This window comes from Populus nigra, chromosome 6 (genome assembly GCF_951802175.1).
Source record: "Populus nigra chromosome 6, ddPopNigr1.1, whole genome shotgun sequence".
Lineage (NCBI taxonomy): Eukaryota > Viridiplantae > Streptophyta > Magnoliopsida > Malpighiales > Salicaceae > Populus > Populus nigra.
The window spans coordinates 9,805,408-9,856,634 of NC_084857.1; the positions used below are offsets into that span (position 1 = coordinate 9,805,408).

The 51,227-nt window shown below is 32.8% G+C and overlaps 6 protein-coding genes across 7 annotated transcripts; 3 read left to right on the forward strand and 3 right to left on the reverse strand.

Annotated features, from left to right (window-relative positions):
- The first annotated feature begins 10,166 nt into the window (after positions 1-10,166).
- On the forward strand, positions 10,167-12,985 carry LOC133695794 (plasmodesmata-located protein 6-like). Its single transcript, XM_062117737.1, has 3 exons — positions 10,167-11,096; positions 12,233-12,352; positions 12,500-12,985. The coding sequence occupies exons 1-3, from the start codon at positions 10,364-10,366 to the stop codon at positions 12,508-12,510; spliced, it is 864 nt and encodes a 287-aa protein (XP_061973721.1). The 5' UTR covers positions 10,167-10,363; the 3' UTR covers positions 12,511-12,985.
- A 2,822-nt stretch (positions 12,986-15,807) lies between these two features.
- LOC133696134 (uncharacterized) lies at positions 15,808-16,493 on the forward strand. The gene has a single exon (XM_062118194.1). The coding sequence runs from the start codon at positions 15,918-15,920 to the stop codon at positions 16,308-16,310; it is 393 nt and encodes a 130-aa protein (XP_061974178.1). The 5' UTR covers positions 15,808-15,917; the 3' UTR covers positions 16,311-16,493.
- Positions 16,494-19,902: 3,409 nt separating this feature from the next.
- LOC133696627 (probable peroxygenase 4) lies at positions 19,903-23,420 on the reverse strand. The gene is made up of 7 exons (XM_062118864.1): positions 23,224-23,420; positions 23,001-23,099; positions 22,794-22,879; positions 21,041-21,135; positions 20,651-20,776; positions 20,394-20,540; positions 19,903-20,220 (listed from the first exon to the last, which is right to left on the reverse strand). Exons 1-7 carry the CDS (start codon positions 23,264-23,266, stop codon positions 20,211-20,213), a joined length of 606 nt encoding a protein of 201 aa, XP_061974848.1. The 5' UTR covers positions 23,267-23,420; the 3' UTR covers positions 19,903-20,210.
- Positions 23,421-27,990: 4,570 nt separating this feature from the next.
- Positions 27,991-32,536, reverse strand: LOC133695916 (ubiquitin-conjugating enzyme E2 variant 1A-like). The gene is made up of 5 exons (XM_062117893.1): positions 32,327-32,536; positions 31,164-31,303; positions 28,868-28,993; positions 28,669-28,795; positions 27,991-28,206 (listed from the first exon to the last, which is right to left on the reverse strand). Exons 1-5 carry the CDS (start codon positions 32,352-32,354, stop codon positions 28,148-28,150), a joined length of 480 nt encoding a protein of 159 aa, XP_061973877.1. The 5' UTR covers positions 32,355-32,536; the 3' UTR covers positions 27,991-28,147.
- A 13,056-nt stretch (positions 32,537-45,592) lies between these two features.
- LOC133695915 (1-aminocyclopropane-1-carboxylate oxidase homolog 4-like) lies at positions 45,593-47,885 on the forward strand. Its single transcript, XM_062117892.1, has 3 exons — positions 45,593-46,225; positions 46,978-47,365; positions 47,497-47,885. The coding sequence occupies exons 1-3, from the start codon at positions 45,636-45,638 to the stop codon at positions 47,743-47,745; spliced, it is 1,227 nt and encodes a 408-aa protein (XP_061973876.1). The 5' UTR covers positions 45,593-45,635; the 3' UTR covers positions 47,746-47,885.
- Positions 47,886-47,980: 95 nt separating this feature from the next.
- Positions 47,981-50,952, reverse strand: LOC133695914 (uncharacterized). Of its 2 annotated transcripts, XM_062117891.1 has the most exons (7): positions 50,200-50,952; positions 49,862-49,979; positions 49,379-49,725; positions 49,149-49,280; positions 48,977-49,075; positions 48,705-48,817; positions 47,981-48,635 (listed from the first exon to the last, which is right to left on the reverse strand). In XM_062117891.1, exons 1-7 carry the CDS (start codon positions 50,622-50,624, stop codon positions 48,304-48,306), a joined length of 1,566 nt encoding a protein of 521 aa, XP_061973875.1. In that variant the 5' UTR covers positions 50,625-50,952; the 3' UTR covers positions 47,981-48,303. The 2 variants fall into 2 exon arrangements, with proteins under 2 accessions (XP_061973875.1, XP_061973874.1); XM_062117890.1 differs by having other exon boundaries at positions 47,981-48,817; positions 50,200-50,948.
- Between the last annotated feature and the right edge of the window lie 275 nt (positions 50,953-51,227).

Consider the following 51,227-nt stretch of genomic DNA (forward strand, 5'->3'; position numbering starts at 1 on the left):
CTAATCTCAATTAAAATTATTTTTTATAAAATTATTTTTTTAATTCCCACTGCAGTACTGTAAGCCCATTGTTTTTTTTCCCTCCACGGCATCATATTCATTGCAGCTGAGAAGTTCGTCGAAGCACTTCCCATCAGGAAAGTGTTTTACACTAATAACACATGATAATTAATTATACTATATATCCATTATCCAGCAAATTGCATGTTGCACGCGCCCCTCTTTTTCTGATCCAGTGTACGGGAATTAAGCGCTGGACACTGTTGATGTTAATATCAACAAAACTTAAAGGGGGTTTTGATACGTATGGTATTTGTACTTGATTGAAAATAAAATTTTTAAATAATGTGTTTTTAACATGTAATTTACTAGCCATTTGACTTGGTTTCATTATAGATTAAGCTGGCTTTTCAACTCGCCTTTTGACAAATCCATCATAATAAAAAATTAAAAATCTTACACACATAAATTTAGAACCATATATGCCACTAAATATTTTAAAAAATATTAACGTGTTTATTCATCTTATATCACTGTAATATTAAATAAAATTAATATATTCATGAATGGAAAAGCTAACATTTACATATAATAAAATAAAACAAGGTTGGCGTATGTAAATAAATTCAAAACGAGTTGTTAATGCAACCTCGCTTATACTCAAACTAATTTTTTAAAGTGATAAAAAAATAAAATAATGTTGAATAATATGATGATGAAAAAAAAACAACAACAAAGAATTCATAACTGAAGTTGAATAATTTTTACACTAAAACTAAATATATAATCTGCAAGCTAGCTATTTGTTGTAATTAGGTTGGTCCTGTTGTTGATTTCTTTTATTCGTGTATTCTTAAGCTTTGCTCCTACTCCTTGAGAGTTTAGTAAGCTTTGCAACTGGACAGGCTTCTGCATTTTAAGTCTTGGTCTTGATATAAGTACGGTGGGAATCCCTCCAAATTTGTATGGATATAAAAAACACAATATTTTTTTATTTTAAAAATTATTTTTAACATTAGGGTATTAAAATAATCTGAGAATATTAAAAAAATATTAATTTTAAAAAAAATTCAATTTTTTTTTTTAAATATTTTTTATACACGAAAACAAACCGAATCTAAATTTTAACAAGCATCTCTTTTACTGCCCTGCTCTGATCTATTGTTACTTTGTTTGCTCAAGCCCAATAAAAATATATAAAGTTGCCATATCTTTCATCTGGGATTCGAGTCCTCTGGGCTATTTTAAAAAAATTCCTTTCCGAAGTAGAAAATGACGTTGGGCCCATCACAGGCGTCATGTCGGATTATTCCTGTGACGCCTGGGGTGCTAGCCCATAGTTTCATTTTAGGACAGCTATAGCCCATTGCTAGACGTGCTTCAAGATCCTAAGAATCAAGAGAGGTTTTCCATGCGATCCGCTCCTGTTTGAGCCGAGGCATGGCAAATTCACAACGATAGGTACTAGTATTGTAACTTATAAGCTCTGAAATAAAAAAAAGAAAAGAAAAATAAATAGTCTAATTTATGAATTTGGGTTATGAGTTTTTTTTTAAGTGTTTTTGTGAGATACTAAAACATGTATGGGGATTTGAGAGAAAAATGAGGGAGGAAAAAACAAAACAAAAATATGAAAAAAACAAGGTTTTTATTAGTTATTTAATAGTAGAGGTAGAAGTGAAACTTTTAGACTAGTGATGTAGAAGAGACGCCAAATTGATATATGGGATGGGTAGTATATCAAATTAAGGCATAAAGAATTGGATTTCCTACAGAAAAGAGAAAATTAGAGAAAGAAGAAAGAAATTCTATAGAGGAGGGTGAATCCGGGTTGAAGAATTGAAAGAAAACCCTACGGGATATGTACGAAGGTTTTCAGAATCAACGTTCTCTCCATTCTACTACGAAGGATATGTTGTTTATATAAATACCAACAATCACTAGAGTCCTAGACTAAATAGGAAATAATAATAATAATAATAATAATAAAATAAAATCCTAAACGTATAAAATGTTTTACAAGCATGTCATTTGTTTTGGCCCTATACTGCGGTCTGCATTAACTAGAGGAATAGCATTAGGAAATTATAAACTATGGGATAAAAGTAAAATATTAACGAGTTTATAAAAGAAAAATTATATATAGTTTATAAAAAAAAGTGGTCAAGTTGTTGTTATTTTAAAAATATATATTAAAATCATATCTCTTTAATTGTTTTGAATTTAATGGTTTTGATCTAACGAACCACGTGCGAGAGTAGAATAAAGACTGCTCTCGCAACATTTGCACTGTCAGCTCGATGTTTAGTTCTAGCTAGTGGTAAGCTAATTGCTATTCGATCGTATTATAATTGCAAGGCAAAAGAAATTGAGGAGTGACTCCAAATAATAAATCAAGATCGAGGATACTGTAAATTAAGCAAACAAAGATCTTTCAGCGAGTTAAACCTAATTCATTAAAAAAAGGAAAGCCACGACAAGATATGTTTACTGATGCCAGGCTACGTACGTACGTGTACATCCTGTAATTAAACATGATTCGTCGACAGTTAACTAGTCAAATCATAAATTAAAACATCGCTGATAAATAAGCATTCGATCGGTTCCCTCGGTGATTGATGATCATGACTGTGAATTATTCATCTCGCTTGAAATTTGAGCAAGCTTTAGTTGGTTGGTTCACGAACCTATCAAAAGAATACTGTCACCTTCCGAACATGCTGTTTCGAACTGATGGAGGTTGTAACGTAAAGTTGGATAGCATGGCAAAATCAGTTTCCCATGTCACTTCAAACGATGCTTAGCTGTCAAGTACTCTTCCTCGCTGGAGGCCCAGCTCCCGCCGTCTGTCTCTTCCGCCCTCCCTCCCCTTTCCCATCATGTGTGCTTTTTTTTTTTTTCATGTTTGGGACTTGGGCGAAATTTAATCAAGCTGGAAATGGATATGAAGTGATTTTCCCATCCCAACAATTTCATGTTAAGGCTTATACTTACATGTTCTCTTGCCGGCATAACCACTTTGCATTGTTTTGAATAACTAGCTTAATCAGAAACTTAAATCAAACAAATACCACATTTTTATTGGATAGAGATCCTCTCATATTCTTTTGAACATGATATATAATTTTTTTTTTTAATAAGCTAAGCTTTCTAAAATAAATGAATGGTTAAGGTTTTAGTAACCAATATCTCTTAACTAAACATCAAAATCAAGATATTTAATTAACACTTGCATTTTATATACTTTTTTAATTTTTTTTGATAGAAAATATATAAAATAAAAAAAAACTTTAAACAAAACGTTAATAAAAAATGCTTAATCCCATTGAGTGTGCTTAAGATTCTCCAAAAAAATATATGAATAATATTTATCACTGCATAGAAAATGTCCATAAATTTAATATTTAGAGTCCTCAATTCAAGTTTTTTCGTTGGTTAGAAAAAAGAATCATAACATTCTTTTTTAAAAGATGAAAATTTCGTTAGCATGGCAAAAAAGTCTACACAATCGTATTTGTCGGGCAAATTATGTCAAGAGAACAATGCAGTGGAAAATTCTCAAACGAGCTCTTAATAATAGAGATATCGCTAACACTTTTTTCCCTGTTTTTTTCCTAGCCTCGTAAACTTGACTATTCCGACCATCATTTGAAGGGAAGTTTCTCATGCACGGCAGTCACCAATTTGTTTTTTAATCTATCTTACTCTTATGAATAAACAAAAATTATCTAGATAAATGGAAAACTTCTTAAAGAAACTCAACAAACACTGCTCATATTGATAGAATGCTCTAGGAAATTGTCTAAAAAACTTACAGTACTATATAGTAGTAACATGGCTATAATTATTATGTTGAGAATTAGAATCTTAGAATTTTTTAATTAATATGTTTTAGTTTCTGTTTCCTTTTTTAGATTTGGCATGGTAAAGTTAAAAGTAGATACGAAAAGTAAGTATTGACCCAAATCTTGATTTTAATGTTTAATTGGAGACTTAACTCAACTAAATCTCATCTTCAATTTAATTAATAGGAGTCAGCCATTTGAATCCATTATCCGCCCTTGCTGCATGCCATCTTAGCTTATAGAATGCAAGAGTACATGCGGATCTCTTCTTCCAGACCAGTTGTGTAGAGAGCTAGTCATAATTGGCAGTATAAAATTTGATGTGGTCGGCAAAAGTAACAAAAGAAGAGCGAGTTTGGCCAACTATACATGGACCAGACATTACATGATCGATGCAACACAAAAACAAGCTAGCTATAGGCTAGTTCGAGAAGCATGGAGCTATGAGGTGCTCATGGGAGGCCTTATCCGAAGAGAAAAATGACAACGATTGGTCGGGAGGTTAAGCCAAGAACCTAAAGTGACCTTCCTTTACGAAGCTGGAAAAAACAAATGTTCTTGACGTAGCTAGAAATATAAAAAATAAAAATCCATAAAGGTTCATTAATTATTGAAAATGACCTTCTTTCTCTCTTCCCTTCCCTTCCCTTCCCTTTCCTTTTCGCTTCCTCCACAACCTAGCTAAATTTCCAAGGCGCCACTCACAATTCAGAAATAGATACTTCATGTTTACTAAACGTTTAGAATATAATTAATTACGAGTTGTATTTAGTTTCAAAGTCTTCAGTCAATTTTGTGCGAATTGGACTCCCTGTATATAAATTATAAAGATTTGAAACTTTGTAGTAAAATCACGCAGGTCTTGGTCAATCGTAACAAGAGAAGTCTACTACTCGAAACTTTATATATATATATATATATATATATATATATATATATATATATAAGTGAGAATTAAGCTATGCATTGAAAGTGTGTGAGTGTGTGAAATGTGGACGGTATTAAAACGAGTCACTGATGGAAATAGTTAAATAAAACTGATTAATGTTCATTGGTTGCCTATATGATTAATTTTAAAGTATCTTTTCCTATTAAATGTTTCATTAATGAAAAAACATATGCTCGTGTGCTAACTAGCTCTACAATAATTCGCAACGATACACACACACACTACTGTATAGGGATGAGTATTTATAGGAAAATATGTTCAAGAGCTCCACTACCACAGAATCCTCTGTGCCTGTTGCCTAGCATAATGATTCCTGTCGAATTCCAGGGAAAGATTTTCTCCGAGATTCTGAGTGGCCCTTCTGTTTTTACGAGTTAAAAAAAATAAACAAATAGGATTATAAAGCATTTTCCTATTTTATATAAAAAATTAAGTAAAAGACCAGTACTGTATGTGAGTGTACATAAAATTAGATTAGTACTGGCGAATATATGAATATATTTATCTTTCTAAGGTCCATGAAATAGCAACATGTTGCTTTCTTTATGGTCGTCTGTGATTTTTTTATTTTTATTTCTATCCTTCACCTATGTGCCCAGTGGCCAAATGAACGGGACTTCTTTGTGACAGCAGCTAATGTAATTTTGCGTGTCTGTCTGCGTGTTTAATCAATCCGCCCGTACTATAAATGATCACATTATGATTAAGTAAAACGTCCACACAATCTTAAATAATGAAATTGAACCTGCACTTTTGGGGTTAATTATCCCCGATCGATGTACTTTTACAATTGAGTTTTTGATTAGCTGGGTTCTTCGTTATTAATATGATTAATGAGGTTCATCCACTACATATTATTTTAGTTTTGGAGTCTTGATTGAGAGCACGGTAAATGTCCAAAAAAAATTAGAAAACTTGAATTTTTTTTATTGCTTGAAATTAATTTTTGAGTTAATTTTAAAAAGACAAAAAAGAAGAAAATATTTAAAAAATTTTCAGTTTTTATTAAATCATGCCTGATTTTTTTAGTATTTTTTATTTACCAACATGAGTTTTTATTTTATTTTCAAAAGCCAAAGAAAAACATTAGGAAAAATATCATAAAACCTCAAACACAAAATCGAGAATATTTTCATGAATAAATAAATAAATAAATTCCTAAATTGAATCAAGTATGTTTATAAATAAATCAATAATTTTATATTTCATTTATGGAGTAAAACAAAATAGACACTTTTTTTAAAATAAATTAATAAGAAATATAAAATGAAAGAGAGCTTTTGCTGTGGTAAATAAATAAACAAATACCTAACAGATTACAGATTATAAAAAAAATCAAGAATAAATTGAGAAAAAAGTATTTTAATATTTTTTCCTTCTATTGGAAATTTAAGAAGTGAATTTTAGTACATCAAATTGTTGTTTTCAGTCATTTAGACACGTATTATACTTCTGATATATCATTAGTTTAAACTGTCTTTGGAGTCAATTGACTTGAATATAAAAGAAACATATAATAAAGAGACCTCCTTAAACATACCACTAATAAAGTAATCCGACCAATCAAAACTCGTCGAATATAATTAACCATGCACCACTCTAATAATCCCCAATTATTGTTGTTCGATATTGTTGACCCGTGATCTATAGGGTACTGGACTTGAATGGAGCCAGCGTGCACGCCTTGGCACCCTTTTCAACGAAAGGGGAGGGCGATTCTTCCCTGAACTTTCATATGTCGTATCCAAGCTTCTTCTTTTTTCTTTTTTTTTTAAATTATTGTTAATGTGGGTATTTAAATTAACTTGTAAATATCTTGATTAATGGTCATAAAATTAACGATTATGTAAGTTTTTATTGATTCTAAAATTTATGAAACTCAAACTGATAATTTTTAAAAAACAAATATAAAACCTGATCAATTAAAATACAACCCTCTGAATTATAAACGCATTTACAAGTATACCTAGGTGCTAATATTCCAGACCAAACGAAAATTGAAATAGAATCTTAGCTTTCCCTACACGCCCATTGAAGCTGAAAGCAGCTTATGAGTACTTGTCTGAATTTTACACAGACTTTATATATATATATATTGAAATCATTTTCTAATTAAAACCCTGCTCAGAATGCAAATACACGAAGACAATACAAAATGTACAAGAAAGTGGTCAGAGGTATTTTAATTTTCATTATAGCACAGATGATATATAAAAACCTCTGACCACCCAGCTGAGAAGCAAAATACACTCGCATCACAACTAAAATTGGAGGGGCGTTTAAAATAAGAAGAATGAAGTTGAACTAGCCAATCCATTGAAATCGCCTCCCTTTGAAGTTCAAAATTCGAAGTCCATTTCTTAAGGGAGCCCTTTCTTTCAGACCCCTATTATAGCTTGCAGGCTCAACTAACGCCCTTCAGTTCGAGGGTCAGCAGAATTAGGTGAACAAAACATTAGAAAAAGCTTAGACTGATAAGATCTTCTTTCACATCATGGTTTCATACGTACTTTACATAGATTGAATGTCAAATACCAAAAAAAAAAAAGAAAAAAGAAGAAAAAAGAAGCTCAACCTCTTGCCCGCCATGCAAGGAATTAAAAAGCTCTGATTTTACAGCTGTAAGCAATAAAAGAAGGTCTACCTTGTGACTTGTACTGTGTACATGATTAACAGAAGGGCTGCCTGATTGGCAGAGGAAGGGATCTCTTTTCCAAGTAATTGTTGACCGCAAACTATATTTACTATTTAGTCGCTTTTTTTAAAAAAATTTATTTTAAACAATATTTCACTCAACAACTGCTTCGTTTACTTAACAGCTGCTTCATTTAATTATGAAACTAAGAAATGAACCAAGTGGTACAGTAAGTCCACGTTTCTTATTTCGTTTCAAATGAAGTTAGATAAAAAAATTTTAAGATTAATTAATTTTTATATTATTTTGATGTGTTAATATTAAAAATAATTTTTTAAAAACAAAAATTTATATTATTTTAATATATTTATAAAATAAATATTTTAAAAAATAACTAAAATCATCTCCTAGCAATCTCTAACTAAAAAGCTACTGTCGTTTTCTCTAGGCAAGTCCCATGACATGGTTGTTGTCAACGGTGAGGTGTTCCCTTTCCTAGTCTACCAGTGAATAGTTTTTAGTCATTGATATTAATTATCATTACAGTGAATAGAAGCTTCCACTACTCTGCTATTATCCCTTCAATTACTAGGGAGAAACTTCCTACTTTAAAGCTTGGCTGAAGTTTATTTGATATATTCTTCAGGCAATAACTAAATTGGATTTTACTTCGATGATAGTTGTATATTTTGAACCGTTCAATTATTCCCACACGCGTTCCTCCGTGTTAGTTAAGGCTCTTAATTGGGTTTAATTATTTTGAACCGTTCATTTTAATTGGGTTTAATCCGTGTTCTAGATGCCCATATGTTAAATAAGTTTATTTTTTAAATTGACTTATTAATTTATTCTTGCATTTTTAATTAGACCAATTTTATCTATATAGAATGGTGAAGTTTTTAATATATTTTTTTATTAACTTTTTTTCATCAGAATTAACTAAATAAATCATGCAAACAACTTGAGATTATATTAAATATGACCCTGGATTCTATGAACATGTCAACGTAATACAAAGCAAGTAGCAAAGTAGCACATGGAAGAAAAGTTTTTTAAAAAAACTCACCACACCTCTCCCACTTCTCTTCCTTTTCCATGCTATTTCTCTTGGATTGACCCTGCATCTTTCTACATAAGAATTTGAGGAAATTTTTTACCAATAATTCATGTGAATTATTATTGAAAACTGAATAATTAAATGACATATTATTTATGACAATCTAGTATTTAAATAATTATTTAAAGCCCGAGAAAATCAAATCTTCAGGTAATAAGTTTCTGAACAACTTTAAATCTGTTTAACATGATTATAAAAACTCTTGAATAATTTTGTTTTATTATTTTCACTGTGTATATATAATATTCAAAAACTCAACAAAAATTTTATTCAATTGATTATTTTTTATAATTGATATGTTTATCAAGCACCTCATTATAAGAAGACAAAGGAAAAACTTAGGTTAACTGAAATTGTTAATTTTGAGTCATTTCTCAAAGAGTTAACAACATTTTCATGAACTTTTTAATTTCTCTATTTGAGTGTCCCTGCTTATAAAAAAATAGTATCAATCAAATTATCTTTTTTTGTAAAAAAAAAAGACTTTTAATAAAAATATAAACACTCAAATAAAAAACATAAAAATATAGACACTTAGATGTAAAAACATCTAGTTAGAAATAAACTAAAAGCTTATACATACATAGCATAAAATGCATCAATCTAACAAATTAAAGTAAAAATAAAATTGAATTTAATGAAAATATTAAATTAGAAAAAATTGAAAATTCATACCCTTTTACCCGGAGTCATGCATATTGTAAGGAGCGAAGATAAGAAATCAAGCTATTAATTCCCATAAAAAATAAAAAATAAAAAGTGATATTTATATACATTTTTTTCCATACAAATTATTCACAATCGTAGCTGTAGCCTTTTCGGAAATCAAGGTCTGCCCCCCTTTTGATGCCTGCTGCAGTCAACCATCACCGGCCCACTAGTTATAACCACAACACCCGTCAATACAAGTTTTTACATGGTGAGATAATTTTTATTAAAAGTCATTGTTTTTTAGAAAGAACAAAAAAAAAAAAAAATTGGTATTAAAAAAAAGAAAGTTCTTACACAGTGAGATTGACTCTCCTTAGATTATCGAGAACATTATCTACCATATTAAGATAAATTTAGACTATTGATTTCATTTACCAAATTAACTAGTGTTTTAATTTTTTTTAAATTGGTAATTAGTTTTTTCTATGATGAAATTCTAACCATTAATTTCAAATTTACATGATATGATAAATTACGTTGTTCCTGACTCGAGAGTAATCCGATCCTAAATACTCATAGAGCACGTAATTAAAGGCCTGGACTGAATAGATGTTTAATATCACAGTCCAAATGTTTTTATATGAAAGTGTTATTTTTTTAATTAAAAATATATTAAATTATCTTTTTAAATACTTTTAATTTATATCAAAATAAACTAAAAACTATTTTACAAGACATTTTCAGACACACTCAGACCGCATTATCGAACTGGTCATAAAGCTCCTCGAAATCTCAAATCAAAAGATGCAGCTTGTATATATATTAGCAAAATAAGCAGCCATTTTCTTCTCTACCAACCCAGTACTGTATATCAACGAGTACGGTATATTTTTGGCAAAATTGGAAAAAAAATCTAATAAAATGCAGATAATAATAAAGCTACAATCATATATACCGGTATGCTGCATATGCGAAGGAAGAAAGAAAGTCCTTCTCTTACGCAAATTCTCCTCCAAGCAACAAACCCCCCACCCCCTCTCTTTCTGTCAGAAACATTACCATAGTTGCCAACAATCAGTTTTGCATATATTCACAGCCCTCAAAGATCACTACTGCCTCCTCTTTCCTTCTCTCTTCTTTCAAGTAACAAAGAGCTGATCAAAAACATGTCTAGAATATTAACGATCACAAATCTTATTTCCCTTCTCACAATCACAGTCCTTACAACCCCAGCTACTTCCTCTTCAGATTCTTTTGTCTTTGGTGGTTGTTCACAGCTAAAATACACACCAGGTTCTCCTTACGAGTCCAACGTTAACTTGCTACTCACATCCCTTGTCAGCTCAGCCGCGTTCACCACCTACAACAACTTCACCATCAAGTCCCCCACGCCACAGGACACTCTTTACGGTCTCTTTCAATGCCGAGGAGACCTCTCCAATGGTGACTGTGCTAGCTGTGTAGCTCGTGCAGTGAGTCAGCTCGGCACTCTTTGCCCTGACTCGAGTGGTAGCGCCTTGCAGCTTGAAGGGTGTTTTGTAAAATATGATAACACGACGTTTCTTGGAGTGGAAGACAAGACGGAGGTGTTGCATAAATGTGGGCCGTTGATCGGGTATGATTCTGATGAATTGAACAGGCGTGATGTGGTGTTGGGTTACTTGGGGACTAGTGATGGGTCCTACAGGCCTTTCAGAGTTGGTGGGTCCGAGGATGTTTCTTCTGTGGCGCAGTGTGTCCAAGATTTGAGTGCGAGCGAGTGTCAGGATTGTTTGTCTGAGGCGATCGGACGGCTGAAAACAGTCTGCGGGCCCGCTGTTTGGGGGGACTTGTACTTGGCCAAGTGTTATGTGCGGTTTTCCAAAGCTGGGGCCTCCTCCAACGGCGAAAATGGACATGGTAAGCTGTTGCGCCACCCGGCAGGGTGGTGGTTTAAAGTTTCTTGTTTCTGGTTGAATAATTTTTGGTTTAAATTAATGAGTAATTAGTGAAAATCCCTATCTTGAATAATCTTGAAATTTACCTAATGGCAAATCTAGCCTGTGACAATTGATGCTGTAGTTTTACATGGTTATTTGGGTAAACTTCAAATTGTTCAAGATGGGTTTTTTTTAAAGTAATTTTCTACATTTCCTTTCTTTCTTGTATTTATTTTGTTTTGCTTGTTACCCTTGTGCGTGTGTGTTAGAGAGCGGGAAGTTGGAAATGCTTCTCTCTTTTATCTGGTTAATGAGTGTTTGATGTGCTAATTTATTTTGATGAAACTGCCCCGCTGGTGTGATCCGATTTCTTGACGCATATTCAAGGTGAATGTGGCAGTGTTTAAGGAGATTCTGGAGCAAAGTTTATTGAATTTTGATTCAATACTCTTTTCTTGCAGAGTGATATATACAGTACTACCTGTTTCGATCATGGTTCTGACATCAATTCCATAATTATATATCAAAATTACTGTTCTAGATTTGATGAATTTGGAGAACAAAACCCAAAAGGGAAGTATCTCATAATCCTGCTGTATATTTCCATTGTCAAAGTAGATGCACACATGCGCATAAGGAAAAGCCCTCTAAAGTTCTTAACCACCACGCCATGATAAAATTAAAGCCCCACTTATGAATTAATGCCTCACTAGGAACCAACAAAGGATCCAACGCAAATGAAATTATTATGGTCTTAGTTCACAGTCTTTGGTCCCAAGTGTCTGAGTTTCTACAAAGGTAGAACAGAGCATATGGAGGAGTTCTAATCAAATAATGTAGAAACTATTACCTCTAAAATTTCCAAAATGAACTGGGCATGTTCTTTACAGTAGCATAATCAATCTTTGTTGATAAATAAGTTGAAGCAATCAGTAAATTCTCTCTTCTCATGCAGAATGTTGGCCAGAAATTATTCACATGTAATTGGGTTCTCTTTACTGAGATGATTATTGGCAGCTTAAATTTGTCATTGGCAGTAAGATATAGCAATTAACATAGGATTGCTAAGATAAGATGATATCTAATTGCTTGGTTTGTGTTTTCTTTCTGCTGTAGATAACAACGGAAATGATGAAGTTGAGAAGACACTTGCAATTCTGATAGGACTTATTGCTGCGGTTGCATTACTCATCGTATTCCTTTCTTTCTTAAGGAAAGTTTGTGAAAGAGAAAGAGGTAAGCTACTTGGTCATCTTTCTTTGCATCTTTACAGTTCTCTTTATTTTATTCTCCAAACATTGTCAAATCTTTTCAGTTTTTTTTTTTAAGGTTTAGTAGTTGTCAATACCCTTACTTATATACGTGTCATCTTTCCATACGCAGGTTGTAAATAATAGAATTTAAGCAGGAAAAGATATTCAGGAAATGGGTTCCCTCTGGTCATTTCCTTTGCATTATGTGGCCCGATTGCTTCCCTTTGTTGTTGTGGTCTCGACTTCCCCCCCCCCCCTCTCTCTCTCCCCCTCCCTCCAAATTTCTCCTAAAGAAGCCTGGAAGGGTAAATAGAAAGATGTTCATGGAAACAGGTACCCTTGAAACAAGTGAAAAAAAAGAAGAAAAAAAAAAGGTTTGCAATAAGGTGAAAAGGCCTAAAGATTCCGCACTCTCCTCTCTAGTCTTATAACATCTATGGTGGTAGTTCTCTCTCTCATTGTTTTGTATAAATAGTGATTGTGAAAGTGCTCTTTGCAACGCTGTAGTTAGTGCCTGAGATATTAGAGCTTTATACTTTGTTTTAATTGCAAGTGTTGTATTCACAAAACTTGTTAAATTTTATTTCAAGTCAATGTTTACTTTCCTTTCCTCGTATCTCCAACAAATTCTATATTTAGAAAACCTAAATCAAAGTCTGGTTAGAGTAAAGTTTTAATTTAAACTATTTTTTAAACTAAATTGACAATTTTTTTTAACCATAGCTTTAATAGACCAACTGATATACTAATGACTTGAGTTTTGGATTAGGTCAACTCTTATAACCATGATAAATCATGCTTGTTTGCTAAAATTCTCTTTATTTCTTATCATGTTTACAAAGCAAACAGTTCCCTTTCCTTATATATATATATATATATATATATATATATATATATATATATTATACACTTGTGTTTTTATCTGCTAGTTGAAAACTTTGCAGTTGCCGTCAAGTTGAGAGATGAGGCAACTGAAGCTTGTCTAGAGCCCAATAATACTATCTTGAACATTTAGAATATCGTGATGATTATCATCATAATGATTAGGACAGTAATCTTAGCATTTTCTTATAAAACCATGCTTATCAAAGTACTAACGGAGGTCTAATCAGTAAATTAAAAGGAACAATTCAAATGAATTAAACGATCAATAACAGGGCTAGTGGGTGATATTCATGAATAGTTTAGAGTCCTTGTCTCCCTCTCTCTCCTCCATTATCCATAGCTTTAAATTTGGAGTTTTTGTAAGGTGGGGCTGTCCCCAATCTAGTCCTTGGCACCATACTTTAATCCTCTTTAGCAAGCATGGATGCAAATACAAATTAAGATTCTTTCTCTCACCCTCCAATTACAATCCATGCATCTTTTTTTTTTTTTGAAAGCCATGGTGATCTTGATGACCTTTAAATAAGGGAAACATGAACCAGGCAACTAAAGTGACGAGAGGGATGACAATATTGGGTGTCAGATCAGGAAACTGCGTATCATAAAGCTCAAATAATAAGACCACTCTGTGAAGGTCCCAGCAATTGGTCCCCAAAAACTTTATTTATCAAACAATCATGTGAATCTGTTCTCTTAGAAGACACTTGTTCCGTTTTGGAAATGGTGCTGCTGCTAATACATCTTTTGTGATTGCTCCAATTAGAAGTAGGCTTTTGGTTTTTTGGATTATGTATACCAAAGAAGCTTGCTGTTCATCAAATTCAAAGTGCTATGCTCCATGTTACCAAAAAAGGTGTTGTTTTAAACTAGGATAATTAGCCAAATGTTCCACACCTAACTCCGCCACTTGCAAGCCATCCACGGCTTAATTACTCTAGCCCCATTTTCGACTTTTGCGGTCAACATGCGGAGCCTCTAATATAATTGGGTTTATGCAGTGATGCACTAATAATTGCTTACAATCCGGAAACCCTATTAATTGTTGGCCTTTGACGAAGCTTTTTTTTAATGAGGTTTAATCAAGTAATAAACAAAGCTGTAGGTGGATAACAATGACCCTTGTATGTCAAAACAGTAACAAGAACCTTGCATTTCTATCCTAGAGTGGAAGAGATTAGAAAGAGGAAAGATGGGAACGAAGCTTCCGTTGATTGATTTGAAAAGCATGGCACGCCAATAGTTATTTAAATATCTTTTTCTATCATATTTCTATTTTTTATTTTAAATATACTTATTTAAAAATTAAAGATTCACCAACTCCATGTAAAAATATTTTCTGCCAATACTAGTTACACTTTGGTATATCAAACACTAAATATATATTAAAAACTACATTGACTAAAAAAAAAAAAAAATTATTAGAATCAATTAATTAATTGATTATTCAATTTAAAAATTCTATTCCTATATTTCTTGAAGGATATCATCAGCAACAAAGCTTCGATTTATCAGTTTGAAAATCAGCAATGGCACACAAATAGTTACAATCAAGATCATGAAAAAGATGGGAGGGAAGGGTAATTGAGTATTAGAACCTGTTTGGGAGAAAACATGGTTTAAATTATGTTCTTTTAAAATTTAATTTTTTTAATTTAAAATTAATATTTTATGTTTTTAAATTATTTTGATATGTTAATGTTAAAAATAAATTTTAAAAAATAAATATAATATATTTTAAAGTAAAATATACTTTAAACCATAATCACTATTAAATTCTTAAATACACTTCCAAGGAAAGTGCGGTAACAACGTGGTTGAGGAGCAAAAAACAATTAGTTGATATAGATCGGGCGTTTGCAAGGCTGATAGTGATTTTATTTTGTATTATTCCATGATGAACGATACAGCTCAACTAATTGCATAGAGAGAGGGTGGTTTCTGAAAACAAATGGCTGTTGAATAGGCGCGTAGAAAGGTAATTTAACATCCTTTCTTCGCACAGTTCAGTTTTCAAACAAGAGTGTTTATGGTTCATTCCAAGCCCACTGGGCCATGAACTTCTGATTCAAAGTTCAAAAGTATTTAAGGCCACTTGAGTTGTCTTGTTACATTCCCAGCCCATTTTTATTAGGAAGGGGCTCGTTCATCAGCAGATGGCCTTATCCGAGTCCCCAACCAATAACCAAAAACAGAAAAGAAAAGGTAGCCTCGTATTAGTCCCCACTCAATAAACATTTTCTCAATCGGATCCTTATACTGAACAAATACTACCAATATCCTCTCCTTATCGTCCCTATTCGGAAATATATACACAAATTTAGGGAACATGTTTGTTTATTTAAGGATGAAACTAGGTGTTAATAGATTTATCAGGGCCCTTATTGGTGCAAGAGTATTTTTTAAACTTAACTGACATATTACTTTTTCTTTGGGGACTAACTTGAGTTTACCTAAGAAATCGGTGAAGCAAATGCCAGATGTCCGAAATAAGCACACGTGTCACTTATACCCCCTCCCATCATATCACAACCGTCACCTCCCCTCTATTTAAGAAAAACCAGCCCTTTTTGTCTGACCACGTTCGATTTCTCCTTAATCCCGAAGAAAAGCACAAACCCAAAATCCCCAATCAGATTTAGATCTATTAGGATCTCGGAGCAGCAATGGCACTTGAATGGGTGGTGCTAGGCTACGCCGCAGGAGCAGAGGCAATCATGGTCCTTCTCTTGACAATCCCTGGTCTTGACGGGCTGCGCAAGGGACTGAGCGCGGTGACACGTAATCTGCTGAAGCCGTTTATGTCGGTGGTGCCGTTTTGCCTGTTTCTGCTGATGGACATATACTGGAAGTACGAGACGAGGCCGAGCTGCGAGGGCGAGTCCTGTACTCCAACCGAGCACCTCCGACACCAGAAATCAATCATGAAGAGCCAGAGGAATGCCTTGTTGATAGGTGTTGCACTCGTTTTCTACTGGCTGCTTTACTCGGTTACTCATCTTGTTGTGAAGATCGAGCAGTTGAATCAGCGCGTCGAGAGGCTGAAGAACAAGGAGTAATTGATGATGATGGATTGATGAATGAGATAAGTGGGTTTTGTGTTCTGTTCTCATGAATTACTACGGTTAAATGAGACTTTAATTTCGTTTGCGGATTCAGTTTTTTACTTGTTCAGGTAGTAACTCTGTTTGATTTTGGATGTGAAGATCTGATCAATATGCAGCTTTTCTTTAATCATTTTAGGATACTGTGTTTTTTTCCCCTGCATGTCGAATTCATTTCCAATTTTGATTAGAATGTGGATTGCGAGTCGTGCAAGTGTAAATTGATGAATATGTGGATCTTTATTAAGCAGTTTGTGCTGATCAATGCGGATGGATGAATCTGTAGTATATTAGGGTAGGAGAAGAGAGTAGGGACGAATTTCCAAATTTAGTTATGCAATTGCCATGTCAACACTCTGATTGATTGTGAACTGTTATGACCAGTAACTATATTAGTCTCTTTTAATCCTGTCCTGGACAACCACCACAATATACAAATAATGGTCAGCTAGGAAAATGATGATAAGATCCAAGGCCTTTTATTTGGTCTCCGCTGAAGTCTCAACTTTTCAAATTACACTCGCATAAACCCCTTTCCTTCTCAACGTTGATGGAGAGAGTTGTCACTGGCGCTGAGGCAACTCTTACTTCATCATGTACACTCCATGGGATTCTTATTAGCTTTGTCATCATTGCAACTCGTATTGGTTTGATGTTTCATCAGTTGCATTGGTGACAAGCAATGAGAATTCTTGGTTTCAACGTGGATGAGCTGCATGTAAGTCAATAGTGGCTGTGGGTTGGAGGAGTGAATTGGTACCAGGTTGTAAAGAGGTGGTGGTGGCTTGCTTTGCGTCGGAAATCTGTACCAGGTTATAAAGAGGTGGTGGTGGTTTGCTTTGCATAGAGGAGTAGATTTTTAGTTAGTTTCGTCTATGATCCGTGGGTGTTGGAGTTGTTTGGCAATGAGGTAATTTATTGTTAGCATACTTTTGAGTGATGGGTTTGTTGATGTTGATCTTCTTAATATGGTGTTCGCATTCTCTATCGTATGTTGAAATTCACCTATTCAAGGCCAAAACAGCCCCCCACTTGCAGCACAATCATCTCATACCGAGTCTAATGTTCAAGCATCACCAGGTGAACTTGCATTACCCACCACACCACCTCTTTTCCCATTTAGTCAATTTGGTATCCTGTCTGCCCAGATCTCACGTCGTTGAGTGTTTAATTTCGATTCGACTCTTGAGTGTAGAGCCTCAGGTGAAGGGTATAGTGTGGTGAAAACGAAGCTGCTCTGAAACTATGCATTTAGGAATACGAGGAGGTGCCAGCCATTGCTTTAGTAGAACTGGCCGGGAACTAGGATTTCTCGAACTTATCTACAATTCCTCATTTCCCCTTTTTTGGGCTGCAGAAAAACATCTTGTTTTCCTCTCTCGCCCTCTAGCAAGGGAAGGGAGGCCTGGTTTGGGGGAGGGAGGCGTTCAGTCATGACTTGCACTCTCTCTTTTTGTGTGTGAGGTTAGGGCGATGATCCACACTTTTATTTCTGCCACTCCTTGCGGATCTTGCCCTCATTTTCACATTTACTGTTGAGTAGTGAAACACCTTTCTATCCTTTGTGTGTGAATCTTGTTCAAGAAAGGCAGTCATATGGCACCCAAAAATATAGTCATAGATGTATAGCAAATGTTAGTTGCCTCCGCGCGTATTTGATTCTTTACTTTTAGAAATCAAATGCAGACAGATTTACCACCATTCTTGTGAAGTGGGTAATTTCTTTGTCGCTGTTCTCTGCTGTAAAATGTTTCTCTCACTCGCTCACGCACGCATGAAAGCTATATTATTTGAAGGTTTGCTTGGGTGTATTTGTTCTAGATGATATATATATATATATATATATATATATAGTTCCTTTCTACACCAAGCTCGGTTAATGCTCGTTGATCCATGGATCATGGCTACGATGCTTTATCATATTTCCTAAATCCAATTTAAGCACGGTCGGTGATGGGCTTGATTAATGGAATTCCTGACCATAACCTGCAACTCCATGGTTGAATTATCACTAGGATGGGCTATAGCCCGTATCAAAAAAAATTTAAATTGTATATTGTCCTTAAAAACTTTAACTAATTTGCCATATAAAACAAATTTAACCAAAATAAACCACCATAAAAAAACTTTAACTAATTTACTATTATGTCACTTGTCTTTTATCATAATAATAATAGAAAAAAACACTTTCTCCACAAAATCAACCTCTTTTTTATCCTTTAAAATCTCTATGTTCCAGGGCTAAGAAAATCAGAATAAAAAATTGTATATACAAATTCAACCCAATCAAGAAATTATAGTACCGGTAAAGAGATTTTCTCGAGTTTGAGGAGCATTATAAGTTGAATATTCTCTTCTTGATTTTCTCGTTATCATTGCCTTTGTAGAAGAAAATACTTGTAGGAAAATTTCAAGAAAACAAATATAGCTTTTTTCTTGGTTAATTGGATTCAAACTAAAAAAAAAAAAATCTAGTTTTAGTTTAACTATAAAACTCTCTCCTTAATTCTTTATTTTGAATTTATATACTACATATTGTTTTTATCTTTGAAATGAAAATCTTGACATCTTAAATGCAATGTATTTTATGTCAACTATTAAAATATTACTTTAAACTATGAAAGTTATCTGATTTGATCTTTTCCTTGCACATGTGCAATCTGTTTACATACAATATAAAATTGACATACCATGTATGAATGCTTCATCTAAAAGGCCACAAATTATTTATGTCAGCAATAAGGATCGATGATAGTTTATCAAAACTATCATTGTGCTATATTTAACTTAGTAATAAATTTTCAGTTGAAAAAGTTAAATTTTAAATTCAATGACTTAACTCTGTTTTAGAACCTATGAGAACTTGAAATCATTTAAAGTAAAGTTGATGCTATTTGCAAGCTTGATAAGAAATTTTATCTTGAAAATTTCAATGAACAATAGATGTATTATTTGAGATCTCAGCTAGAACATTATTAAATTGATGTGATTCAACATGAGAGTTTTCAGAATATCTTTATCATTTTCGAATTATATGGAAGATTAGTTGAAACAAATAAGTCGTGGTACTATCACTTGATTAATAAGTTGATTCATTTTTATTTTGACTTTATTTGTTTCCAAGATCATTTTCAATTATGAAACATGTTAAAATTGTGCTTCATGATAAAATAGATAAGGTGTTCTTTATAGATTCTATGATAATTTACATTTGAAAGTTTGCTAAAAATATCGATTCAGATTTGATTATAGATAAATTATATTTAACAAAATATTGAAGGGTATAATTTTAATAGTGTATTTTATTTTTACTTTATCTTCGGTATACACTTTATTTTTACATATTTTATGTTTTTTATTTGGATTGAAACTTTATTATTAACTTGAAAAATTTATGTTATAATGATTGTCCGATTTATTTAATACCCCGGGCAGAAAAATTTCCTAGCTCCACCCTTTCCCTGTTTTTTTTTTTTTTTTGGATATATAGAAATTATCTAGCATCTTCAACAGAGCCAGCAAACTTAGGCAATGACAACCAGGAGACTTTTCCAAGAATGCTTCCTGTCCAAATGATATACAGGGCTGCTGAGATACGTATTACAGAGAAATTTCATGATAGTTGGCATGCATATTGCCATATGCATTAAGCATCTCCTAGCTCAGCATTGTATCTTCTTTTACTTTATGATAAAGAAGGGCTGTGTGTGTGTGTCCCAACAAAGCAAACATCAAATTACACTTCAACAATCTCTAATCTACATTCTGAAATCAAACACCTTCCTTGAAGTAATATGGCCAACCGGAACAGTATCCAAGCCTACCAAATATATATATATATATATATTCCTTTTCTTACACAACGCTGCATTAATTAAAAAATAAATAAATTAGGCAATATCCCAACGTGACTATCCTTCTTTTTTTTTTTGTCACGAATCGTTTTTAATTTATTTTACAAACAAAAGAATTCAAAGAGGATATATAATAAATAAATGTACGCATCCGTTATTGATAAAGGGCGGTGAAATTAATTACGCTGTCTTTTTTGGTGATGCTCTTTCCTTCTCCATGCGTTCAAATAAGCTTCCATCAAAGACAGCTCTAATTGTATCCTTGTGAAGCAAACCATCCTTATCCTTGCAAAGAGTGTACAGGATCTTCCATTCTGTGTAGGAAGCAACCCTGCAATAGTTTTCCAGCATTTAATTACCTTTACATATTTTTCTGAAAGACGTGAAATAATTTTCTAATTACTTCTGGATACTAAGAAATTGAAATGATCAGAAACCAACCATCCTTTGAAGTCCTTGGGTTCTCTGTTAGCCTTGAGCATTCCCATCAGCTCGTCTGATGTCAAGGAATTTGGATGTGAACGTGCATGTTTGCTGAAGATTTCTTCAAATTTTGCAGGAACAAACCTATAATTCTCTTACAAGAATTAATATATGAAATCAAATTTATAGAAGAGCCAACACTAAAAATGTTAAGCCATTTCTAGAGATGCCCTAATTGTGCTACTGAACCAGACGTCTCATATGTTAGCTTTTCATTTGGTAGATAGATGTTAACTGGAAAATATAGAGGACATAAAACAGCATCTCCTAAAAAAAAGAAGAGAGAACGAAAAAGGAGAAAAAAAATTAGAGAATACATAAATGTGACTACAGGAATATAATATGTACCTTCCTTCACTGTCATAGACACCAGAATCACTCCCATGCTTGGCTCGCTGGATGTTCTTAACCTCGATAGGGAACAAAAGAGAAGGAAACTTCCCCTGTAACACATGAAAATTTGATTAATCTATAAATAATTTCGCAGACCATAAGTGAAGTGGTTGTTAAATAAATGGCACTGGTATTTGTAGACTGTCCAAGTTTTAATTATATATCTTGCACTGCTTCCAAAAAAAAAAAAACAAAAGAAAAGGAGTTCTTTCAATGGTAGGATTAAGGTTTATTTTCTCATTAATTTTGAGAAAATACGAAATTAAAAGAAGAAGAAGGTGTTGATGTGTATTTGTTTCTCATTTTGCAAATGTTATTTGCTAGAGATTAGTGTTTTTTTTTTCCTTGGCCTAATTTTATGATTAAGTTCTTGTCATTATTAGATTTCTCAGCTTAGAGATTGAGCACATGCAAGTTATATAAATTAAGGGTAGGTAACCTGTTGCTTATAAGCAATGACCTAAACATATTTGAGAGAAAAGGAAGAAAAGAAGGGGAACCTTTGCTTGCGATCCAACAATGGTACTGTATTTTTGCCAAACTCCATTACATGTGTACTTGTTTTTTAGCTTCCAATTTTTCTCATCTATCTATAGCTAGCTAGGTCCCACCCCGTTGTTTGCCCACTCCATGCAAAGACTAAAAATACAAATAAGGTGCACTTTTAGCCAAATTATACATCCTACGGCGCCAAATGAAACCTAGAAACTTTATTTTATTTATTTTCCTATATGCTATTTTATTTTGTTTCTTTCATACAGCACGTACGTGAATAGAATGAAATATTGAATCCCATTATCATGGAACTCATCCATCATTAAACACTACTTTGTAAGAAAAAACAGAAGAAGCATGTATCATAAACCAACAGGTGAGTGAGTCTTCCCAAAAGAAATGGCGGAACAAGGGCTGTCTTGGACAGGGAAAAAAAAAAGATACTAATAAGAATACCCGATATATAATAGCCAAAATGATATACAAATCTTTTAAAAATAAAAATAAAAAAATAAAAATCACAGATTCCCATGCATCCAGAACGAGATGTAGGGAGAAGTGCGTGGGACAATCATCCTCCTTGGAGGGAACACAGACACGTGTAGGCATGCCATTATTCATGCGGAGACGAACAACTAGTGGATGATGACTTAAGTGGTCATTCTAAGAACATATGTATCTACAACAACAACACCTCCATTAAACTTTTACAGTAACGTTACTTCAATCCTTTTCGTAAAATTGAAGACATTGGCTTGGTGTCGGACCAAATTATATTAAAAAAAATCCGATCCCTAGAATGTCAGGGCATCGAGCCACAACAAATAAGACTGGCCTGATGTCAGTCTGGGTCCATCGCCAAGTTTTTAAAATCTTGTTTTCAAGCAAGGCATGGGATTATTTACCACTTTTACAAGCTTCTCGTTTTGTATGCACAGATTTTTATGTTCTACGATCTTCGAACACAAGAGCTAAACAGGTGAATTAATAGACCGGGTGCTTCTTCAGTCAACTTCCTAGCCAAGCACCTGTACTTGTCTTTTAGTCTTATATATATATATATATATATATCGGTGTCAATTGTGGACGGACTCCTATGGTAATTATATATATTATTTACTACCCCCTTCAATTTCTTAAACAATTATTTATTTTCCTCGTTAATTAGAGTCGAATTAGAGAGAGAGAGAGAGAGAGAGAGAGAGGGATATACAGGTCGAGTTTTCTGGCTGAGAGCGATATTGATCAGAAAGGCACTGGCAGTGGATAACAAGATACCACACCCAATTGAACGAAAACCTGTTAGTTAACAAATTCAGATTTAGATTAACCCATTAATTAAAATTTCCTTTTCTTTACACAAAAACAAGAATGAGAAATACAATAAACATAAAAAAAAAAGGAAAACATAAGAACACACCTTGAAACGTCTCCCAAGGATAAACAATGCCATCTTGATTCCTATCAAAGAAGAAGACATGCTTCTGCAGTACGTTATGATCATTTGGTACAAATTTCCCTGCGTGAGAAAACAATCTCCAACTTTAGCCATAAAACAAATAGCTGCAGGGGATTCTTTGGGGGGGGGGGGGCGGCAACAAGGGGTAACACGGCACAAGAAAGAAGGAAAGTTAAATCCATACCATTTTGTTGCTTATCGGTTGATGATAAGGTGGAGGAATTCATGTCTATAGTAGCAAAGATGGAACTGTGAAAGCGATTAGAGAGATGGGGATGAGAGGTAGTGTTTAATGGGGTGGAAAGGATATATACTGCGGGTGCTAGAGAAGAGAACCAAAGGCTTTGTTCTGTTCTACTTTAATGGATGCTTGTTGCTATTTGAGTGCCAGCTATTAATAGGGAAGGGGTTTGATGGCACAAATGAAAAATGGCAGCAATTTATTCTCTGCAGCCCACGCGCTTTATTGCAGCGGTGATGATCTTCTTTCTAATCATTTCATTTTTATTTCTTTCGTAACGCAACAACGGACAACGTGAATAATGAGATTTCTTTTCACAACTGTGTGTTTTTATATTTTAAAAATATTTTTAAAAATTTTGAATTTTTTTATTTTTTATTTACTTGAAATTAATATTTTTAGTATTTTAAAATAATTTTAATATAATGATATTAAAAATAATTTAAAAAAATAAAAAATATTATTTTAATGTATTTTTAAATAAAAAATACTTTGAAAATCAACAATTACTACACTTCAGGCACGCCGATAATATATATATATCAAATTAGATTTTTAAAAAATAATTTTTAAATATATAGATTTTTATATTTTTAAAATAAGAAATACAAGGAAAATAAGTAATTTTTTTATTTCTAAAATATTATTATAAATAAAAAACTTTTAATTTTAAAATTCTCCAAATAAAACATATAATAATATAAAAAATAATTATTATAATTTAAAAACTCTCGAGATTAATATAGTGGAGAGTCTATATCACTGGTTCCAATTAATTATTTGAAAGTTTGAGGGGCATGTTGAGAAAATATGTTTTTTTTTTGTCGTTTTCAGTTTTTTTTCTCCCCATCTTACTTTTTTTCTCGAGAGAAGAAAGTTCGGTATGTGTACAACTCCTTATAGCTTGTATTATCATTTAGCCCTTGACAAAAAAAAAAGAAAAAAAGAGGATCACTTTAACCTCATTGCTGTGTAAGAAGAACAGCGGTTAAAATAAGGGTGGGGACGAGATTCAATGATAGAAAAGATCTACATTTCAATTGTACAGCTTATAATTTTGATCTGTTAATACCATAAATAAATTGTTTTAAAAAAATAATAATTTGATAAATTTTCAATAAAAAATACTTTAAAAAGCAATTATTTCAACAACTATCTTGCATTTTTGTCCTCCTTAATTTAAAACCCTTCCTTTCGCTCTGACTTGTAAGAGATATACTCGCAACATAGAGCTTATTAAAGGAAAATAATAATGATAATAATGAAAACAAGGAGGAGGAAGAAGAAGAAACGACATAAATAAAAATAACGTAACTTGTCGGGAAATAAAACGGTTGCAATGTGAACACATCAAGACAGAAAAGGAAAAGAAGGGCGCGTGCGCGCTTTTCGCCTTTTGCTTTACAGGAGGAGGACGCAAACACAGGTGACGGTGCATCATTCTCTCCGATGCCTTCAGGAAATTTTAAAGCACCTTTTTTTTTAATATATAATATCTTGTCGAAGTAAATATATGCTATTTTAAATGATTATTGAGTTTCATAATTGATAAATTTTATTAAATAGTGTTGTTGATTACATGTATAAACAATGCTGTATCTTTGATTTTCTCTTGAAAAAATTAAAGGCTCGTTAACTTCTGCTTTAGAAAGTCCTTTTATCTAAAAAATGAAATTTTAATTTTTAAATATTTTTCAATAGTTTCAATATAATAATATTAAAAATAAAACTACATTTAAAAAAAAAAACATCTGTCATCATTTTGCCAAAAACATACTAATATCTTCCCGACAAGAAAAGCATGGTTTTACTGAACTGAACTTGCTTTCCTAATACAGAAACATGCGCTGTCTTAGCATTGAAAATCAGAGGCTATTTGGCGACTAGCGACGTGTTTCAGTCTTTCAGATTACCATCATTTTCAAAAGTGTCATCATATTCCCACGAAAAACATTTATTAACAAATACTAGCTTTCTCCACAATTTTTTTTTCGTTTTTTTACTTTTTTTCGTTTTGTTTTGTTTTATCATTTTTTTTTGTCTTTTGTCTTTCTTTCTTTTTTTCCTTTTTTTTTCCTTTCCCCCACATTTTTTTCCTTTTATTTTTTTTATTCATTTTGTTTTGTAAATATTAAACTGATTAAAAATTAAACTTTGTAGTTTTTTTTTTAAAAACATTGTGAATTGCAATAATTTTTTTTTATATAATTTTTTTTTTCACAAACCTACAAAAATGCATGGGCATGCCATAAGCCGTGACATCGCGCGGGCATGACATCTAATAAAATCCTAAGCTATGTTATGTCTATCAAATTAATTTCAAGGTATCCCTTTAATTTTTCAAACCTCTTTATGTGAATATATAATATTATTTTTTAAAAATATTTTTTTATTTTTTAAAATTTATTCTTGACATTAACATATCAAAATGATCTAAAAAAATTCAATTTTATTTTAATTTTTTTATAAAAAAACTTTTGAAATATAAAAGCAAATAAACTCTTAATTAAACTCAAAAACCTCAAATATTTAATTATTATATCAGGAGTCTCCTAGTTTGTTTCCGAATGCGAACTCCTTCCTCTTCATTCTTGAATTATCATACATACTTTTAAAAAAGAACATTGAATTAATAAGTTAGAAGCAAAGATCTTTCTGAAATTTCAGAACAGTTTATAATTGAAAACTTAAAGTTTTCTTTAAATAAGTGCTAAAATGTTTTTTCTGCATGTAGTTCGGTAATGAAAACAAAATACCACACCTTCATTACTTAAAATTTACGATAGTTAGTTGAATATAATTCAATTATGACTGCTAGCTGCGATAAATATCACAACTTCATTATTAAGACTATGATAGCTAGCTGCTCGTAATTCAATTTTGTTCGAGAATTTGACTCGGACACCTCTTGAAATCCCAAACCTTAGCCGTCAAAATGTCCCCTAAAATGCCTTAAAAGATTAATGTCTAAAAAATATCCTTTAGAAAATAGGGTTAGCTGATTAATGCCCAATAAAAAAAAAACACGAAAAATATTTTTACGGAATAACGTCGAAGGTATTTAATAATCACTCAAAAACATACATGTTTTTTCGTGTTTTATTTTAGCAGCAGTGTTTTTCCAACAGTTGGAGGTTATGTTTATATTTGCTAGGGCCAACCACAGATTTTCTGCTAGCCTATATTAGAGTTCTCCAATGTTAGCATTAATTATCAATTGGTTGTATCAACCACAAAAAAATTCAAAAAAATAAGTTAAATTAAAAATTAAATTGCATAGACAATAAAAATAAATAAAAGGAGAAGAAAGAGACGGAGAGGAAGAAGGGAAAAGAGAAAAAACTACTAAGAAAACAATTTATTGTTCTCTCGCCTCCGTTCCAAGTTAATTATAACCCCATTTTAACTGCCCATGGTTCCACGTTAATAGCAGTGCAACTCCCAACTCCAGCAGTTAATACCACCATAAAACGCCCCAACCAGTTCCTTATTATGCCTGCAGCTCCGGCGGACCCAGGGCTCCCTTTGCTCGCGCCATCGGTGTTCAACTTAACCCGTCCTTCTTTAGATGGCTGCTAACTAATACACTTGGACACGAGCTGGCAGCTGCATCCTAGTGGGGACTCCTGCTCTCAAACTGGTTTATTTCCATGAAATAATGGTTGATGTCTCCACGATGGTGAGAGGATCTGCAGGGTTGGGGTTGAAGATCATCCCATTCCTCATCTCCATAGAAACCTAGCAATATGTCCCAATCCTCTCTCATCTTTTTTTATCTCTCTAAAAGTACCCATCAAATTCTCCAAGGTAGATCGTGAATGTATCTATCAATTATACTTGAGAAGTGATTTGGATTATTTTCTGGTTACCCCCACCTTAATGGGAAAAAGACTTGATGCCTTCTCAGCCAAACACACACCACACATTGTGAACTGCAACTGCAAAACAGGATTTGCTTTTCTTGGATGCGTATGCTTCTCAGCGTGGCTAAAAAATTGACATGGATCACACTTCTGACACAAGCACCGGGGGAACTATCACGCTGGCGTTGCCCTTATCTTGCTGGAGGCATATTTTCTGAACAAAAGCAGTTGTTGTCAAAATCCAAAAAATTAAGCAACACGCAATTGTATTTCGCAGTGCAGAGATCAAGGTGGGGGCAAAACCGGCTACGTTTGTTAATACAATCTGGCCATGAAGATGTTCAATAAATATGCGTGTTTAGGGAGAAAAAGAAAGAGGCAGTCTTTCTCTGGTTTTAGTTTTCACACATCACCACCTCAAGCAGTCAAGGCGCGAGTAATTCAAAATCAAAAAAATTTAAGCAACACGCAATTGTATTTAGCAGTGCAGAGATCAAGGTAGCGGCAAAACTGGCTTCGTTTGTTAATACAATCTGGCCATGAAGATGTTCAATAAATATGCGTGTTTAGGGAGAAAAAGAAAAAGGCAGTCTTTCTCTGGTTTTAGTTTTCACACATCACCACCTCAAGCAGTCAAGGCGCGAGTAATTCAAAATCAAAAACATTTAAGCAACACGCAATTGTATTTAGCAGTGCAGAGATCAAGGTGGCCGCAAAACTGGCTTCGTTTGTTAATACAATCTGGCCATGACGATGTTCAATAAATATGCGTGTTTAGGGAGAAAAAGAAAAAGGCAGTCTTTCTCTGGTATTAGTTTTCACAAAACACCACCTCAAGCAGTCAAGGTGCGAATAATTCATCAGGATCCATTTATTTAGCCACCGTTTGAGGGAACTAAAGTCATCTTTCTCGTACACGAGATTATACATTGCTGGAACTAAGCCTGCAGGAGGAATAGGGCATGCATCTATATACAGTACTTGGCCATGAACTTTTAAATGAATTAGAGAATACAACACTTAAGAACTAGCCCCTTTTGATCCAACCTTGCCTCCTCGTTTCCTGCACATACAACTTATATTATTACCATGTATTTCTAGTGAATTTTACAGAACACATACATATTGTAAGCAATCACATTGTTTGCAAGACGCCCATCATTCAGTTGCTAGTGATTCCACATCTAACCATCCTGACTCAGTACCAGTGCTGAGGCTTCAGTTCACATCAGATTTAACTCCATCTAATAATAACTGCTTAACAAATTCCAATTAACTTATGCCCCTGATTGGATTAACAATTATTTAATGATCTACACTTCATATTTGTTTTTGCCTTGGTTGTGTACTGGTGGTGTCTGTCTCTTTCCCTTTTGAAACAGCACATTCCATTGTTTTTTACCACTCCCAACCCTCCCCGGATAAATAGAGTTGCTAATTTCATTAGGTAAGTCTTACTTGCCAAGAAAATCAATACCAAATAGAAATGATATACCAACAACACGCAGAAGCAAAACTGACACACCTTCAGGAGGCTGAGCGAGCTTCCTGTTCTGTGAAGTCATCATTTCTTTCTTCAACTGAGTTAATATATCCTCCATTGTATGCTCCCTCTGCCAATTAGCAAGCATAGGGAAAAGACTGGGCTCGACCTGTTAATTTAGTCAATAATTAGATTATTTCCAATCAATTGATGTAGAAGAACTCAGAATTACATCACTTACCACTCCACTTTCAGGATTGACGCAGGTCATGTTTATCCGAGTTTGGAACCTGACACTTGGTGGATTATCGGGATATTCCTTGCCACAAAACAATTTTAACTGGTAGATACGCCCCTCGTGAACAGTCTGGCAAGTAGTATGAGTCAATACATTATTACTCCTTTTGAAAAATGATATAAAGCATACACAATTACTTTGAAGAATCATGTTTCATCATTCAAGGATCAAGGCATAGATGGTAATGATTATCATGCCAGGCCACCAGAGTCATCAGGTTGTTTGCATTGCACATAAAACTGGGGATGGATATTCACCCCATTAGTCAGGAATCAAGACCTCCCCTGCCACTACAAGGATGGTTTTGGCAATGCTGCAGGTGAGGACCATCTGGGCACTTGGATAAGATATTTAATTTAGCTCGGATTCAATGCGGGGGCAAGTTTAAAGGAGATCCTGCCACCCCACCTAGATGATTACATATTTTCTATGATGTGCTTATTCCCAGCATAATCAGCTGCACACAAACAGTATTTAGAGGCAATTGTGGTTAATTCCCCCCCTCCCCCACCCCCATTCAGTCTAACTAATCAAAATCACAATCTCCCGTGCATACATTGAAAAACACACATGTAGATTATTTAAAAATCAAAATTTGGGGTCCATTCTAATACTTTTGGGTTTAGAAAGCTTCCAGAATTTTTGCTCATTCGGATAAAATGAGCAATAGATGTGATTCTGCCCAAAAACAAACTTCAACCTGAATTGATTCATCACTAGTTTCAGAAAGGCTTCGTGAAGCAAGCAAGGGGCAGACCATGGAGGCTCTTTTTTAAGTATATGAATGGGTGGGTGGTGGATGGTGTTAAAAATCGCATAACCATTCCAAGCCCATTCTCATTCCAACTTTATCCACCATTATAGGATGCTACCATCAAATGCCCTGGAATAGGGATTGACCTACAGAAATTGGCTACAGATCCAACTGTCTATGGAAAGCAGGCGTCAAACTTTTAGGTGTAGCGAAGGAGAAAAGAAATTTGAGATTTTATTTGATCTAGTTAGTTTTGAAAAGTTAGGGGGTTTGCGGGCTGGAGTTCTGTATCTTTAAGTATTTAATTTAAATTATATTAGTATCATGCAGTAGATATTTTAAGTTCTTTGGATACATAAATATTTAGATTTAGTTGAAAGGTCTTAGCTATCTTTATCTAGAATCGGTTCCCCTTTCCCTGCTTTTCCAATGATTCTATTTTACCCTTGCTCTATACTCTCCCAATTTCCAAGTTTTATGATTTGAAATTCTTTGGTACATCACAGCATGGGAGATCAACTGCAATTTTCTTTTAGAATAGATCTCTGCAGATGGCAAGCCAAGACTGACATCAAAGCTTATTCATTTATGGCGAATCATACTATTATAGAAGACTTGACAGCATAAGTTTTACAATGACAATCTTTTTTAAAAAAAATTATTTTTGATAAATAAGTTTTCCAATGACAATCTAATGCATAAAAAGAAACAAATGAAAAATGGTTTAAAAGTTTTAAACTGCAAACAAAGGGATAACCTTGAAGATTTCAAAACAGTCTGAACTACATGCAAAGGCAACTAGATTACTAATGAGTTACGCGGACATTATACTTCTGATTGAGAGCATTTAATGACACACCACGGTTTAACAATGTTGTGAAAACTTTTATAATGAGAGCTGCAGGAAGAGGAAGAGATTAAAGATACTTGAAAAATCAAATAACAACTGTTCTGAAAAGGCAAAGGGTGACTGTTGATTCTAGAGGAAAAAACAAGGAACTGGCATGCTGTGAAGTCAAGGAAATTTTAATAGTTGAAATGACATCATGCCTTTTTCAGGAAAAAAAGATTCATAAATGTTGATTTCACGAGTACTAAAGGTTTATATATGGACGAACTGATGACATGATACTATAAGAAGGATAAATTATTCTTGGAAAATTGTTTGTCTTGCTCCCACAGATGTTTAAAGCTGAGAAAGTTGGCTTGACACTCAATTAAAATTGGTATCCTATAGTAGGAATGTTTAATCGATAAGCAAGATTTTATGGAAAAGCACTAAAGGGCTGAACTCATATAGTAACTTTTTGATAGATGAATCTATATATAAAAACACAAGTCTCATCTTGGATCATAATCTACCACTTTGTATGTAAACCAAGCATATTCCCAAAATCAGATCATCAATTGCCAATTTGGCATGCATACAACATGAATGCACACATTGAAAGAGAGAATGTAAAGAACAAAAATAAATTGACATACATTGGGGGGGCCAATTATGGTTCCTGTCCATGACTGCATGAAGATATCATCAGCGTCGTCCATTCCATAACTGACAGTTCCATCTCCGATCCCCTTTTCCCCTCTCTCAAGCTCCTCCAGTAGTCTGAAGTTCCTCGGCACTGCAGAGGACACTAATATTCAGTTACAAAATAGTAATCATGCATGCATGCATTCTAGAAATCATCAAAGAGAAAAGGAAATCCTCCTTCCAACCTCCATCAGCCTAAATAAACCTTGTTACATGAGAAAAGCACTAAGACCAGACAGTGAGAAAGTTGTTTCTGACGAGGATTTGCTGACATGCAAGGAAAGTGACGGGGCAAAAATATGAGGTATTCATCAATACTATTTTTTTATCGTGAACCTCGCTTGATTCACTACACATAAGCAGGATTTCATTTTTCCACTCCAGGGACATTTGCATCATTGCGCAAATCAGCAAAAGAATAAAACTGTTTCTGGGCCTCCTAAATCAGATCTCTTTCAATTCAACCTACTCATACCATCTTCTAATCTCTTCCATTGCATACATATTGCACCCCATTTTAAAATTAATCTCTAATTGCAAACCAATGAGATGGAAAGCTTGCCTTCGGTCATGATTAGTAAAATCTCAAAATGCACAACTAACTCAAGTGAAGGAGCCTGCTTGTTTTAGGCATTTGCTCCCTCTATAACAGTACATTCTACATTCCACGTTGCATTTCATTACATTCATATCCTATCACGTAAAGGAATGGAGAAAATAACCTTCAAAGGCAGAAAACTAACTTCAAGAGAACTTCTATATGCTGAGTGATCAGAGGACGATATAGATGCAGTGAAAGAAAACTAATTGGCCAGAAAACAGTAAATGTCAAACTAGTCCAGCACACCCAATTAAGAAAGCATTATAAGAAACTCTAAGAGAAACAACAGATCATCTTGAATTTTAACTCAGAAACAGATCATCTTCAAACATAACTCAAAAACCCTAACCAATTGTAAACCTCAAAGCAAAATCCAAATCAAACACTCTACCAACACTGCAAAGTGCAAAGAAACACAAAAAACCAGGATGCCAACCTGCTAAAAAGAAGAATACAATTTTAATCTAACAAGGAAATTTGGGATTTTTTTGGTTCTTAAAATAGTGAGCTTACCAACAACGCTTGAACCTTCAGAACCCATTGATTTTGAATGTTGAGTTCAGCGAAAGAGATAGGATTTCTCTTCTAATTATTGTTATCTATTTTAGATTCAAAGGGAAAAAGGAAAAGAAATATTGAAGTGATCACAAGTAACAGAAAAGAAAAAACGAGGACAAAGTAAGCAGTCCGAGCCCGACAACAGTTTCACAGATCTCAAGTCCAACAGGTCAAATCAGGTTATTTTATTGTATTTAAAGTCTGGGTAAAGAGAATGTTAAAGGTTATTTAAAAAAAATTATTTAAAAATATATTAAAATATTTTTTTTAATTTTTAAAAAGTTATTTTTGATGATGCTATATTAAAGAAATTTAAAAATGTTAAAAAAAATAATTTCAAATAAAAAAATTCAAATTTTAATAAAAAATAAGTTATACTACAGGAACAAACAAGATATTATTGAATTCATGGGCCTGCAAAACTTCGCTGGCCAGATTTTTTTTTATAAACAAATAATATTCAGTGTCATAAATATATTATAAAAAAAAATCAAGAATTGGGTTATAGAATTATTGGATGAAATAAATTTTAATTAAATAATAAAAAACAACGACATATGAATCAATTTTTAAAAAATGGTTACAATAAACTGGAAAAAATATTTTTTTTAAAATGATATAATTTAATTCTCGACTAACTAAATATAAAATTACAAAATTAAATAAAAAATAACAAAAAAAAATAAAGTTGTGACCAATTAATAAGGGCAAGGTGAAAAAAATAAAAAATCTCAAATTCTAATTTTAAACAAATTAAATATAAAAAAATGAAAATCAGTAAAAAAATGAACAAACAGAGGAGGCTGACCTAGAAGTTTAATTTTTCATTTTAGTCTTTAATTTACTCAAAACTCTTTTTATATTTCATGCATAGACATTATCTTTTTATTTTTCAATTAACAAGTTTTATGATACTGGAAAAGGTATCCATAACGCTATCTTTTTTTTTGTTCTTGTATTAAAATTAAGACCTTGTTTATTTATTGAAAAATAAATTTTTTAAAAAATAAATTTCAGAAAAATAAATTATTTTTTGATGTTTGGTAGTGTAATGTAAAATAAGTTGGAAAACACTTTCCAGTGTTTGGTTATGTCATGGAAAATGAGCTGGAAAATAATTTATTAATATTTTATTTTTTTCAAGTTTATTAAAATAATGAGGAACAAATCTTACAAATTAAAAAATTGAATGAGAATGAAATTGAAAAAAAATATAATTTCATAAATTATCTCAAATAAAATAAATAATAATCAAAATAATAGAGATCAAATCTAAAAAATAAAAAAATTGAAAGATGAAGAAATTAAAATAATAATAATTAACATTTCATAAATTATTTCAAATAAAATAAGTAACAATCAAAAGAACGAGGACCAAATTTGATAAATAAAAAATTTCACTTAAAAAATGATAAGGAAAAAACAAATAACAATTATAAAAATGAGAACCAAAATTAATATAAAAATTAAATTCTAAGGGATGAAATTGAAAAATAAATATTCAAAACAAAATATATATATATAGCAATTAAAAGTTTGAGTACCAAATTTGTTATAATCAGCAAATAGTATGACATTTCTAAATTTTTCATAACTTCCAGAAAATGTTTTCTATCCAAAATAAAGAAAAACACTTTCTTGAAAACCAAGCTAAATTTTATTTTGATTGGAAAGTATTTTTTATTGATTGGGAAATGTTTTTTATAAGTTTAAAAGATAGTTTTTCTGGAAAATAAACATAGAAAAAGTTGAAATCCAATCACAGAGTTACACAGTTGACTTGTCTAGTCTAGCCCTAATAAGGTCCTGTTTGGGAACACGGCTGCGACTGCGTTCCCAAAAAGATTGATTTTTTTTGCTAAAATTTAATATGGTTTGTACATTTTGGATCGTTTTGATGTACTGATGTCAAAAATAATTTTTTAAAAATAAAAAAAACATCGTTAGAATATATTTTGGCACGAAAAGTTATTTAAAAAGTACCCGCAACCACAATGTCAAACACGCTCTAAGGCACCCAACTGGACTAATGAGATGCAATCAGGACTTCATCACAGATAAGAATGGTTCGTCAATCCAAGGTTTGGAGTTGTCCCTGGATTTTATAGGTTTTTAATAATGGATATGCTGGAATTTTAGCAAAACCAGTAATGATTTTGTTAATGTCACGGTGAGAAAATAAGAAAATTTGATAGGAAAATAAGGGTATTTAGGGAATGAAAATTAGTGCATTGTGACAACTAAGAGTGTGTTTGGTATTGCGGTAGCTTTTGTGGTTATGGTTTGAAAAAAATTGTTTTATAAAAAGTACTTTTAGTTGAGGTTGGTTTGAAAAAATAGATATTTGGTTAAAACTGTGGTTGAAATTGAGGTTGAAGAAAAAATAGTTTAATATGTTTGGTTAAAAAAATGCTTTTTAAATTGAGGTTATATATATATATACACTAATGATTTTTAATGCAAAAACATAATTGGAATTGCGATCAAATTTCACAAATGCTACGTCATTATGCAATATCCTTCTAATTTATGTAGTGTTATTAAATAATATTAAGTACTAGTTTTTCGAGTAAAACACAATTTTTTTTAAAAAAAAATCAACAATTTCATCATGTACAAAATTCATTCGACAATAACTACAGTTATCATGATTTATCCTGCGTGCAATAAAATTAAGTAAAATATTATCAGGAATAAAATTGAGATTACAGTACGAATAAATTTAATTTAGTTAAAATATTTTTTAAAATATATATATATATTTCACGTGAACAATATGAGTGTAATTAATTAACTGTACTAGTTTTTTAGGAAAAAAAACTTTATGCACCAGTTTTTCAAAAAAAAAACTAACTGTTCAAGTGAATAGTGCGCAGTGGAGCATGGCTCAACAGTGGAGCCATGCTCCACCGTTAACGTTGGGTCAGCAACATGAGAAGCAGCATTTTGCTGCTTCTGAAAACCTGCGGTGCAGCTTCAAATATCAGTGGCCCCTACCAGCAAAACACCCTACTTTTTTTTTAACCAAACACTAGGAAGTGTGACTGCGGGTGAACCTCACCCGCAGCCACACTATAAGGATTCCCGAGGACTAGTTATAAATGGATTTAAAAGAACAAGGACTAATTAGTAGTTATTGAACCTCAAGGGGCTAGTTAATTTATTTACTAAAATACAATATACTATCATAACTTAATGACCAGTAAAAACACCCTCTCACGCGAACCTACTCCACAATTCCAATAATTCAGCCTCAGCTACCGTACCGCGCTCAACATCCACTCAGCCAAAAACTACTCAAATCAAATCTAATGTTATTGTTAATTTCTTTTCGTTTTACATGAAATGGTTAAAATATTTTAAATCAATTCATAAAATAAAATAAAATAATTTTTATTTTATTTTAAATCTCGGTTTATTTTAGATTTTTTGGATAAATTTCAGCCAGAATATTCTAATTTCATTTCATATATTTTATTCCAGACTTGAAAAGCCATTAAATTAAATTTGTATTTTCTCTAAGTTGAGTTACTTTAAATAAAAGTTTTATTTAATCTTTACTATTTAAAAATATTTTAAAATTTAAAATTATATTTGTTTGACATTGTATTTGTATTGCATAATTTATTATTAATTTATTTTGAATTTGAATTATATTTGTTGAATTAAAAAAACAAAACACCTACCGAAATGGAATTGATAACCTTGATGTTTTATAAAAATAATGTTTTTTTTTAAAATTTATTTTAAATTTTAATATTAAAATAAAAAACACAAAAAATTAATTTAAAAAAAATTAAAATTTTATAAAACAAGATTTCTACTACAAAAACAAACAGGTATTAAAATTATCACAACAATCTCATCTAAGTATTTGCTGTAAAGTTTAGTTTTATTTTACTTGGTTAAAACTTTAAACCCTAGAGACTAATTAATAAACAAATACAAACATTTCTTCTCCCGGGCCGGGGGTGTAAAAGATACAAGCATAGTTACAATCTTATACTATGAATTATATATATAATCACGCATTATAGTATAATACATACTAATTAATTCATCTCAATGGTATCCCCGTGGTACGTTAGAACATTGGGGCTCTTAGCGGAACTCCTTTTCTTGATTGCTTTAATTTTTGCCTCTTGAGATGTTGAATTCGGTATTGATCTTCCCTACACTCGCCTCCATAAATGGCCGTAACCTGAGAATTATTAAAAAAAGAGAGGAATAATTACACTAAAACCACCCCCGGGAGTTATATACTATAAATAAATAAATATACACACACACACACATACCAACTTGAAATTATTAATTATTTTTATATAAATCAAGGAGAGAGTATATATGGAGACAGATGGTGCGGAGCACCTTGCATTCAATACTGCAATAGTGTGAACAATTATCTTGCAAACTTCTGTGACAGATGATGCATCTATAGTCCTTGAAACTAATTTGCTGCTGTTGGTGACGATGATAATGCTTCCTTTGCTTCAAGAATAGCACTCTAGCTTTATTTGTAACATAAGTCTGTGAACAAAGCAAAAGCAGCATAAATTAGTTATGCGTGTCTGAATTTATTTCAAAATAACTTTTGAATTCAAAAGTTTGATTGTGATAAAATTGAAATTATTGATCACTCGACTAAAAAATCCTCATATCATATAAAAAAATCACTTAATCTAAAAATCCAAACTATTAAATGATATTCCATTAATAATATATATATATATATATTAACTATCTAGCATTTGTTAAGTGATTGCATGATTTATTAATTGGAGTAACTTATAATTATTCCCTCTAATCTTGAGAATTAAATTAACGAGTCTTGTTTTGAAAATTAATTTTTAATTTTTTAAAGTAATTTTTATTTGAAAATAAATTAAATTAATTTTTTTTTATTTTTTAAAATTATTTTTTAACATCAATACTTTAAAATAATTTAAAAAATAAAATAAAAATTCAAACTTCGCAAGACCCGCAGTGCAGCCGTTTAAAATTGGGGCCGTTATTTTCTAAACCTATATAAAATTTGAGGACAGCAAGTAAATTAACAACGAGAAAACCTGTATGCCAGAGCAGTTGAAGAGCTTGGACAAGTCTTGGCGATTGATTACATCGCTATAGATATATCTTCGAATCTACAGCACCATGGAAAACATGTAGAGAACAGAGAATCAAGTTCCACACATACATGTACAATGCCATTCAACTGGGCAAATTAACTAGTAAGAAGATGAGATTGATGAGGTTAAGAGAGATCATGGACCTTGACGTGCTTATGGCGAGCATGAGCTGGAAGACAATTTGAGCACAAAGAAGAGTAGCAATCAGCACAAAAACGATCCATTCTCGAGTCTGGATGAGTGATGCATGTCCTGAAGAAGACGGTGTTGTACATAACAACTACCCATTGCGGCACCGCAGGATAGTTTTTCTGCAAAAACATCAATTTGTTTACTCGTGCTGAATCGAAGTTTCATGTTATGAACAATATTAAAATCCAGGAAAGTGAAGCTTCCATGAGAGAAGTGAAGGAGATTACCAGGCGTACTTCGTGTTTAGATGCACGGAGTTGTTTGATTCCCACAACCTTTTCCATTCTTCTTCAATTCTCTAATAAATTAAAAGGACTCAAGCTTGACGGCTCTGCCATGATTTTGGAACATTTATATGCCATAGCAACTTCGCTAGAGTTAAAGTCAAGTTCCCTGTAGATAAAATTCAATACATTTTAAATAAGATGTAGATAAAATTCAACAGATTTTAAATTAGATTTCGCCCATGCCTGTCAGAAAAAAAACCGTTTAAAGGGTTTTTATGATTAAAAGTATGTTTGGTTTAATAATTGCTTTTCAAATAATTTTTTGTGTTGAAATTTTTTATAAATTATTTTTAATATCAACACATTAAAACAACTCAAAACATACAAATTATATTAAATTTTAATAAAAAAAAATTAAATTTTTTAAAAACATGGTGGTTTCTAAGTAATCTTGCTTTTCTTGTAACTGGTTTTTTTTAATAAAATAGAAAATATATTTTACATGCTTGCGTTTTCTAATTAAAATGACGAGGGGATATATAATAATTTACTTCACATAAAAAAACCGTTTAAAGGGTTTTTATGATTAAGAATATGTTTGATAGTGTAGTAATAATTGTTTTTCAAATAATTTTTTGTGTTGAAATTTTTAAAAAATTATTTTTAACATTAGCACATCAAAACAATTCAAAACATACAAATCATATTAAATTTTAATAAAAAAAATTGAATTTTTTGAAAACATAGTGGTTTCTAAGTAATCTTGATTTTCTTGTAACTGGTTTTTTTTTAATAAAATAGAAAATATATTTCACATGCTTGCGTTTTCTAATTAAAATGACGAGGGGATATATAATAATTTACTTCACATAATATGGCATGAAATGTGAACTCTGATGGCTTACACTTTTAAAACAAAAAATATTTTCATTACAGCTAACTATTATGGTGCTCTTACAAATAAGAGAAAATGTTTTGTTTTTATCCACCCTGGCAAGTGCTTAATTTTACATGGATAGTAAGATATTTAAAAAGCTATTATGGCCGTATCCTTCAGTATTTGAAGACATAACAAAGGAATTGGGTGGGGAACCATATAATAAAGTGGGAAACCATGAATGCTCTAGATTTTAATTCTCCTATTGTTGGGGATTAAATTATCTAGGAAGGTCGCCTGAGCACTTTAGTTCATCTTGCTGATGATGCTTGCATTAACTAGCAATGTAGATTGGATTAAATTAATTATGCCGACGTTGTTTGTTATGTTATTTTTTGGTGAAATATAATTATACCAAGCCAGCTCCATTAAATTCTCTTCATTCGTACGGGCCATGACATTAAAAACAGAGGCCTGCTGCTATTTATTCCCTCCACCAAATTGACTTAATACATGCTATCAGACGCTATTCTGTGGCACCCCCCCCCCCCCCCCCATTTAGTTTTTCTTCATCCAGTTAGATACTTTGCTCGGTGCATAACTTCGACGGTGTTAATTCTCCAGCTAACTCACCAAACGAACGTAAGTGGATATATGCCCTCCATCAATACTTACTTAATCGCCATGTATTAACTTCACGGCCTCACCTCCCTTCTTTGACATCAAATTCTTATCTACTGGAGAGATCGCTCACATTTATGGAATAATTATTAAGAATTATCGAACACTAATCACCTTGAATTTGCGTGTGCATAGGTGTGTTGTTGATGTTTCGTAATATAGTTTTAAAATTCGATCCGACTCAACGAATCGATCTAGAACCTGATTGATCTAAGGTCAACAACAAGTTGGGTTTAAAAGAAAATAAGGGAAGATAAAAACTCGGGTAACTCAGTCAAAAACTCAGTTATACTTGTTGGCTATTTTTTTTCTAACAAAAACAACATTGTTTTGTTTTTTAAAAAAAAAATAGGGGTTGACTCAAGATGACCCAGTGACCCAACCAAAATCAATGACCCGGGCCTTGAACCAAGTCGACTACCATGCCAAAAAAAAAAACCTATATGATAAGAAAGGTAAAACAATATTTTTGCCTCCAATGTTTATAGCAATTAGTCATATACGATATGGATGTTCAACACTATGCTGCAACTAGCTAGATCAAAATATTTTTTAAAAAGATACCCAAACTACGATAATATTTTTAAAGAAGTAAGAAAAATTTGGAACCTAAGTGATTGATTTAAATAGGTTCAATAAACTCGATTAATTTAATAATATGATTGAATGAAAATGATAAAAAAAAACAATGACAAAACAAAAATTGAATGAGAATATAACTTCATAAAAATAAATAAAAATATGAAGTTCAATTATCAGAAAATCAAACAATGGAGGACAAATTGAAAAAAAAATAAAAGACAAAAAACATATTGGAATCAACATGCTAAATTCATGGTCCAATTGTGATACTAGTATAACCCCGAACAAAAAAAATTGAATAAAACAATGGAGGTCAACTCTCGAGCAAACTAAATTATTAAATGCAAAACTAAAAAAAATAAATTAAAAAAACCCGAGTCAACTCAAGCTAACTCAACTAATCCGTTATTCAGGACATGAGATTGAGATTAACTCCATAAAAAAGAAAGCGAAAGAAATCACAAAGCTCAAATGCCAGTAACCTAATGTCCAAAAATAAAATTTAAAAAATCAATAAAAAAAGATATGAAAAAGATTTGAGTTTAAATGAGTTAATCCTTAAACCCCGTGACTCGAGTCATGATATCAGGATTAACCTATAGAAGAAAACATAAAAAAATCATGAAACAAAATCTTCAATCATTCGAATATCGATGGATGAAATTGAAAAAAAAATAAAAAAAGATAAAAAAAAAATTGCTATAAAAAAAATGACGATCAAATATGTATAAAAAATAAATGAAATAAAATAACGAGGGACAAAAATAAAAAATAAAATAAATCAAGAAAATGATAAAAAAAAACATTAATCAAACTAACAAGGACCAAATTAGATATAAAATTAAATTAAATCAAATATTTAGGGATGAAATTAAAAAAAAAATCATCTTAAAAAACATTAAAATCAAAATAAGTAGCAATCTAAAAAATAAAAACCAAAATTAATACAAATACAAACTGATAAGGTACTTTTAATTTTTTAAGGGCACACACGAAACCTAAGGCATGAAGAGGGGAAAGAGAAAGGAGAAGAAGAATACTTTGTTGGAGCCACACCGTCAATCTTTCATCGACAAGGCATCCACCACCTAGAAGAGCTTGGTGCATTACTTTCAATGCCGCTATGGAAGTTAGCATTTGATCATTAGGTAATGTCACACATGTCATCCGAAAAGACGTTGTATTACATGTGCCTACCACTTTTGATTTTTAAATAACATCTTATATTTATTGAAATACCAAATTGCTCCTTAGTCAACTTAATTATAACTAAGAAACATAATTAAAATAAAAAAAATACATTATTGAAATACCAAACATGATTAAAATACATGTGCCACTATGGAAGTTAGCATTTGATCGTTAGGTAATGCCACTATGGAAGTTAGCATTTGATCGTTAGGTAATGTCACACATGTCACCTGAAAAGACGTTGTATTACATGTGCCAACCATTTTTGATTTTTAAATAACATCTTATATTTATTGAAATACCAAATTGCTCCTTAGTCGACTTAATTATAACTAAGAAACATGATTAAAATACAAAAAAAACCCATGAACATTGGTTCATTGTTTTTTTTATTTTTAAAGATAATTTAGTTATTTTATTGTGTTTTTAAAAGTAAAGATTAAAAAAGCTCTTAAATGCTAGTTTTAAAATTTTTGCTTTAAAAAATAATTTAGTTATTATATATCGTGTCTACAAAAATGTTAAAAGGCTGATTTTTTTCCTGATTATTTTAATAATGATTAATAAACCTTGTAAAAAAAATTATGTTATCACTAATAGCTAGTTCTAATGATTTTTTTTGGAAGATCAAAATGATCAATTACATTGTTTTAATCCACCATACGTTGAAATATTTTACCCGATGCAATTCTGATGTGGTTAATTAAAATCAAAATTGATAAAATATTGATCAATTTGCCCCTCAATAATTGACATAAATTATGCTGTTGGATTGAATTCAACTTTTCTTAAAATTCAGGAACCTCAACATTTGGATCTCCATCATCTGGCCACCCTCACGCTGTCTAGTGGTGGCGCAGTAGGGAAAGACACGGTGCATGAAGCGGGAGATATTAAAAACAACATTTAGTCACTCCGTCCCAATCTTTTTGTTCAGATTAAAATTAAATTAAAAAAATAAATAAATTATTAATTAGTATAGAAAACATTAAAATTAGTGACATTTTCACCCTAGAGAAACAATATTTAACACACTGACATATGTTAATGTGAAGTACTCACCGTTTATTTTTCATTAATTCATTTTGTACATTAAATTTTAGTTTAGGTAATTTAATTATAATTAAAGGTCAATTATTTTTTTATTTCTTAAGTAAATACAGATTGGAAAAAAAGAGACAAAAAATAAAAAGACACAAAAAAATATAGGAAAGTTAGACAACACGTGTATGAATTTTTTATTTAAAAAAATAATAGAAAGAATGACATGATTTTATTTTTTTTTAAAAAAACCTGGGCTCTTTTTTTTTTTTTAGTTTAACGTGGATGTTTGGGTCAGTTTGCGTGTATCTCGACTAATCACATGAGCTCTGAAGTTAACGACCATGTAAGCCTCCAGTAGCTTTCATATGAGCAATCACAGGGCTAGAACCTGAAACAACAGATAGAACAAACCTCTTAGTTTTAAGCTCTTACCATTAGATTACCACTTAGATGGTTATATTAGCTCATTTTAAATGGCCAGCTGGCGACTTGAATGGAACAAGAGCTTCCGTCTGGTAATTCAACAAGCTGTCGTTGTTAAGTAATTTGTAAGTTATGCCTTTTCAAATCATTGGATTTCTTCTAAGCTCACAGATTTTTGCTGCGTACGAAGTCAGATTTTGTTTAAGCTTCACATCACTAGGTTCTCTCTTTGTTTTTTTCTTTTCGTTGATAATTCTGGACTGTTGTAAATTAAACGCAACGCTTTACCACAGATTCCAGCACAAAACAAAACTACAGTCTTCTCCTTCTCCTGTTGATAATGTTGAAATGTAACATCATCTATCTTTTATAGGAGCACTGAACGTCCAGGGAGGCTGAGCTGCAGCCTGAGAGATCCATGTTTCTGCTGCAATTGTAGCCAGCTGCAACTTTTTGCCCGCTTCTATGATGGTAATGATCAGACAACCTTACGTCTATAACCAGAATCACATAAATTTTCTTAGAATCCAAGCAATCTTTTGTTGTCTAGGTCTTTATTTTGAGACAAGGAACTCCATGCTATGCTAAGCTACCGTTGTGACTTGAACAATTCGATTCGCATTTCTAATAGCTTCCAAGGATGTGTAGCATATCAAAATATTGCTTTGTTATTGAGCTCTATGGAATTGCACCTTCTTCTTTTTTAAAATAAATAAATAAAATAAAATAAAACAAAACAGACTATTTATCAAAGGAAATGGCTATTAACAGGGCCTCGTTGACCTTTTCCAGTTTAAATGACTAAACTATGCTTTCTTTTCTTTTCTTCCTCTCCTTTTATAAGCACGTGTCCTTTTTCTTCTTCCGCAGCAATTTATTACAACCTCAAATACCAAAAATCCTTAACTCAATTAAAGACAAAAAAAAGAGAGAGAAGTAGATGATGATCTTGGTCATCATGCTAGCAATTTACATCAACAGCTTGATTGATACCCGGATTTTCAATGGCCCCTCCCTTTAATTACTACTTTTTCTTACTACCATTATTACCAACCGTGGCAACACCACCACCCAAAATTCAAAACACACCAAAAATTAATTGAACCGATTGATGCTCATTGATCTCCTCGTTACATAAATTTTGTATTAAATTTAAATTAAACACGAGATTGGGTTTCTTTCTCTCCCTTTCCCTTCCTCCCTGTTGGATAATTCTTTCCAAGAATCTTTAATGTGAATTTCTTGTTGATATGGTTGAGTGAATTGCATGGTGCTTGATTTTAAAGGGTTGAGAAAGGAGCGGTGGCTGTGATGGGTGGTGGTGGTGGTGTTAGAGGTTAGGGGGGTGGTGGTGTCTGTGGCAGGTTTGGTTTTCCGTGGTGTTGCTGTTTTGCAGTGTTTGGTTGGGATTCTCTCATTGAGAGATGAAGGATCTTAAACGGGTTGCTGTTCATCTTTTACGATTTCAAATTCAAAGTTGAGATTGTTTCTCTTTTTTTTTTTCCCTCACTTCGGTAGTGAGTTTGCTGAGTGAATTGATTTTTAATTAATTGAAATTAGTGAAAAAATAGTAAAAAAAAATAAAATACAATGACACTTTAGTCATTTTAAAAAAAGGAGTTAACAAGGTTATGCCAGAGAGAGAGGGGGGGGGGGGGTTTGGGCCGACAGCCACTCCCCAAAACATTATTTATTAATTTACGAGTTAGTTATCTAAATTATCAATACCATTCCCGTACAGAGAAATATTACTAAATATGTTAAAATTATCCAGGTAAAATACCGTAGTAGTTTACAGTACCTTTTTTTTTTTCCTGTTTTTGTTCTCAAATTTATTTTTTCAATTTCAATCTTTAATCACCAAATTGACATGTGTTTGTCAAACTTTGTCAAACATTCCAGCCATCGAAGGGTATGAATGTTCAATTACAATCTTTAAACACCAAATTGACATGTGTTTGTCAAACTTTGTCAAACATTCCAGCCATCGAAGGGTATGAATGTTCAATTACAATCTTTAAACACCAAATGACATGTTGTAAAATAATAATGGCATATTAAAATGTAAATTCAACTCCATCTCAAATAAAGAAAGAGATTAAATCATTAACATAGTTTATAAGAAATAGATCAGTCCTTTTTTTTTATTATATGTCAATTCACACCTTACATAAAACCTTAAATAATATAAAACAAGCTTTTCAAATCACCCCTCACCCTATACATCATCTTATTGATACTTTATTTTGACTATTAAAATATGATTTATTTTCTCCATATTTTAACTGCTCAACATTATATTTTAGTATATAGTCCTATAAAGCATACTTGATGAGTTAAAACTTAAACAGGACGATGACTTCTAGAAAACAAAAGAGCAAGTTAAAGTGGGAAGACATTTCCGACAGTAGAAAACTAACCTTCAAGTTATCAAGTCACTGTCAATTTGCCAACAAAAAACAATACACAAATGTATAAAATTTAAACTCAATTTGGGTGAATTCAACGGCATGAAAATGACTAAATGAGTTAGGCGACCTTTCTAATAATAGAAAACCAATTATACTTACCGGCTTATTTGGAAATATGAAAAAAATTATTTGTTAAAAGATATAAAATTAATATATGTTTTTATTGTTACAAGGTTTATTTTTACAAAATTATTTAAAAATAATAATTTAAAAATAAAAAAAATTAAAACCACGTACCTCACACCACAACAAGTGAAGAACCTAACGACAGCACACAATAGAATCGACGAAACTTAAAATTGTCTGTTTCTATTTGATTGAATCTCACACGTTATTAGCGGAAGTTAATTCCGGAACTTGGAAAAAGACACTTTAGACTTTAATAGATATTTTAAGCAATTTATTAAAGGAAAATGTTTTCAGATGAACGAAGACTGATAATTTCCAATGCTCTCTATCCAGTTCCCTCTTTGCATCGGCAACACTCACAGCCACCACAGAGAATACTACTCCTGCCATAGCAAAACAGTTAGCCAAAAGAGAAACAAGAGAATTGTCATGGCAGCGACGATCAATGATACTGCTAATCAAGAGTACGATCGTTCAAAAGAAGTGAAACAGTTTGATGATTCCAAAATCGGAGTCAAGGGCTTAATTGACTCGGGCATCACCTCAATTCCTCGGATTTTTATTCACCCGCCAGAGACCCTGTCTGATCTCAAATCCAAGAGGAGTACCCGACTACCCGATTCTGAATCCAATCTGATCCCCACAATCGATATCTCGGGCTTGGAGGATTCGAATCGACGGTCAGCAGTAGTGGATAAAGTTGGACGTGCGTGTCGCGAGTTCGGGTTCTTTCAAGTTGTTAATCATGGGGTTCCTCTGGAAGTGTTGGACCGTACGATTGGAGCTATAAAGGGGTTTCATGAACTGCCCACGGAGGAGAAGATGCGGTGGTATCGTAGAGAGATGGGGTCTGGCGTCTCCTTCCTCTCCAACGTCGACTTGTTTCATTCTAAAGCTGCTAGTTGGAGGTAATAAATACCCTGTTTATGTACCCTTCTAATTCCAAAATATTTTTTTTTGTACTATTTGATATCAATGGTATTCTCAATCAGAGCGACAGCTTCCGCAGCAAAGTCTCTTTTCAATTTGATTTTAAGTAGACCATTCAATTCTGATTCTGAACTGGTACATGCATAAGAAAATTAATTTTCTCTTTATTGATATATCTGAATCCCTGTCCTATAATATTAATAATTAATAATTGGTATAGTTTTCTTGGTTAGATTTTAAATTTGTTTTTTAAAAATTATTAGTTTGAGTTTTAAAATTTTTAAAATTAATTGAGATTTAAGTTTTACATGATTGTTAATTTTATAGTCTAAAAAATTAATCTAACACGTTAATAAAAAAAATTAATAATTAATAATTTAATTCTTTTTACTTTTTTGATCCATCTTCCTCCCTCCCACTGAATGGAATACCATTTAGTTATTGGCTAGTTTTTTGTCCGTGAATTTCAATTTACATATGAGGTATATGGGAATCCACGGGTATGAATTCCTTGATTTTAAATAGTTTAACAGTCAATTCCCCTCTTCTAATCTTTCCAACAGCATAATCCTCCAAAATTTTCAAAACTTCACTTGAAGGAACGGTAATAGTCCCTGATCTAATGGATATGTGCAATAATACATGTCGAGAAAGACAGTGTTCACGCGTTCTTGGGATACAGATTTTCAATTATTCTGGTACAAAAGCCATAATGTATTTCCATCTGCAGGGACACACTCCAGATGACTCTTGGCCCTAACTTACCAGAGCTTGAAGAAATCCCTGCGATATGTAGAAACGAGCTTGTTGATTGGAATGAATGCGCCAAACAATTGGGAGAGCTGTTGATGGAACTGTTATGTGAAGGCCTAGGATTAAATGCAGGGAAGTTGAAGGACTTGACATTTTTGGATGCTAGGACCATGGCAGCCCACTATTATCCTTACTGTCCCCAGCCTGATCTAACAGTCGGGATTATGTCTCACACAGATCCTGGAGTTTTAACAGTATTACTGCAGGATCAGATTGGTGGTTTGCAGGTTAAACATGGGGAGGGTTGGGTGGATGTTAAACCTGTCCCTGGTGCTATTGTCATCAATGTTGGGGATATAATGCAGGTAGGAACTAGTAACCAGTAACTAGTCTCACTGCTCTTTAACTTATCACCCTGGATACCTTAAAGATTGATGTGCAAATAGGATGAAATTCTGAAGCTTTAAATTCTAATGTGTTCCTTTATGAGTTTCAGATTCTGTCTAATGACGAGTACAAGAGCAATGAGCATAGAGTGTTGGCTAATGGTTGCCATGAACCACGGATTTCAATTGCAATTTTCTTCAACCCACTCAAGAGGGATAGCTTGTTTGGACCTTTTCCGGAGCTAATATCACCAGAAAAACCAGCTGTTTACCGGGAGTTTATATACACGGATTATATAAAAAGGTTCTTCACAAAAGAGTTGGATGGAAAATCTTTGACAAATTACTACAAGCTGTGAGGCATGGAGAAAACAAGAAAGAACACGACCTTGTAATATGGATTACTGGACAGTGTAGCCAGTTAATATTCTCCCTGTAATTTATTATGCCTAGAAGTTGGTTAATTTAATTGCATAATGGCATTATTTGGTTCATACAATCCCCATGATCAAATGTGTGCAAGTAATGGACTGTATGCTACGGTTCTTCACAAAAGAGTTGGATGGAAACTCTCTGAAAGTTTACTATAAGCAGTGAACGAACAAATGCTCCAGTGTAATAATATTTTTGAACTTAGCTGTCATTCTTATATTACATATATTAGAGGTTGGAAGAAACAAAATAATTTTCACCATATTAATTCGGTAACAAACATGTCCTCTTACAATTTTCTCAGTGACCTCTTTTATGCACTTTGACAACTTCCATCTCATCTACAACAGGGATTCATCAAGTTTGCAAAACCACAAGAAGAATTTTACCATTGACCTCTCTGTTGTCTGTCACATCCACATCATGTGCGTGTTGATCAACAACGCATTTCTCAATCAAGAATTCTCAGATTCAGTTCCAGAACATCATGTTTCCTTTTTCCCTCCATGTCCAAACCATTCAGCCATATCTTCATCATCAGTAGATTCAAGGTACTTGAATCTTCTTTGAGTGTTGGCATATTCAAATTCCTTTTCATCTTCTTCCACATGCACACCACCTTTGCTCCTCTCCAACATTTCTAGCTTCCATCTCTCTCTTTTTTGGGCATTTTGAGACAAACTGCTCTTTCCTCCCGCAATAGGGAAATCTACAAATCTCACACCCTCATTCGATGAAATTGAATGATCATCTTCTCTTTCTTCTTCCACAAATCTCCACACGTCTGCACCTCTGTTGTGATGTGTTCCATGCACTCCTACAAAATTATGATCAGCGGCTTCATTTCCACTGTGAAGAAACTTCAATCTACTCTGCTCAGGATTACCTCCCTTGCCATGTTCAAGCTCAGTAGATGACTTTAAACAATTTGATGCCTTTGGCCTTCTATGATCACATTTCAAGCATACCATGTTTCTTCTGAAATTGATGTAGTTGCACCTGCACAATATATATATAGTATGGTTGTGATAGAACAATAGAGAGTAACTACGTTAAGTATGCATATTTATAAATCTAGAAAAATTGAACAATAGAGAGTAACTACGTTAAGTATGCATATTTATAAATCTAGAAAAATTGCAAGTGGAAATAACCCACGATTCACATTCCCACTCCCCAGGATTAAGGTGCCGCTTTGGAGGCTTCTCTTGGCATTGCAGACATCTTGTATTCTTGGCAAAGTTCAAGAAATTACATCTGTAGGAATAAAAAGTCAACGGAAAAGCAGAGCCTCGAGTAATAGAATACCAATAAATCTAAGAATCCATACATTGCACAAATCCAGTCTCCTTTCTTCAATGGAAGATGATCCTGATCCTCGCATAGATGCTTTAGCCTTTCATGGTGCAATCCATCACACCGCAGACATCTAACATTTCTGGCAAAATTGAGGAAGTTGCATCTAACAAACAATATATAGAAGGAAGGTTAGCCACTTGAAGACAAAAAACTATAGATGCCTCGAAATTCAAAATGCCTAAAGATCAAATCATAAATTACTCAGGGCAAAGCCAATCGCCAGGCTTCATTGGAACATTTATTGGGCCTTTATCTTGTGTAGTCGAATTATTTGGTAAAGGGAGACCCCTTTTCAAGGGTTTGCCATTAGGGAGGTCAGAGACAAGTTCGTCATTGCTAAGGCCCACCAACTCCTTCAGCAGCCTTCTCACTGATTCTTTAACCATTTTGTTCTTTTGACATGGCTTATTCTCCACTGTACCGGAAACATAATCGAGCCCATATGTCAGTAGAATACGCATGACATCCACAGTTCGCCCACCTTCATCTTCTCGTGCTTTGACATATGCCCTTTCACAGTCTCCCCTTAAGTTGCAGGAGCTGCAAACCTACGAAGATTACCAATAAACAGAGGCATCCCTTACTGATTGATCTAGAAAATTTGCCAAGAAACACTGAAAAAATAAAAAGAAAAGATTTCTTTTACTATAAAATTCTTTTCGAGAGAAAAAGTTTAGTACATACATGTCCTTCGTTGATGCCCACATGTGCTCTTAAACGTTTCCCAGAGTTTACAACTTTTCTATCTATGCTAGGGCAGCCGCATCCTGCAATAACCCCAATATCTTTCCTCGAGAAGTACCTGGCAGCAAAAGTAGCATGAGAAAGAGAGGCTATTTCTCTCACATTAACCCAATATCAAACAGGTGGCATGCATATTAGAAACAATAATCACAGAAATATATAATCACGTTGCTTAAAATCAAAGCTGGAACTGAAACTACTCTAGAAATAAATAAATAAAAGAAGCAAATATCAAAAGTTAGAGGCAAATCATTCACCCACAAATTAATCTCGGATACCTTATTAGTCCAAACCGATCCCGTGCAAAATTAAGGCACGCGGTTCTAATACAACTCGCGTCCTTGGAACCCAGTTCCTTGTTTCCAACTGGGTTTCCACCAGCTTCAAAGTACCCTCTCTTTAACAGCAATTCCATCAAATCCACCCATTCAGGCCAAGGATGGGAAATCTGAACCGTCGATTCCATTCGTTCACTGGGGTGGCTGTCATCGGAAGGTTCGTTAGTTTTTGATGGAAGTTGGTTTTTTTGGTTTGTGGGTTTTGAAGAATCGAGGACTTCTACCTCCTCGAAAATGAAGTCTAGATCCTGGGTTTTGGAGAAGCTGTGTAAATGTGAAATGGGTAGAAGAAACTTAGGGTTTTTATAACAGCTTTTAATGGAAAAGGAAAGATATTCATGGCGAAATTGAAAGAGCTTATGCATTTTTTAAGGATTTGGAGTCTTCTTTGGGGCGGGAAAATGAGCAGGTGACCGTTATTTTAAGGTTTCCTTTCATAGATTTTAAAGGGACAGGTTGGATTTGCGGAACTTTTGAACTGGAATAGAGGAGGGGCCGGGGGAGATATAGATGTTTTATACAAAGTCTGTGTGTTTGGAAACGACAATAAGTTGCCCCGAACCTGGGTAGTAGATGATGGATGGTGATAGCAATAAAATTTTACCTTATCTTTATTTTCAAGTAGGTTGAAACAAGAATTGTTGCCCGATCTGGCTTTCATGTACAATATGAAATGCTAGGAAAGGAATATGGTTTTATCACGGGAAAAAAGAACTTGAGAAAATATTATGCAAGGTGAGGTAATCAAAAGAGGAATAAGGTAGGATCTCACCGAGTTACCCTACAAAGCTATAAAAATGGAGTAAATATAATATAAACAATTAAAACCAAGCCAAAGAACTGACAGGAATTCAACATTGCAAAAACTGCAAACCAAAACAAACGCTAACTGCAAAACTGGCAGCTGCTGCACAGATTAGAAAATCCTGGAGCTTGAGCAACTTCCTGTATCAGCTTTTGAATTCCAA

What these genes read in the sequence shown, in the direction of transcription:
- LOC133695794 (XM_062117737.1), top strand. Translation starts at nt 10,364, where the DNA reads ATGTCTAGAATATTAACGATCACAAATCTTATTTCCCTTCTCACAATC. An exon ending in CAACGGCGAAAATGGACATG is followed by an intron (nt 11,097 to 12,232) that starts GTAAGCTGTTGC and finishes TTTCTGCTGTAG; the next exon opens with ATAACAACGGAAATGATGAA.
- LOC133696134 (XM_062118194.1), top strand. Translation starts at nt 15,918, where the DNA reads ATGGCACTTGAATGGGTGGTGCTAGGCTACGCCGCAGGAGCAGAGGCA.
- LOC133696627 (XM_062118864.1), bottom strand. Translation starts at nt 23,266, where the DNA reads ATGAATTCCTCCACCTTATCATCAACCGATAAGCAACAAAATG. An exon ending in AACCGATAAGCAACAAAATG is followed by an intron (nt 23,100 to 23,223) that starts GTATGGATTTAA and finishes TTTCTCACGCAG; the next exon opens with GGAAATTTGTACCAAATGAT. An exon ending in TCAGCCAGAAAACTCGACCT is followed by an intron (nt 21,136 to 22,793) that starts GTATATCCCTCT and finishes CATGTGTTACAG; the next exon opens with GGGAAGTTTCCTTCTCTTTT.
- LOC133695916 (XM_062117893.1), bottom strand. Translation starts at nt 32,354, where the DNA reads ATGGGTTCTGAAGGTTCAAGCGTTGTTG. An exon ending in TGAAGGTTCAAGCGTTGTTG is followed by an intron (nt 31,304 to 32,326) that starts GTAAGCTCACTA and finishes TGTCCTCTGCAG; the next exon opens with TGCCGAGGAACTTCAGACTA. An exon ending in GCTCGCTCAGCCTCCTGAAG is followed by an intron (nt 28,207 to 28,668) that starts GTGTGTCAGTTT and finishes TTGTATGTGCAG; the next exon opens with GAAACGAGGAGGCAAGGTTG.
- LOC133695915 (XM_062117892.1), top strand. Translation starts at nt 45,636, where the DNA reads ATGCTCTCTATCCAGTTCCCTCTTTGCATCGGCAACACTCACAGCCAC. An exon ending in TCTAAAGCTGCTAGTTGGAG is followed by an intron (nt 46,226 to 46,977) that starts GTAATAAATACC and finishes TTCCATCTGCAG; the next exon opens with GGACACACTCCAGATGACTC. An exon ending in ATGTTGGGGATATAATGCAG is followed by an intron (nt 47,366 to 47,496) that starts GTAGGAACTAGT and finishes TATGAGTTTCAG; the next exon opens with ATTCTGTCTAATGACGAGTA.
- LOC133695914 (XM_062117890.1), bottom strand. Translation starts at nt 50,624, where the DNA reads ATGCATAAGCTCTTTCAATTTCGCCATGAATATCTTTCCTTTTCCATT. An exon ending in GGAGACTGGATTTGTGCAAT is followed by an intron (nt 49,076 to 49,148) that starts GTATGGATTCTT and finishes TTATTCCTACAG; the next exon opens with ATGTAATTTCTTGAACTTTG. An exon ending in GGGGAGTGGGAATGTGAATC is followed by an intron (nt 48,818 to 48,976) that starts GTGGGTTATTTC and finishes TATATTGTGCAG; the next exon opens with GTGCAACTACATCAATTTCA.